The 67,467-nt window shown below is 37.1% G+C and overlaps 2 protein-coding genes across 4 annotated transcripts; both read right to left on the bottom strand.

Moving 5' to 3' along the window:
• Positions 1–9,433: 9,433 nt before the first annotated feature.
• Positions 9,434–16,709, bottom strand: LOC100891014 (protein bowel). 2 transcript variants are annotated; one of them, XM_003725744.3, is made up of 3 exons: positions 16,598–16,709; positions 13,174–14,022; positions 9,434–12,321 (listed from the first exon to the last, which is right to left on the bottom strand). In XM_003725744.3, the coding sequence occupies exons 2-3, from the start codon at positions 13,891–13,893 to the stop codon at positions 9,853–9,855; spliced, it is 3,189 nt and encodes a 1,062-aa protein (XP_003725792.2). In that variant the 5' UTR covers positions 13,894–14,022; positions 16,598–16,709; the 3' UTR covers positions 9,434–9,852. The 2 variants fall into 2 exon arrangements, with proteins under 2 accessions (XP_003725792.2, XP_030832388.1); XM_030976528.1 differs by lacking the exon at positions 16,598–16,709 and adding an exon at positions 16,171–16,232.
• Positions 16,710–21,332: 4,623 nt separating this feature from the next.
• LOC576716 (scavenger receptor cysteine-rich type 1 protein M160) lies at positions 21,333–56,514 on the bottom strand. Of its 2 annotated transcripts, XM_030976465.1 has the most exons (30): positions 56,370–56,514; positions 51,223–51,427; positions 49,302–49,486; positions 48,755–48,922; positions 48,051–48,469; positions 47,750–47,885; positions 47,073–47,210; positions 45,851–45,892; positions 41,181–41,323; positions 39,550–39,702; positions 38,556–38,744; positions 38,027–38,167; positions 37,286–37,373; positions 36,584–36,763; positions 35,535–35,834; positions 34,383–34,599; positions 33,946–34,064; positions 33,212–33,461; positions 32,460–32,637; positions 31,580–31,875; positions 30,520–30,779; positions 29,789–29,976; positions 29,156–29,342; positions 28,639–28,818; positions 27,471–27,776; positions 26,770–27,036; positions 26,113–26,254; positions 25,243–25,370; positions 24,512–24,778; positions 21,333–23,998 (listed from the first exon to the last, which is right to left on the bottom strand). In XM_030976465.1, exons 1-30 carry the CDS (start codon positions 56,458–56,460, stop codon positions 23,655–23,657), a joined length of 5,907 nt encoding a protein of 1,968 aa, XP_030832325.1. In that variant the 5' UTR covers positions 56,461–56,514; the 3' UTR covers positions 21,333–23,654. The 2 variants fall into 2 exon arrangements, with proteins under 2 accessions (XP_030832325.1, XP_030832326.1); XM_030976466.1 differs by lacking the exon at positions 45,851–45,892.
• Positions 56,515–67,467: the final 10,953 nt, after the last annotated feature.

Raw genomic sequence — 67,467 nt, 5'->3', positions numbered from 1 at the left:
CATGTATGGGGAAGAATATTTCCGCATTCCAGTAGCCTCTAATGTTTTTCTTGAATACGCTTTCGTTTTATATAATTATTTCCGTAGAGAGTAAGAGATTAATCTGTGTATCTCTACATGTATGATATATTTACAATTCATGTGCATGTTTTGGGGAATTGGGAAATTATCAATATAGTTAATAGTCAAATTTCATAACCACCTCCCACACTGTATGATATACAGGTGTAGCAACAATCACAAGTATTTTCACTCAGAACTCATTATCTCACCACTTTTTCACTTTTCACCTTCACTTTCACTTTTTTACCACACGAGCATGTAATTGAAACATTGCATGACAAGGAAATATAGAATCTTTTCAAATATTTTATTGTTAATGTAGTTAATGGACACGATGAATATATATATATATATATATATATATATATATATATATATATAACAAATTAAAATTATTAAATTAAATGCATTACTTGGCAATTTGTTCTATACCCTACACAAAACATATTATTTTACCAATAACAAATGACATTTAAATAAATACTGAACAGAAATAAAATCATGGACTTGTGCTTTCACCTTATACATTGTAGCCTCATCCCAGAGTTTACGACCAGACTGTGACAACTATTTTGACCCAATAAAAAATCAATAGGATATTCTTCTTAAACCAATTATAACTGAAGATTATTCTGTTAGGTCCTGAATAGTTATACCGTCTATTGAAAGCCAGAAGGGTTTTAACTCTGTTACAAAATAGGAGTTAATGCCCTCCTGGCTCTAAACAGACGATATGGATAATTAGAATTGTGGGGTCAGCCTTCCAGTTTGAGAAAATGCCCAATCAGCTACTACATGTAGTAAGAGTGAAGTCAAGAGACTGCTGCAATACTGCAGGCACAGACTCTAATTTAACACTTTACCACAATTCTTAAAGCCTTGAGCAGAGCCTAGCTTTGCCAGGGGCAGCTACAGTACAGAGCCTATGCAGCATGCCATCAGCCTAGTCTCAGTATATCTAGCCAGTTATTAAAATATCACTATTTATATGACCAGACCTGTACCAGAAAAAAAATCTACAATCTACAATTAAATTCCATGATTTTTATATCATCTTAAATTGCAAAAAAAGTTGGTAAGGAACAGTTTCAAACACTTCAACTAGGCGATATTTAGTACACTATTGAGGTAAGAGCCAATTGTAGATTTTCAACATTTCAATAAGGGATACATTTTAACAATTTAATCTACATTCCTGTTTGCAAATGTAAACAAAAATACACTAACACTATTAAAAAGTTGGCTGATGCACAATTCAACAGCAATGAAAATGTATATTCTACGGAACGATTCATTAATCGATACTCCCACCAAGAAACTCTTTTGGAAGGGGATAGAAATAAATGTAATCGCTTCATAGTACTTAGTGAAACTTCATTACCAAGAACACTGTTCAAGCAAAACCCTTATTATATCAAGGTACCGGTAATCTTGCCGATCCCATGCACTTCTTCGCATCCTATTCCAGTTACCGGGTATAATAGTCCGGCAGCCATCTCGGTATACCTTGTTTTAGGGTCTATAGTTTTTTTTTCTTCGGATTATAGTTCCTTAGACCATCAATTTGAAGAATTCGATTGCTGACACTCTGTCAGCATTGAGCAATTTGAGATATGTGACGTCATACAAAATGGCCGCCAAAATCCCCTTTTTAACCAAAATTAATGATATAAAAAGTTTTAACAGCATTTTACTACATCAAATGGCAGTCAAATATCTTGATTTTCTTCTAGAATCATGACTAAATAAAAATTGCGATGCTGTATGATCACAAATGATATGCAAATTTGCATAATTCGGAATGGCGCCCTCTATAGACACATTAACTTGCATAGTTCAAAATGATGGCCAAATACCAATTTCTAACATGAGATTATCATATGTCATGAGTCAGATGCACTGAATACAGTGAGTAAAAATTGTACTGCACATTTTTTTTAATTTTGTAATTTAATACTCGAAGAAAACACGGTTGAATGTTATGCTCTCTGTCCCATAGATATAAGGTGGCATATGGTGATAAATGCCCATTTTCAGTGACAGCGTTAAGAAACTAGATTTGTATTCTAAGGTACTAGATTCTTTTAAATTAACCTAAAAATTACGAACTACCAATATGATACAGGACTATATCCATTTATAAGTTTGCTTCAAAATCTTGAAACTTGTTTAAAAGCCCTCTAAAGTGTTGAGAACCCTAAAATATTCCATGCGGAAGAGGGTGTCATTTAAATCTCATCTGCCGTAGTTTACAGGAGGGATTAGAGCGCCCTGAAAGGTCACTGGACAGGTGGTTATCTCATCAACTCAGCTCTCAGTTAACATAAGAAGAAGAGGATCATGGGGGACCAATGGTCACCGATTAGGCATTGTTTGTTATATAGAGGGCGCTAGTGGCTACAAGTAGGGCAGTGGGCCTTTAACACTTAATTCTGCAAAGTGAGGTCGTGACTGTAATGCGTGCTTCCACACGCATGTTTGCAAATGAGCTCTATTAACATTTTCTACAAACGCTTCAGTAGTTTGAGGTAGTGAGGCAAGGTTTGGGGGTATTTGGAGCTCCTAGTCTTCGGACCCTTGATAGCCACACGTTGATACGAGCCTCTGACATTCAGTTGGTTGTTGACTGTCCATAACATGAAGCAAAGCATTGAGTAGGTTGAGTGATGACATATGACCATGCTGCATCAACATTACCAACTGAGTCCTAAGGGAGTCGAATCTTCTGCTTCATCACTTTCAGCATTGTACCCTATCCAATGCCAAAGTATGCCCCAAGAGTGTCGCATCCCGTCAACGCATGTCCTGCCAACATCGATGGAATGATATCTCCTAACCTGTCTACATTGGCAGGAACATCAATAACAGTTCGATTTGTGAAGGGACGTCTCCATGGTCATTGGCGTTTTATAAGTCCGTCATGTAGATAATGATGCAAAAGTAATACGTAGACGTCTGTGTCATCCACTAGGACCCTAACATACATCTTCTCATTAGGATCAATTCAAATCGCTTGCTGTACTTTGATGTTGCCTGCTTCATCATAACTATGTTGTGGACAGCCCTTTCCTTGGCATGACATCACTGCCTGGAATCACTTCAACAGGAACCTCATCTTGACGGTAAAGGCCTGCTTGTGCTTTTGACTATTTCTGAGCACCCGATCATCCTGCAGACTCGCGCATATAATTATGATGTCGATCAACTGTAGTTTGTTGTCATGAAAAGATAGTGAAGTTAGCAACACTAGAGACACGTTTTAACAACTTCTCTCCCTAGCTTTATTGATCTTTCCAAAGCTTTTGACTGCGTACAACATAAACGCCTATGGAAGATTATGAGCTAGATAGCCCATCTTTCCAGCACATAATTCAACTCATCCAGTCGCTCTACCAATACCAAGAAGCAACAGTAAGAATAGAGAATGGCTACACTGAAAGGTTCACTATTGGTCAAGTTGTCCGTCAAGGCTGCATCCTATCACCATAACTTTTCAACATCTATGCTGAATTCATCATGAGAAAGGCATTTTATGGTCAAGTTTCTGTTGGTGGACGAACGATCACCAACCTAAGATACACCGACAATACAACACTCTCTGGCGTATTGATGGGGAAGGATTGGGGGCAGTTGAACCCCCAAACAAAATTCAACTGTTTTTTCTATATATTCGATACCAGTGATTTACAAATGTTGCTGAAATGACATGATTTTCCTGTGTTTTTTCTCACTTTTTAGTAAATTATTATTTGTTAAGCGTATGTTGGAAAATGACAAATCCTAAATTCACAGTCAAGCAAAAAATATGCTTATCTAAAATCCTACATGTCAGGGTCCGCAGAACAGTGGGGCTCAGGGGACTCGAGCCCCCCTCACTTTTTGTATAAAGTATGTTAAAGAGAACTAGAAAGAAAGAAAGTGACCCGAGGTGAAATGAGGTATCAAAATATGTTCATCTTACAGTTAATAAATGCCTGAAACCCTTGAGCTTCCGGGGGCTGTGCCCCTTGAACACCACGCCAATTTGCGCTCCTCTATTCCTGATCGTAAATACTTCACCCCCCCCCCCCCTCCACCCCGCTTTAAAAAAAGTTCCGCGGGGCCTGCATGTAACATGTATGAGTGGTGGTGATGCAGATTGTTTTTCTGCCCCTCTAAGTGTTTTTGCTCAGTATGCCACTGACAACACTTATAACAAGAACATCAGAAGAACTACTAGAACTCCTTAAAAAAGAGTGAAGGATGCAAGTGAATAATTTGGACCCTATACCTCAATGTGAAAAAGACCAAGATCATGATTGGTGGAAATTAACTACATGCAACAGAGCATGGTGGTTGATGGAGAAGAAGTTGATCAAGTGGATAAGTTTATATAATGTTCTTGGGTTAATGATTGTCAAGGAGGGTGGAAGCTCGGCAATATCTGCCTTTGAAATGTGGTGTTGGAGGAAGCTACTTGGGATATCATGAAGAGATTACAACACCAATGGACACAATTAATGTCCATCATCGGAGATCAACCGCCACTTGCTACCAGTATTGACAAGTACAAGCTACAATAGTTTGGTCACGTTAGCAGATGATCAGGAGACAACCTTGACAAATTATCATTCAAGGTACCTTTGAAGGAACACGTAACAAAGGAAGACTCAAGCTCAGATGGACTGACGACCTTAGGGAAATCACTAGTCACCCTCTAAATACTAAAGACACTCTACCGGATTGCAGGAGACAGATGCCGATCAAAAGGTCTCATCAAATGGGTCACAAGGGTGAGTCATGATCTATATGACAACGATGACGACGACGAACAGTAAGAGATGACGCGGGACTCAGTTGGAAGACTCTCGACCCGTTATGACCTCTAGATACTCTCGGATCTGTCAAACACCAAGCAAACATCATCAGATTTTCATCCATAGCAGAGCACAACCATCAATGACTGTACAAGGTTGTTCCAGTGTCTCATGCCTGGCTGACATCTCAACTTTTGTCAAATTCTATAAGTCCGTCTTTGACATGGGAGTGCTCGTTTTCAGAATCATCAAAAAGTGCTGTTGGGACTGGTGAAAGCTCTTATGACAAAATGTCCTTGACATTGACCTCTCTTGAACTTGTCTGCAGTCCTATTACTCTGGAGTAGATCAAATTTTCATAGACTTTCGTACCCCAACATTGACTTCTTCATGGCTGCCACGGTTTGAACTTGCTTGGAAATTGTGTCATAGAATCTACCAGGTAATTTCATGCATCTGTCTAGTATAGATGTCAACTGCTTTATCCACAATCACTGACGTTGGATTAATGCTGGTCTAAATAAAGCCTATCAATTGAATAATAATGTGTGCCGCAAAACCACTTCTCACCGATTTGATGAAAAATAAATTCTTTCATAGCCATTTTTTTTTCTTGACATATGTAGGGTAGGTGTAGGGAATTGGAGACCACCAAGCTTGAACCCATCACTGTCTGTCCGTGTTGGCTCCAATATTGATATAGCGACATATGTGGCCTTCAACAACACTACATATATTCAATTCATTTCGAAGACTACAATGCGTTCTCTCTCCGAGAAAATTGGCAAAATTGACAAAGATAAGCAATATTGATCGTAAAATTTTGCTCTGATATAAAAACACAATTTTCACTGAATGTTGTGGTGTATGCAGATATTTAGGGGTGGCTCTTAAAAATTAGTTTTAAAAGGAAGTTTATGAAATGTGCCAACCATCACAGAAAGCTTATGGCCATTGTGTGTTGTGAATGGGTGTTGCAATTCACATTATGAATGGTGTCTGATCAGAAATGTGTGTAAGTAATGGGAGACACCAGGTCCAAGATGGGGGCCTACTTCTCCCCAGTTGTCCATTTCATGTTGAAAGGCACTATCATGAAACATATTGGGTTGTTCGTGTCACCATTCTAATTTGAATGCATTTAATTTTAAGAAGTTGTTTCTAGGCTGTGAGTTTGATCGATGTAAAAGTCATATTGCCAGAACATTATTCTGAAAGTATTTTAACATAATTGAGAGCACCTTTATTACACTAAACAAAAAACTACAGAAATATTTTGGGCCACATTGTTTTAAAATCGTTTCAAAATTACAGTTAGTTCTTTGGCTGCATGTATCTCTTTCAAAAAGTGTTTAAACTAACTATAACAATCCCATTTTCATTTAAATTGTATTTAAAATGTCTTGATTTGTAACTGTCCCTTATTACCTACACATGTAGGTAATGAGAGACCTTTGGTGATGACATCATTAATCATTGTTATCTTATTAATCAGTTACATCATGACCACAATTTCATTACCAAATAAAGAGAAAAAATACTAAAGAGAATACAAAAATGTCTGTATGTGTAACATTGTTCATGTTTATGTAAATTATGCAAATGTGCTTAAGGGTCTTCCATTCCCCACACCTACCCTATCTAAATATGTACCAAACACGATGAAAGATTAATGCAGCACAACTGCAATTGTTGCCCCCCAAAAGCATTTAATATGATTTCAACTTGACATAGATTTAAGAAATTGGCATTTGGCTGGCACACATATTTTATTCAAATTAATATGTTTATAGAGGGCGCTATTTCAAAATATGCAAATAAGCTGGTCATCTATGGCCATGCAACATCACAAAACATTTTTTTAGTGATGGCCCTAGAGAGATACAGACATTTGGCTGCCAAAAATTGTAGAAAAAATCCTTATTATATATTTATTATTCATTTTTAAAGGAAAATCATGTACTTTGTCGGCCATTTTGTATGACGTCATATATCTTAAATTGCTCAAGGCTGACAGAGTGTCAGCAATCGGATTCTTGAAATAGAAGGTCTAGGCAATCAAAATCCATTGAAAAAAAAACTATAGACCCTAAAACAAGGTTAGGCCAATAATCTGGATTTGGCTGCCGGACTATAACCAGATATAACCAAATATAACCAGATACCAAGTGGGATATTACATGTTCTGTGTGTGACCAGCCCAAAGCATACATGTACTAGTGCCCTTGTCACAAAATTCAGAGTTCACAAATTTATCACAATAGCTACAAACATACAGGATTTGCAATGCTTTTTTGTTTTGTTACACAATAAGTAATTTGTAAAGAGATATAAACTGAGTTGTGCATCAAATTACTGAGGAGGAAAAAGTTAATGATTAAATTAAAATGAATAGGTCATTTGGAAATCAAATGTTGAGGCAGAAAGTAAAAAAAAAAAAAAAATTGAATTATCTGCAATTAAATAAATGCTTTGGCACTTAGCGACAACTTCCACTATTTTTTTCAAACAAAGGAGTATTAAATAACATATGATATTTTTAGAGTCAGTTCATCCAGACTTGATTACAAAGGTCAATAGAAACTAGCCCAGTTAGAGAAATTCATACATTCTGTATAACGATTAACTCTGCATAAGTCAAATATGTTGGGACCTCAAAAAATCATTCAACTTATGCAAAATTTGACTTAGTAAGTGAAAATAACAAATTTTGCAGTTGGGTCAAAAAAATGATTTGACTTGGGGTAAAATCAACTTCTGCGACTTCAAGTTACATGCAGAAATAACTGTAATACCTGCCATACTTCCAAATCCCTACAAAAACCAAAGGTAGAAATCTTTCAATGCAAAATTAGGAATAGGAAAAAAAATAGCACGTATTATGTATGTAAACTGGTTGCTGCAGTACAGCGCCCAAGTTCATTGAATTTTGTATGCATCATCACCAACTTTCGTGGGAGACAAAAATCTCAGGTTCATAACATTAATTTGAAGGTCAAAACCACATGAATCATTCATGCCAAGTAGGAATGGTCGGCAGCTTTGAAATGTACATTACTTTTAAGTGTTACAAAGGGCCCATACATAGATTATTAGCAGATGAAGCACAAGGCAAATATGACAACAATTAAATAAATAATGTTAAATTACATGCATTCATTTTGGCAAATATTGATATTGTTTCTCTTAATGTGAATCCAGAGGACATACTCATGATTCCATTTTTTCCCATTTCTTAAATAAAATTAAAAGAAAGTGAGTCTCACTAGACATACACATGTGGGAGCACACAAAAAAGAATAACTCAACTGTTTTGGCAATTGTTCATTAAATATGTTACAGTTTCATAATTCTGCATGTGATCATAAAACAATGACACATCATGAACAAAAGAGTTTAGTGAATAAAATGTTAGTAATGTAACTTCACATAATTGACTACTTTTACATACAAACATAAATTTATGCTAAACAATAAATGTTAAACACAGGCATTTAACAATTTTATTCAACTCGGAGGATGTGCCTCATAGGGACAAGGTATATTGTATTTAATTCAGCCATTTCAAATTTCTTTGCATACATTGGGTGTTGCTATGTCAGGTATATCTTTTGGTTATATAAGGGTAATTAAACTGAGAAATGTTGTGTTCTCAAGCTTACGCCAAGCACCCCCCCCCCCCCCCTCCCCATCCTTTTGGTCCCACCTCAAGAATTAAATAAGTGACAAAAGGTTTTATTCTTGTCAAGTTGATCAGCGCAATACAATTTAAATGGGGGCAGAATTGGAAATTGGATTTAGAATTGGAATTTTCCATTTAAATTTTAAAACAAATGAGAGGGGGGTGGGGGGGGACTTTGGTTGCAACTTATAAAAATATTTGAACTAAAAAAATTATTTCTTGACTGGGTTATATTTATGAGCTTGATAAACATGTACACAAGCATACATATTTTGTTATTGAAGAGAAAGTAAAATAAACATTAAATAGCATTTATAGTTACATGTATGCATTAGTTCTACATGTTTTTCTAGCCTACATTAATAAGGTACTTCAGTGTAGCGCCTACGTCAGATAAGAGGCATCGATTAGAGTAATCATCTCGTCTGCACAGTGCATGTACACATGTAGTCACTCTCCTACATGCCAATTTCACACTGTACAATGATTACTGTACAATGCACATTCAAATTTCTGAAAGACTAGATAATGCCATTATAAAGTATGTACAGATACATGTACATTGTGTACATTCTACTTCTTCAAAAGCATTACGGAACAAAGAAAAAAATCATACTTTTTACTTGAAATGGAGTAGTTACATGTACTCATAATTTACAAACTTTACACATTTACATGTTTTTCTCAATGTTAGAGTTTAGCTGTACAAATGCATTTTTTTTTTTACAAATTCTATTTTCAAATTGCTATACAAGCATGTACAGTACATGAGAATGTTAAACACATCTTATTTGTGTATTTAAGGTAAATATACACTGTAAACATTGCTGGAAATTTCAAATTTTTAACATAATTGTTACCCCCTAATTGGGTTGAAATAACATATTAAGTTTTTATATTAAATAATCACTATTAAAGTTCAAGACATGTGCAGCAATACAGAATGCATTGTACAACATCCATTCTAACAATGACATCTTATTTCCAAGTTCCTACAAAATTCACTTTTCTTTCCATATAAAGTGTAAGCAAATCTGTGAATGACATACCATGAGCAATATCTTATATGTTGACACCCAAATTTTAAAACTGAAACCCAGATATAATACATTTGCTCTCTGTTCTCTTTTCATGAGGTCATCTACTGTATGGAAGATATCAGTTATATTGTAGAAGAATCCAATTTAAGATTAATGTTAGTTTTCATGATACATGTACATGTACCTCACTTGATGGGGCAATTTGTTTTGCTATTAAATTCAACACCCCCCCCCCCTCCCTGTTTTCTACAAGGTCTACTTACACAGTGATTCACATTGGTAGTCCCATGTTAGAATGCATAAGCTGCATGGGGTTCTGTGGTGCCATGGCCTCCCCTTGTTCAATCTTGAACCTCTCCACATGATGATAACCATGCCTTGGATAGGCTGCTTGGGCATGGTAAGGCGGGTAACTGTCACGACCACCCACTGGACCCACTGGGTCGCGAGGCACATAGCTGTCCAGATTCGTAGGACGATGGTGATCGGTGTAGACCAGGGGCTGGCGTGGAGGTTCGCGACCGACATAGTTCCGATGGTTGATGGCTTGGTCGTGATCAGGGAATGGGGGCTGAGGGTGAGCATGCTCTGGAGTTCTGTACGCCTCAGGGATCGCTAAACGCTCATGGCTCGGGTAGCTTGGTTGCCGAATGTATTCGCTGTTTCCGTAGCTTTCTGGGGTACGGGTTTGCTCTTGGTCTCCATAACTCTGTCTCCGTGGATGCTCAGGGTTTACATAGTCTTGTTGAGCCGGAGCCGGAGCTGGAGCTTCATCTGCTTCAGAATAATGTCTTTGGCTCAAAGGGCGTTCAGGCTCCTCATAACTTGATTGACTAACTGGACGTGGGTGATCATTAAAATGTTGTTGAGTAGAGCTCGGTTGGGGAGGTTGTTCATAAGTTTGTTGGTGTTTCACAGGTTGTGCGGGCTCCTCTTCATAGTCTTCTTGATTTGAAGAGTCATAAGATGGTTGCTGTCCAGCTGCAGCTGCCAGAGGCTGTGGGGTTTCACTAAAGTTAGGTTGTGGGGCAGGGGGTACCTGCTCTTCAGTACTGCCATCACCTTCACTTGGAACTTGAGACACATCTGCTTCAACGTCCCCAGGAACCTCTCCACTTGAATCAAGATCAACCCTCCCTTCATCATCATCGACCTGCTGGCTCTCATCAGCATTCTCGCCATTTTCATTTTCCTCCTTCTCACCATCCGACTGCAAGTCAGCATCCAGACCATGCTTATTTTTGACGTGTCTCTTGAGATTTCCCTTGTTGTTGTACTTGCTACCACAGATGGAACATTTGAAAGGCTTGTTTCCAAAATGGAGGTACACATGGCTGTCAAGATTCACCTTGCGACTGAACTTCTTGCCGCAAATGTTGCAGGAGAATGGTTTCTCATCCTTGTGGACAACCATGTGATTACTAAGAGTCTGCTTTTGCGAGAAAGACTTATCACAAACTTGGCATTTGTGTTGTCTGTTGTTGACATGGAGTTTGGCGTGGCGAAGCATATTGGCCTTGAGAGCAAAGGCCCGATCGCAGATGTGACACCTGAAAGGTTTCAGACCAGTATGGATCAATTGATGTTGCTTCAGATGGTGCTCTTTGAAGAACTGGTGTCCACATTCGGTGCAGACATAGGGCCGTACATCTCTGTGCCTTGCTAGGTGATCTCGCAACTCAAATGGGAACGCAAACTGCCTGCCGCATTCTGTGCAAGTCAGTTCGGGTTTAAGTGGTGCACCTTTTTTCTTTACAGATTTTCTTTGGGGCTGGTTGTTAGGTGCTCTATTACGGAACCGTTGGGTTCCAGGGCGGTTCCGCGCAGGATGGAATCGTAACGTTTCCATGGCATCAGGCTGGAGGACGGCTTTGCCTGCATCTGGATGAACAAGCTCTGGTTGGAACAGCTCTGCAGGAAGAAGGCCGTCGTCATGTGGTCCATTTTCTGATCCTCGAGGAGACTGGGATCCACCATGACTAAACGGCTGTCTCATGTGATCATGTCCTCCTGGTGACATGGCACTGCTCCTTGAAGACACACTATCCTGCCTCTGTGGCATATGATCACCTCTTGGTGGAGTCCGATCATTTTTAGAATACATTTGATCATCTCCTTGAACATTGGGATCACTTCTTGGAGACATCCTATCATTTCGAGGAGACATCTGGGGGTGTCTTGGTGGGGTACGATCATTTCTTGGTGACATGTGACTTGATCCATGAGGCATGTGGTCTCCTGGGGATATAGGCATGTGATCATTGGATGGTCCCCTTCCTGGTCCTGGTCCTACAGGCATTTTACCATAAGCAGCATGCATTTGAGCGACCGCCTGTGCTTTCATAGCTTTTGTCCGTCTCCTTCCAGTTGGCATGTACTGCGTTCCCTGTGGAATATTGGCATACCTGCCTTGTCTTTTGACACCACCACCAGGCCCCATCATTTGACCTTGAGAGGCCATCATCGGGTGCATGGTTGCAGAGGCATTGAAGTGTTGTAGGTTGTCCCCATCATTGGAAGGACTTCGACTGTTCTTCTTGGGAGGGCCAGCTCGCTTCCTGTGCACCTTCTTGTGGTGAAACTGCAACTCCGAAGGGAAAGCAAACTTGCGTCCACAAAGCTCACAAGTGCAGGCTACATTGATGTTGTGGGTGACCATGTGACGCTTTAGGTGGACTCTCTGATTGAAACCCCGCCCACAGATGGGACAAATGTGCTTCCTTCTGCCGGTATGAATTACCTACAGATGAAAAAGGTGGGAAAAAGAAACAAACAACAATCAATACAAGAATAGTGAACAAGTACATGTACTTGTACATTTTTAAAACGCCAAATTTGATATCAAAGAAACTTGTATTTCACAATTCACAACATGCACTTGTTAGCCTTTATCTAATAAATAATGGCTTCGTATCTCTACATGTACCTGTGTCACCCGATTCAAAGCAAATAATTTTTCTTGCACAGTAAGGTCTTCCAACACTAAGGTGAATAATCCTAAATGTATTGATATCATAATTAACTTCTAACTTGTTTTCTTTATCGCAATTATCATAATACTTGCACCCTAAGACCTTAAAAACTATTCAATCAATTTACTAATATAAATTGTTTGCAATACAATTTTACAAAGTCCACACCGTATTACTTTGAGAAATTCATTTATATGCAATGAGCACCACTAGTTAACTCATAAAACCACACTATACTGTTAACAAAATATTCTGGACTGGAAAGCTGCTTTGCTTGGCCTAAAACAAATAGATGTATCTTTTTCAGTCTAATTCAAATTTTTCCCTCTTTTTATCCAATGCAATTACACATGTATATTGGTATAGATTATTTGGCTAAGTCCACTCTAAAAATAAAATTTGCTTTTAATAGATGCAGAAAAACAAAAGAAACAGAGCCAAAAAAAAATAGAGTAACATTTTTCAAAGTTTTTCATATCATTAAAAATGTATAACTTCCTTATTAGCTATCCGATTTTGCTTGGTTTGTCTGATTTTTCTGCCTCTATTGAAAGTAAGTAAGTTTTGGAGTGGACTTGCCCTTTGAAAATGAATTGATTTTGTAGGATAAATTGACTTACTCTGTGCGTGTTGAGGTGCGCAACCTGCTTGAAGCTCTTGCCACAAGCCAGACACATGTGAGGCTTGATCCCACAATGATCCAAGAGATGGGCGATGAGGTTACTCTTACTGGTGTAGCTCTTGGGACACTGGTTACACATCCACTGCCAGCTACCCCTCACCAAGATGGGGTTGGAGCTCTTGGTGTCAAAGAGATTGTGCGGGGCATCGTTCTCGTCCTCCTCCGCACCGTCGTACGGTGCCATCATGTTGCCTTCCTCCATGCCCGCCTCTGGCAGATGCTTCTCTTCCGTTGCGCTCTCCATGCTGCTGTTCAGGTTGGGGTCTGAATCCATTGGAACATTGGGGTTAGAGTTCATGCCGGTGTTCAAGTTGGGATTGGGTTGCTCCATCCCAGGTGCGGTGCTGGGGTCAATGGTTCCTTGATGGTTAGGGTCCATGGCTGCCTGATGGTTAGGGTCCATGGCTGCCTGATGATGGGGGTCAATGGTGCTCTGATGGTGAGGGTTGGGTTCTGGTTCCCTCTGCTCCGGGTAAGCAGCCTGGGGCATGGAAGGCATCTTGTTGTGGATGTTGGGCACTGCAGCGAGAGGGGCGGTTGGGGGACCACCCTGCTGATCGGCTGGAAGTATGTACCCATTCTCCCTGGCATTCATCCCAGGCTGGTTGTATTCAACACCATGCACCATGGCTGCCTCTACTGCCTGTTTGTAATCCATGCTGAAGAAATGTCTTTTGAGATGCTGATGATCTTAGAAGCCTCTATCCACAAGGAGGATATCCGGATAGAGTAGTACTTGAGCTTCTGACTACATGATGTGAACGGTCACATGGTAGGCATCAAATACCTAATGCAAATGGAGAAACATTCAAGTATTTAGTAGTACAGAGTAAAACCAACAGTGTCTCATCAAGAAAGAAGTAAGGAAGCACACAATGTCCATGGCATTTCATAGATAAAATTTGTTCAAAAAGTTTGGATAGCTACATGTATATGAAAACAGTTGTGGGTTTTCAATATCTTTCCTGAAGAAAAGAAAACAAATAATTAATAAATGAATAAAAATGAAAGTTTTCTACTCAGGAAGATTACCAGGAGAATAAGAGTACAGTGTAGTTATTCTCGCAAAAATCATTTGCAGAATGATGAGGACGTGTGTAAGATGAATCCTTCACATCATATATCTCTTTTTCCATTTATTTCATTTATCAAAAAAGAAAAATTTAAGTCTCTAAAATACAGCCAAGTGAGCCAACACTCATCCTCAGTTTCAGCGCACATTTTGTGTACAATTCCCCCAAGTATATACGGTATGCGAGCTTGGTTAACAAAAGTCTTTAAATTTTAGAATATTTAGCCATTGAATACAAATTCCTCTTCTAACTTCCTTGTACACAATCCATACTGAACATGTACAAGATGTTACATGTAGCCTGCTTCATGTACAAGTAAGTACATGTTATAGGAAACAGAGTTGATACATTTTTGTAAATTCATTTTTCTGTTTGATTTCTATGGATACCATGCTCTCCATTACAAAAATTGGGATTTATTCATTGGATTACAGAATATTTGTAGCCAAGTGCTGTCAAATGTAGGACACATATGCAAAAGTTATTTATTGATCAATGTTTGGGGTCTTTTATCTAGTGAGATCTGATCGTAATTTGTTTGCTTGGTTTCTTCTTTTTGTTTCCCCCAGGCCCAGGGCATTTTGTTTTTGCTTTACCGGTACTTCTTTCTCCTTACGTTCTTTTATCTTCTAATTTCTAAAGCTCTTGAAATGAGGGAGTGTTGTTCAAAATTACATATCAAATATATCTAGGTAAAAATAATTTTTTTGCCAATTTGAGATAATATCAGAACACAACATCATTGCTGAAAACATAGTAACATTCTGAATGTTCACATTTTACAATCCTTTTTTAAAATTTAATGCTAGATTTTTTAGTCATTTTTTAAAGTCTAGACCTTGATATACATGATCAAGATCTCGGTCATTAGATCATTGTTACTGGGCAGCATTTCACGAAACCGTCACAAACAAGTTCACCGACATCCAATTGAAATGTGTGTATTAAATTTACCAAGTGTTTCAATGGGATGTCAGTGACGTGAACTTGTACATATGACGGTTTTGTGAAACGATGCCTTGGACTCTGATGCCTTACTGGTCAAACTCTAGGGAAAAACATTTCCAAACAAGCAAAAGATTGTTGGACAAAAGTACATCGATGACGATATACTTTTATGAATTGACACAACGGGGTACACTGTAGATCCTATACCGTGGACAAATCCAAAACCATGTATATTGTTTAGCTAAATTAGCTTTATACATTTTCATATCATGAACCAGACAATGTAAATGCAAATGATTGCTAAAGTAAAGTAGTCTAGTGTTAAATGTTTAAAGATCAACTTGAGTTCTGGTAAAAAAAAAAAAAAATGACTTCTCACAGAATCAAACAGAACTTATGCTGAATGTTCAAGATTACAAATAAATGTCATTTGCCAAACATTTTTTTTGGTAGAAAATGTATACTGGCTGAGTAATGAGCATAGAAAGATAAAGAAATCAAGGTAAGTAACCCCCCCCCCCCCCCCCCTCCCCAACACCATTTGTGTAGTCCCATATACATCTTTCTGTGTACAGTGCTTGTTTATTACTTTACCAAGACTGGGCCAAATTAATTATGATTTGTACGACTCCAGAACCTTGCAGTACACACCAATACTAACAACATGCTACATAGTACATGATCAACTGTTTCTGATCCATTCCACACCTTTTCTTTCACAATGCAATCGCATGACCAGAACTCAACTTTATCTTTAATAACACAAGTTAATCATGATATTCATCATATGAGTTTGTGACTTTCAGTTTCACTTTGCCTTTGGCTTGCATTATTTAAGAATGATTTAGAAACTGAATAAACATTATTTCACATTATTATACAGTCAAAAGATTCCAAATTAGCCTGGTGCCTACATGTACATCGAGAATGGACCAAGTTCCCAGACCAAAGGCCAAAGTCACCTAACACATTTTGAAAAGCAGCTGCACATAGGCTGGACTATGCAATAACCAATAACCCCCTTGCTTCGCATTAAATCTCTCTTCACTGCACAGCAGCAATACACAATACACACAGCGTGTGTACGTCCATGTATACACGACGGCATGCATGCAGACTGCAGTCCTTCATTTCCGCTTCCACTCCTTTCTCCTCCACCTCTTCTCCTTCACATACAAAGAACCCTGCGTTCACTGCCCGTGTGTAAGGAATGGCAGTCAGTGAGTGAGAAGCAAAGAAGAAGTCGTAGCTTGCACAGACATTTTAACCATTTCACACCTGCAAATGCCCATGCGATACACACAGTTTTGTAGATTGTTATTATGGTAATTGTAAACTTACCTGCATAATTCGGTAAATGAGCTTGATCAAGTTGAAAGACAAATAAAAAACGCTAATGTTGTGATTCTCCACTCGTTGATTTTCTTCCGCCCGACCTATTCTATCTTTTGTCATCGCCAGAGGGCGCCAAAGTTTAACATCGAAATAGAAAGAAAGAAAAGACAGACAGACGATTTTTACTTTTATTTTTATCTTCATTGTTTAGTGGACCGCTTTACTGGGGAGGGTGTGTTCTACATCGGACCCCCCCCCCAGGAAAAATTATATTAATGATAATAATAATAAAATCCCTGAGAGCCCATAGACTATTTCAGCTACCGAAACGGGAGCCGCGAATTGTTAAAATAAGTAGAGGATAGGCTTTTACAACATATACTATACCACCGAAATTATAATAAAAGCAATAAAAACATTACTACAAACAAAAACAAAGAGAGAGAGGGAGACAGAGAGAAAGATCACGGGGTCGAATACGGGGATATCATTTCCCCTCACTCCCCTTACGCCCCCCCCCCCTTTTCTCTCTCTCTCTCTCTCTCTCTCTCTCTCTCTCCTCTCTCTCTCTCTCTCTCTCAGGCTCTCTCTCTCTCTCTCTCTGGCCGCCTATAATATCTCTATATTATGTATCCATCTATCTATCTATCTATCTAGTACCTATTAAATAAATTTATATAAGGCTAAAATGTTGAGCAAATTAAGTTATCCAAATTGTTTTCATTAACGGCTGAAAGTTTACGTAGACATAAAAAGCGATCCAAACCCTTTAAGAACATATTTAACTGTAACGAAAAATTCCCCTTAGAAATCTGACATTCAAAATCGTTATTCCAAATAGACCTCTATATTATCACTATTATTAAGCTTTCTTTACTTGATGCATGATACATTTTGAGCGCTACTTCTTTTTAAAAATGAATTCCAATGAAAAGAAAGGTCTGCTCAGAGTCTCGCAGTGGATAAATGTATTTAAGTAATAATTGTATAGAAACAATTTTAGTGATAGTCCTTAATTGCAACACATTGATATTACTATTAGGTCGATTCCGGATTTTTCTAGACTGTTATAGGCTTGATGATTTAAACTTTTCATAACGTTAATGTTTATTCGATTAAAATGAAAATTATCTTCTAGACTTTCAAAAATCTTTCATAACAGTTGCATATTTGATAACACATAAGAAGGTTGCCATTGATTGCCATTATTAAAATTGCAGGCCCGTTACTGAGGGGGTTCTGGGGTGCGAACCCCCCCCCCCCCCCCCACCAGCGACAAGATGTCCGCTAAAAAAATATTAAAGAGAGAGAGATGAAGGAAAGAAAAAAGAGCGTGAGATATTACAATGAGATAGATTGCTTGAAAATGCTCTTAAAAAATTATGATGTAACGTTAATCAGTGACGTGTGCACAACATGATAAGTCTTAAATTAAATTTGTTGTACATTATAGGTCAGGCGCATACGCAGGATTTTTTCAAGGGGGGGGGGGGGGTTTAACATTTTTAAATCGGGCCGAAAATTTCGCATCGACTCAGCCAGCCGCTGAAAAAGCGGGTGGGGGGGGGGTGGTAAGAGGACACTTTTTTTTTCTTTTTGGTCTCGAAATTTGAAAATTTGACATTTTGCTCTGTTGGGGGGGGGGTAAGGTCACCTTTTTTAGGTCAGCCATGAGAATACTTTTTTTTTAATTTGTATTATTATTAAAAAATAAAAAAAATAAAAAAAAACCAAAAGGGGGGGGTTAGGTTTTTTTTAGGGGGGTTTATACACATAAAAATACCAAAGGGGGGGTTTAACCCCCCAAACACCCCCTGCGTACGCGCCTGGTATAGGTGCATTAGATAATTATCAAAAATTGCTATTGAGTGATCCGATCTGCATCATTGATGTAGCGTAAACAACAGAGAAGAAAAAGAAATTGAGATAGGAGAGATTTCATTTCATTTCATTTCGTTTATTTACATTTCTAACAAAATAATAAAGTACATGGGATTGCATTGTACATAGTAAAACAATGAAACTTAACAACATATTTGTAATTGGTCCACAGTGTACAATAGGCATATAAAACAGGTTGGTCATGGAGGGGACTGCTGAAAAGCTGGGCTTGTAGATTGCAGCCCCCTATAACTTATAGTTGCAAAAATAGTATATCAATAATAAAGGAACGCACAAATACATATGTAGAGACATACAGGAAAAGAAACAGAGCGAGTATGATTTTGTCCGTTTCTTAATGTTCACAACATTTCCCACTCCAAATTATCCCCTCTGGGCCATTATTCCACCCCCCCCCCCATCTCAATTTTTTACCATCTGGCTGGGGCGTACGCAGGATTTCGAAGCCGGGGATTAAAACATTTTTTTTTTTTTTTTTTTTTTTTTTTGGGGGGGGGGGGTAAGAGCACATTTTTTTACGACTAAAGCAGCCAGTGAATAAGCGGGGGGGGGGGGAGAGCACTTTTTTTGTCCCGAAAATTTGGCCGACTGATATTTCGTTCAGTTGGGGGGGGGGGATGGGGGGTAAGGTCACCTTTTTTGGTCACTCTTTAACACCCTTTAGCACCAAAGCACATATTTTAAAAAAATTGAGGGGGGTTCGACCCCCAACCCCCCCCCGCAACGACTCAGCCAGCCGCTGAATAAGCGGGGTGGGGGGGGGGGGGGGGGGTAAGAGCACATTTTTTAGGACTGAGCCAGCCAGTGAATAAGCGGGGGGGGGGGTCGAAGAGCACCTTTTTTTTGTCCCGAAAATTTTGCCGACGTCATGGAAACAAAGTACCGTTTATTTAATAGGAACCGCAAGGATGCCCAAATATATTTCACTATGGGTATTTTAATGAGGAAATAATATTTCAGAGATGGTAAAATGTATTTTTCTCGCTCGCAAAATTTAGAAACGGGATATCCCCAAATGATAATATTCACCGCCCGGATATCGTCATGATTCGGGCACAAGTACCCGAATATATCCTTATTTGTTGTATTTTATGTATATTAATGAAATTTATACCACAACAAAGTGTCTTTTTCCGTCGTTTGCTTCACTTCTCGCAAATGTTGATAAATCAGGATGATTCGTGGCAATGAGATGAACAAATATATCTTTACATTACTTTTTATCTGGTGTATATTGATGACTAAATAACATTTTTGCGATTATAAAATGCAATTATTTTCGCTCGCTTACATCGCTCGCTCGCAATGTTTGAGATTCAGGTATTATATTTTCAGGCAAGAGGCTCTCACCTTAATACTCACGCGAAAATGTGCCCGCACGTCCATTTATACGAGGGATGGAAAACTAATCCACTTTGATAAAGTTTGGTTTGGGGTGACGAAAAGCTTTTTAACTCCTAAAAGGATGCCGGCCGTGACCGTTAAATATGTTAAAAGTATAAAAGTCATCCAAGGAAGATGATGCTCATGTTAAAATAGGTTAAGGAAACAATGCAAACAATTAACAAAGGTAGGACACTGTTATTATATAAGGGAAACCGTTTTGGTATTCAAAATTGTACCTAAAACTTAATTTTCAGACAGAAAATGTTAACCCCCCCCCCCCGCTCGGGCGCTTAATTTCCGCCCTCCAAAGGGTCAATCTCATATGATGTCTGAGCCTCCCCCCCCCCTTACTGACACTAAAATTCTAGTTTATGGGCCTGAATTAATACATCTTTAATTGAACAGGATGCGTGAATGATTAAAATTTGGAAATCTATTACATGTTTTGGTGCATACAAGTGAGAGAGTTTTTCCAAAGTATGTCCGTCACATTAACAAATCTTTGATGGGATCTAAACTTTCCTTCGATATATTATTTTTTTGATTTCGCTAAAATTTTCACCAATTTGTTAATTAATATTGTTTGTTAGTTTTGTTTTGTGTTTTTTTCTTCTCCTGCTTTTCATTCAACACGTCTTGTTATCGGGGTGGGATTGCATTACACATATTTATTATCACAAAACACTCCATCAACCATGCAAACCATTCACTCGACCTCAATTCATCCAACTAGATGTATATATATCCAGTATTTACCAATTTCTTATTTAAGATTATTTCTTATTTCTCTAATAAATCTAATAATCAGTTATCATCGATCATATCATACAATCTATTATTATCTATAAAATATTCAAATCCAATACTGTGACTCACAAATGTCACTTTCTTATAGATCATGTATTCAATCTATCAAATGATGAATTGATGAAACTCTCTGCATCTAGAATTCCAAATTCTCATCAATTTTTCGTATTACTTTTCAATCAGTGATTCAATAAGTCAAACAATCAATCATTTCTCTGTAAAATCAATATTACATCATAAAATTGCAATCAAACAGACAGAGCAAAACAGTCATTTCACCAAACATTCGACGAAATAATACATCAACAATTACAAACAACCGTCTCATCCTCTCAATTTAAAAAAAAATTTGCATTCATCCTATAATTTCTGCATTCATCCAACAGATTTTGCATTCATCCAGTATATTCTGCATTCATCCAATAGACTCTGCATTCATCCAATAGACTCTGCATTCATCCAATAGATTCTGCATTCATCCAATAGACTCTGCGTTCATCCAATAGATTCTGCATTCATCCAATAGATTTTGCATTCATCCAATTAATTCTGCAAACATCCAATAGTTTTTGCATTCATCCAATAGATTCTGCATTCATCCAATGGATTTTACGTTCATCCAATAGCAAGCATTTACACCACAAAGTTTTCTTTTCTTTTCTTTTTCATTTATTTCATAATTTCAGTGACAAGTTCAGTACACCGAGTGTAGTAATACACTTCGCAAGTGGTTGATATATCATAGTACTATCCAGTACCAACACATGATATCATTTCAAGGCGACAATAAAGGCTTGTTCAGATATGGCACAGTAAATCGCTGCAAAAAGGCAGCCATGTTTTACTTATAAACGAATGGCAACTGCCTGCAACAAAGGAATCGTGCGTTTTCACTGAGCTCTGTGTTTTAAGATACAGAAATGTAACATATATTACATTTCACATCACTTATCGTAAAATAACCACCATGATTTTACCGCGTCATATCTAAACGAGCCATTACTAAAATATCAAATGAGAACATCATTTAAATTCTTTCTTTTAGCTGGAGAGAAGATGTTATATATGTATCTCCATAATCTTGCCTTTTGATTTAATATAACAAAAGCACTTAAATCAATACATTAATACTTTATGTAAGTCATTTGACTTGTGTATAATGATTTTTTTGGTGCTCGGTGTGGTTTGTCTCAAAAATTTAAGTCAATGAAATATAATGATGTGCAATTTATTTTACCAACCCACCAATTAATAATACAATATTTTATTTTACAGCAATGTACAATACAATTTATTTACATATTAACATAATAAATTCTTCACATCCCTCTTGCCTTGCATTGCATTGATATATCTTTATACAATATTAACAGAATATACAATTGGCATTATTTGAGAGGGACATTCTCATATCAATGTAACAAAAATATATAACTTCATAATTCGTTCGTACCAATAATATGGGGGGATTGTGGATGTGATTAACTAAACTAACATTTCAGTTTAATGCTCTCTCCTTTTTATCTTACATAACATGACATCAGGCTTAATTTCGAAGAAGAAAAGGAATAGGAAAGAAGAAATGAAGAAAGAAGAATAAAGAGAATATGGTGTAGAAAATGAAGAGAAGGAGAACAGAAATCTGTAAGTAAATTGAGAGGATTGCACGTGCATTGTACATTGCATTATCACTTTCAGCCAATATTCAGCCAAGGTCGCAAAATATAATCGTCGATCTACCCTGTCTTTGGAAAATGTATGTTAAACTGATGTCGGATCGTATCCAACGGGTTAAATTTATTGCTCTTATGGACAGGAAGAACGTCATTACACTCACACAATTATCGTCATTAAAGACAACTTTCTTATGAATAAATTAATAAATAAGGTTACTATTGAATAAATACATTCTCTCATCGTCATGCACATGATCTGATAATGATGTTTCGGATTTCTTAAGGAAGGCCATGATAAGTTACACATAATTATGGAACGTTGGAAGAGCTGTTCGACACTCCTATGGAATGCCAAGATAGGTTGTACCTAACTATGCAATTTGGCAGGAACTGTTCACGACACTTATGGAAGGCCATGAGAGGGGTTAAAGTAATTCATTGCAAAATTATGCCTCAAGCCTGTTACCAATGCACCTATCGAATAAGAAAACACGGCGGATATGTAATCAGGAGATTGAAATTGAAATGTTGCTATCCCTTGCAAATTCCTGATGTTTGGACCAATACTGATTGGAAAACGGAGCTCAACTTTAAGAAGACATTGATGAAACGAAATGATCTATTCTCTCACATCTCATTTCAGCCTTCAGGCTAATTTCTGTGCAATTTAGAATAAAAAAGGGCTTCAAATCGATCATAACAAGATTTCATCGCTTTATGGACGAATAGAAACAATTGCAGTGTAAAGAATTAGAGTGCAAATTTTTCAGGTGCGTGACAATCATGATCTTCATGTATAATCTTTTTTTCTTTTTGTTATTTTTTAATTCTAATTTTTATGTTTTCGTATTTTTACATTCTAGTATTTCTTTTTTCAAGTTATGGCATTCTTTCATTACAATTATACCACACCTTATATGCAGTATCTCTGCATTTGATTGCTTATAATTGGCACTTCTTAATTCAGTTCAAACATAATTCAATCAGTAACATACCAAAATTAGATATATGCCCCACTGGCATGGTACACGTTTCAAAATGAGTGCATACTCAAACTTTGACATTCAACAAATCTCTGCAAAAGGCACATGAATACAACACAAGCGACAAATTTGGTATCATATACCAGCAAAAAGCATTTCTTTTTTAAAACTTTTCTATGAAAACGAGACAAGGAGATATATCTAATCTCTGTCCAATGCACAAACAAGAAGAATTGTGAGCTCCTGAATCTTAAAGCAATGATGCACATAACAGAGAATACAAAATGTCACTTTTTATTCATCAGACTTTTATAGTTGCTCTTCTAGTTCCTCTTCTAGTAAAATACCCTGTTTTCTTTTCTTTGGAGAAAATTTTAACTTGCTTTTGCTCTTTTTAACTTCTTCCCCGCTGCTCTCATAATCTGCATCGTTGTCAAACTGACAATAGTGTCCATCGTTGGAAAACACAATGTTTTGAGGGTTGGGGGCCCCTTTGAATATAGTGTTGGCAGTTATGGTCTTCTTGCCCAGGTTGCGTCGTCGTCGGACGTAGAGGGCAACCACGGCAACAATGATGATGAAGGCTATGATTAAGATGACTATGAGTGTGGTATGTGAACCTACATGTTTGTGTTGACCTAAACGAACAGGACCTGCAAGTGAACAGAAATGTAATATAATCAATAATAATGATAATAATGATAATAATTTGGATTTGTATAGCTCTTAATACCGTAAATCACATCTTATTATGAGACTAGAATTGAAAGATGTCATTAAAATCAAGTATGATCTGACTAAGAAAAAAGTTGGGTGGGATGAAAGCTAAGAATCAAAGAAACAAATCAGTTAATGTTGGGAACGCAATAAACCATTAAATTGAAAACAGTACCCTAATCATGTAATGAATTGTTTAAAGTTGAGAACACGTTATATGGCAAAGTCAAGTAGGCAATTCAGGATTTGTAACTGATTTATGGCTTATATTAAATCTCTCTATTTGTTTTTGGTTAAGAACTGAGAATTTGCTTCTCAAATTTTTTTCATTGCAAATACATACGTACTTGTAAAATACAACCTTTCTTTGCAGCTCTTTCATCACAGAGAATAGCAATAACTGAATAAGACAATTCTTCTTTGGTGACGAACAGAGAAATAATGCTTACCAGTGATAGACACGTAAGCATTAGCGGACACAGCTCCCTCTGTGTTGGTAGCTGTGCACACGTAGAGGCCGCCATCCGCAGGGTCAACATCGGTAACCGTCAGGCTGTCATCAACCATGAGATGGCGCTCATCGTTTACGACGTCTTCTCCGTTGTGCTGCCATGTTACGACAGGGTTGTAGGCACCGATCACTGTACAGGGTAATACCACTGTCTCGCCCGTGACTCGTGTTTGGTTTGTGGGTGCTTCAGTTATGTGAGGGGGACCTATGGAATATAATAAAGAGAAAGAAAAGAGTTGACTCATTAACATTTGTGGGGAAAAAAATTCATTTTTCAATCAAGTTTTATCTTTCATCTATCACAAAATGAGAAAAGTAAACTTGTTATTATCAGTAAAGAAATCAACTCCACCTATAATTGAGTAAAACATATATTACTGATAGTGATATTGCTACTGTAACTCCTCATCACAAATGCTCCTACTACTATATGCTACTACAACTAAGGTTGAATGTAGCAATGTTACAACTCATCTCACTTAGTAATAAAAAGATTATAAATCAGTCACAAAAGTATTAAAAGCAAACATGAACTATTATATATTTTAATGATTAAAACATAAACCTAACATAAAACTAAGATTTTTTTTTAAAATATCTAATGGTTCAGATACAATTTTTTTTTGTATCGTTGCTATATGTCACAAAAAAAAAAGCATTATAACTCACCTATGATGAGAAGTTTGGCAATTCTAGCACTGGTCTGAACCTTGTTGGAAGCTATGCATGCATACTCGCCCATGTCTTCCCTCTGGCTCTTGTGAATCACAAGAGTATTATCTTCAAGAATGGTCACCCTAAAATGGAAGAAATAAAATAATGGTGTAAAATAAGATCTTCATTAAAGATGGATCATGATGTTGCTCCCGTCATCCAAAACCATGCAGCAAATCTGTTTAGTGTACTGTACAAGGTTCCTGACAGATTGTAGTCCTGGAAGGATCTCTTTTATTAATATTTGTTTTCTGTAACTTACATCAAGTTTTATATACTCAGAAAGAAAAGTCTATAGTTAATACAAGTCCAAAAACAGATATCCAGGCACACTATGGATACCCTCTGTTTATATATCAAGGAAAAACAAACTACATAATCTTCACCAATTATGTCATACATGGATTTCACAATTTTCGTATACAGTAGATTTGATATGGGATTCAAATGCTACACTGGTCTCTAAGCAGAATCATACTTTCAGTAAGTTCTTTTTTTCACTTTTTAAATCTAAAGTGATCAAAGTTCTTCATGAACCGCGTTATACATATCATCTATTATATTTATCATGATAAACTTTTATTGATGCCCTGGGCTATGTCATTAGTCGAAAAGTGCATTTTCACTGATATGAATGTATTATCATTAATTTATGTATCCATTTTATCTATTGTGATTGTAAAGAATCTGCAATTCGGCCATCTGGCTGCAAATGATTTCTTACTAATAAACAATTTAAAAAAAAATCAATTCAAACTTGGTGCCTTTACAGCTTTGGAGCATCTGATAAGATTTGAAGCTGCAAAAAAAGAATATCTGACTTACCTTCCATTAAGAGATATCATCTGACCATCTTTCTTCCATGTAATCTCGGGTAGAGGCACACCTGACACCACGCAGGGTATACTGACATCAGAACCTGTTCTTACTTCCATCTCCTGGGGACCTTCTAGGAATGTGGGTACTTCTGCAGGAAAAAAAATATTATACAAAATAGTTATTTTTAATTGTCATTTTAAATGTGCAAATTGTAGGTTTCTAATGAATCATGATACTCCCATTCCATTGAGAATGTACAGGAATAGACAGTTTACAAAATAAATTCTTCAGTCGAATGGAATGTTATAGAATATGAATATTTAGTCAGGAAAACGTTACAATGTTTACCTTGATGAGATACAGTGCATACTCTCTTGAAGAAAATGCCTTCTGAAGTAATGGTACAATTAATCTGATATGAGCACTTTATTTACATTTCAATTGTCAACTTATCCTACATTGATATATGTAAAGTTAAGCACTTAAACACCCTCAAAATGGTGCATGCAGGGAATATATATAAGAAATTGCCAAATTTATAAAATGAAATACAATACACCTTCCAAGTATAGCTTCCTGAGTGAGCTACCAAAGGGATTACCCAACCAAGTACAAAGTACCTAGTTGATGTCCATAGTTGTGTACAAGCAGTCATCAACTTACCATAGACGGTCAACTTCACCGATGCCTGGTCTTCACCGAGTTGATTGACAGCCACACATTCGTACATGCCGTTATCCTCAAGTCGCACATCTCTGATCAGCAGGGTCCCGTTCTCACCGAAGCTCTGGAACCGTTCACCCATCAGGGGTTGTCCGTTGCGTCTCCAGGAGACTGTCGATTCTGGGAGACCTACGACAATGCATCCTAGTTCGGCAGTCTCACCAAGGATGCGTGTGTCAGGGTGTGTCGACATGATGTGGGGTCGTTCTAGATGAAACAGCGATAGGGAGAATGCAAGAAATAAGTTATAATTCAATTATGTATTCAGAATATTCATCCATTTATTATGTAATTCAAGTATGCAATCGTACAAAACTTCAAAACGAAAAATGTATAAATAATGTGACAAAAAAATAAAAAAGAATTAATGAACAAGATAATTATGAAATTTACTAGATACTAAAACATTACTGGATCAATTACCAACTTCTGAACTCCTATACCAAGAGTATAATTGGTTCACATTCAAAGCAATCAAATCATAGTTTGCCATGATACAATCAGAATGCAAAATTAAAAGTGATAGGATAATGAAAGTACAATGCTTGGTTTTTAACTATTTGTGAATGATCCCGTGCTATGAATATTCAAAATAATATTTATGAACACTTGTTGAGTCTCTGTAACTCCCCAAAACATACCTTTGACAACCAGGAAAGCACTGGATGTGTTAACACCCTGGGTGTTTCTGATAACGCAGGTATAATTCCCAGAATCCTCTCTGCGGGTCCTGACAAACTGGAGAGAGCCTGACGAGGTGTAGACCCTCAAACGTCCGCTACTCAAGTCTCGCTGAGACAGGGGTTGACCGTCCTTGAGCCAACTGCTGACCGTGACCCTTGGAGTGGGCCGGCCATCGGCTTTGCAACGGAAGAGCGCTCCCGAGCCAGCGTTGATGGTGCGGTTCTTGGGTTCTTCAGCGAATGTGGGTGGGTAGCTGGACACAACTGAAAATTTTAAATAAAAAGACCAAAAATAGTTTTAATTGTAATTCCAAATAATTCACAGAGACATGGAATTTGATAGGAATTTTACTGGTACTTCATAGAAATCATAATCTAATAAACTAACAACTACCATTGTTTATAGGCTGAATTCTAAAAAGAACAACAAAGATACATATCAGTTTCGAAGCCCAAAAGAATTATTGATTTTGTTCCCCAAGAGCCAGATAAACATTGCCTCTATGTAAAATATGATTTACCGCCCTTCTGGTTGTAAGCAAACAATTTAGTTTAGTTTGTACCTCAAAAGTCTCTGTTACAGTGACTGACATGCCAAGACCTTCAGAAACAAAAGACAATTTGGGATTTTTCAAGCAATTTTGCGGATAGATAGTTTTAACTGGTATTCATTAGCTTTATGCATCCCACCAGTGCCATCGTTCTGTATTGTCTGTATGGTTGATGGTACCAACACTACATTAACAAAGAGTTTATGAAGAATAAATAAGTATTTTCTTCAGCCGTTGTCCTTCTTCTTCTTCTTCTTCTTCCTCTTCTTAGATTATTTGGAATACTCTACGATTGTGTGTGTCATCCTTGGGCCATGGGCCAAAGAAGTACAGTTCACCATTTCGTGTATTCTCCTACCGATGTAGGTGCTGTGCAGGTGTATATACAGTGCCTCGATAAAAGGCCTTCAAAGAACTATGTGCAGCAAAAGACATCCTGAGGTGTATGTAGTTTTCTGCTACACTTCAGCCAGTAAACAGAGCACTTTTGCGCACCTTTGTGGAAGTTGTGCACATGGCACTTTGCTATCAATACCCTTCGATTTGTACACAGTCTCCAATTTTTTCACACTAACCTGTACAATAAATTCCGTTGCCAACCTGACCCTCTGGGCATTCCAAACAAACAGACTGGTCGTCGCTCACTGTTACGCAATCCACCCCACTGCTGCAAGGCACACTGTCACAGGAAGATGAGGTAACCTGTCTGCAAATGTTGCCTCTCTGTTGGTCATTCACTCCACTGCATCGAATGGCTGTGAATAGGAAAAAGAGTGAAATGCCATTATAACAAACAATCGACAACGTCAGTTTTAATCTTTATTTGATCAGCTCCACATTGAAAAATAAGAAAATTTGTATTCCGTTGATAAAGTGTCTTTCTTGCAATCATTAGGTGCAGGTATACTTTTACAATATTTAACACATGTCTCTTATGTGTGAGGTTATACAGACAACTTGGCAAATGGTATATTAAACTTAAGGGGTATGTTACAATTCCAAAATGAGTACCGTAAATCTCTTCTTTAGTCTATATTCACTTTAAAAAACATGACAAACAGTTCGCAACATAATGATCAATTGTAGACATACCAACATCCCTGTAGTGTGAGCAGCCAGTATTGCCCCATCCACTGTTGACACACTGGGACAGACCCAGCTCCCAGCCTTTGCAGTCGACTCCAGTCAACCAGATTGGCGCGTCTGAGGATGCTTGGCCAAAGACACTACCTGTGATGATCTCTACAGCACTTCCCTGGCCAAGTTGATGACAAACAACCTGAAAAAAAGAGGAAAAGGTAAATGTAATGAATACTGACTGACAAAGCCATAACATGAGTCATGTCCAAGTACGAAGAACAGGGAATAAGACTTCTCATATTTTTGACAGCACGCTCAGAAAGATATAAAAAGGGATGTCCTCTTCTGGCAACTAATCAGGTCATGCCTATTCCTTGAGATAATAAGCATTTAAAAATGTTCTTAAATAATTAATCTTTGTTTGTAACTACTGGAGCTTCGGCTGACATTATAAACAATAAAGTGGACTTCCACTGTATATCCGAGCTTCTTTCGTTTTCATTTTGTTTCTGAACTTGTCATCACCGACCCATTACGGGTCCATTACAAATGTTACCGGATCACTTTAACAGTATCTTACATGAAGCTAATAACACTAGTATACATCCAAGGTTGACATGGAAAAGAAAGAAGTACATCACTTACATTCGCATCCACCAGGTCCCAGTTGTTGTTACAGACGGTCCCCCACTGGTCTCCGTGAGAGATCTCCACACGCCCCTCCCTGGAGTTGGCCCCTCCCACAAGACGCACCGGCTCACTCTGCCCAAGCAACAGAAGGACTTCCCTCAATGGCTGGGAGCCATCGGAACAACTAGAAACACAGGACCAGCCTGTACCAAGAAATAGATTGAACAAAAGTAGAAGTGGTGCTTATTTTACCCAACTGCTAAGAAAGCATAAATGTTTGTTAGTAAGCAACCAAAAGTGGATGATGGTCTCATAGCTCAATATATTTTACATCTAGTAGAAGGTTTAAAAGAGGAGCTTTATTCATAGACATTGCTCAATTGATTTTAAGCAAAATTACTTTCTTTAATATCGTGACAAGTTATTGGCATATTGTCAGTATGTTTGAATAAGTCTTTCTCAATATAAGGGGGTTAGTAAAGCAAATTTTGTTTTTTTATATACATGATTTGGTCGATCTGCAAATGGAATTGCTTTTTTGTCCCTATAATTATTTCCACCTTCATTAAAATATATCTTCATTCTATAATGCTTAAAGGTGTATACATTATTTCATCAATCACACAGAGATATGATTTTATCTGCATGTACATGTATATTCCTCATTTATTGATATTCCTTTCATACACTGCAAATATGATTAAATTATCACTTAAATTTAAGAAAAAAGCATATTGAGATATTACCTTTTAGAAAGAAGTCGGGCTTGCACGTCTTGCACATGTCATTGGTCTGTCCATCGAAGCACTCGTCGCATGCATCGTGACATGGCTCACAGGTGTGGCTGTGGATGTTCCCGTACTCGCCCCTCGGACAGGACTCCACACACAGGGTCCCGTTGAGGAAGGTAGGGGCGGAGCAGCTGGTACACGTGTCTGCAGCACCGTCGCAGGTCAGACAGGCGTCGCTGCACATCTCGCATTCAGAATTCGAGTTAGCGAAGAAGCTGATTGTGATTGAAAAAAAGATTGCAATTTGATTTTATTCAATTTCTGCATTTTTCCAAATATACAAACAATAATAACTTCATGTCAAAATGTTTTTTTACGTATAGGTATACATATTATAACAAAACTTAATATTTCTATGACATATTATAAATTAAAAATATTATCCAAACTATCTGTTGAAAAAGTGCAGGAGACCGCAATCATAAGCGATGCTTGACTAGGATAGAATCAAGCTTTGTATGCGATATTGGCTAAATCAGGTTGCAGAGAGTACGTGTACATAGTGTAGGTTTCGCTAGAGCTTTATTACATACAGCAATTGCCTATCAGTTCATACTTCAAATCCTATTTTGTCAGTCAAGGCATATTTGACTGATCTGTTCTATCAAATCTTCAAAGAACAAATTACCATCGCCATGTTTACATGATATTTTGAAAAGATTGAGAGACAGCTTAACCCATTGCCTACAGGAACCGGGTGGCTCCTGTATTAAGCCTATGTGAATGCGAGAATCCAGTTGCCAACGGGTTAAGATAGAGGAAAGGTCTATTCCTCTGTTATTCTATATTGTGAAAGAATGAGAGATGAAGAGAACGACAGGTTGACTAGTCTATTTATCTATATCGAAAGAAAGGACATAACACAAAAGAAGTTTTTCTAGCAGAGCCAATGAACTGATTAGATTTTAGGGTCATGAGGTCAAAGTTCACAGTTTTGAATGACAGAAAGAACAATACACTTGAATAGTCTTCTGCTCTTTAACTTTGTTTGAAAGGACAATTTCTTGATACTAACCCATCATCACAGCTGGACACACATTTTAGCGACGTATCCGGTCCCGCGCACCTCACACCCACATCCTCATTATGGGTGCAGTCGTGTCCCTGGATGCCGCTATGCATGCACTCCAGCAGTGACCCCTCCTCCCCGGTGCACTTGAGTTCATCAAGCCAGATAGGACCCGATCCGGGCGCGGAGCCCAGGTAGAAGTTAAGGGCGTCGCCAAGGTCAAGTTGACGGCAGACGACCTGAGCATCCAGGAGGTCAAAATCATCGTCGCAGACCGTTCCCCACTGGTTGTTGTGAAGAATCTAGGTTTGGAACATGAAAAAGAGATAAATAATTAATAATAGAAATATCATTGCTTTTTTGTATATAAAGTATGTATAAAACATTGTTTCCATATATGCTTCCATATGCTTCAATCAATCGGGCAGCGCAAGAAGTGTCACGGACGTGGCGGACATGTGCGCTATATAAGAAGCCATTATTATTATTATTATTATTATTAGAATGTTTTGGAAACCTGGCTCTAAACATGTCAGCTGATTTTCGTTCACAGCACATTTAAAATCTATTTGTTGGAAGATAAACTGCACAGGATGGACTTAAGTTCCACATGCATGTATTTAAAGATCTAGAGATGATCTTTCCCAGCTTACATGTAATATCAGCATTGAATAACAAGTAAAACAACCAACCAATCATTCAATTAGTCAATCAGTCAATCCATCCATCCATCCACCTACTCATCAATCCATTAATTAGTCTATTATTTGATCAACCAACCAACCAAACAAACAACCAATTGACCAGCCAACTAACCGAACAATCAACTCAGGTTTTGTTTAATGTCAAACAGTTGATAATCAATTGATATATCGATTATATTTACCTCTACTCTCCCCTCTAAAGCTGTCTGGCCCTGACTGAGTCTAATATTAGGGTTCCCTCTCATGACGAGCCCATCAGTACAAGACGAGTCGCAGCTCTGGGTTTCCGTATTCATGTAGTAGAAAGGAGGGCATTTCGTACACTGTGAGGCATGGCCAGTACATTCTAAACACTGCTCACTATAAAATGACAAAGCAAAAGAACGAAATAAGAAAAAAAACATAGCTTTTACTAACTTTATACTTTGTGTTCATGCATTGTTTGTTACTGTAAGACTTGCAGCAAGTAAGACTTCAACCACAAGATCACCTAACAATTATAGAGCACAATTTCTTTCATTCCTAGGTTTCACAAGCTTACAAGTTATTTGAACATTTCACAGATTACATAAATAATTATAAATTGTTTAAGAATTCATAATAGCTTGTAAAAAAAAAAATTGGCACATCATAGATATCTGAAATAACTGATGTACATGTAGTAAATCTAATAAATTCATTGAATTCCCTTCTTTTTAGGGGCTTTAAAAAACAACCTTTCACTAAACAAATAAAATAAGATCATTGGAATGCTCCCCAGGGAGTGGAAAATGTGCATACATTGTGTTGAATCTGATGACCGGGGTAATAATATGTGCTGCGCCTAGTACAAAGTATTAGGCGCATTATAAAATGTGAGCTATTATTATTATCGTTTATTAGGAAAAACATGTACCATTACCAATCAAGATGCACTATCCATTGCGTCACTTACCTGCATTTCTGACATTGATTTTCCTCATCCGAGTAGCTGCCTTCCTCGCATTCCTCAGCACACGTGGAGTCGCCCCTCAGGACACGCCCAGTGGGGCAAGTAGAACAGTGGGTGGAGGTCTGGGAACACGTGGCACAGTTGACGTCGCACACCCCACAGCTCATTGCATCAGCAGTGACATACTTTCCGTTGTTACACTGCGAAGCACTGATGCACGTGTTGGAGACGTCAGGGCCAGAGCACACAACTCCTGAAAAAGAGGAGGGAAAAAAAGTTTTAGTTTATAATAAAGTTTTTGACAAAGAATTTTCTTCAATTCTTAGGGTTCTTCATCGCTGAAGAACAGAAAATAAACTTTTATCTCTACTTATATCATCTTGAGATTTCAATTACATGACCACTCTGTATTCCTCACCAAAAATATGAATACTTGATACAGTTGAACCTGCCTATAAGGATAAAGAATGTTCTTTCTTCTCTACATGAGACCTGTGATCAGCTTACAAATAAAAGCTGCCAATTAAAAAGTTCTCGAGTTTTAAAATGTATAGGGGTTTGTGTATCACAAACAAACTGTGCTACAGATATTTAGAAGCCTTTTGGCAGACAATTTTTATTTCACTGTTCAATCAGAAATGCACCATTTTCAAAAGATGCAACACAAAAGTAATTTATCTGTAACAATATTATACTTGCTCTTTTATTCATTAAAAAAATAAATACCGGTAACTTACCCGCATCTTCTCTATGGGTGCAGTCATTTTCTGGAGCATGTGGACAGGCAAGGAGGTTGGTCTCTTGACCGGTACAGGCAAGGTTGTCCAGAGCTATGATGTCCTGTCCAGAACCAAACCTACAAGTCAATGAAAAAAAAGAACAAATAAGCTAAAGGACTAATCTTTATAAACCAGAGGATCCCTGGTTGAATTTTTGAATGGAACGAACAGAATTCAGTAGTCAACAGGTTTGATACAAGTTTGGATTTGACTACATGCTAATTTTAAAGAGAATTCTTGAAGTACGTGAAGCATAATCCACTTTATGTCGTCATTGAAAACACTCCCGCAGCTTTGCCGCATAATATCTATAATTATTTTTATTATTATTAACACTGATAAAATCTCCTTTGACCCAACACAGCAAGCAAATGACGGTATCATCATAATCTTACTTTGCTTCAATGCTGGCCTCTAGTGCTACTCCCAGTCCAAGCTGCCTGCAGACAACCTGAGCATCCAGAATGTCCCACTCGTCATCACACACCGTCCCGTAGACACCGCCCACTTTGACCTCTACACGACCTTCCAGAGGGGTGGAGCCTCCTACCAGCCGGATAACATTGGTCTTCTCAAGCTTGTAGTCATTGCAGGTATCTACACAGGTGGTTCCTGATGAAGACATAAATGCATTAGCCAAAGATGTTAAGATTTATTTTCACTCGCACAGTGAGTTTGTTAGCTCGCCATTTGTGATGGGGATGTGCGCATCTTCAGGTAAACTTGTTGTGGTCATGGACCTACTACTTGGGTAGTTGTTTTCTGAGTATATTTTGTAAATAACTTTATATATTCCATATATTATTTGTTGTTCATGAATCAGTTATCTTTGTCACATCATATGAGGGGGCCTTAACTTAACAAGCTGTGCTTCAACCAAGGTCTCCTAGTCTTTCTTTATTCTACATTGTACTTTTATGATTATAATCTATTATATTTTGTTACATTTCATTTCTTGAAGACAAATATAAGCTTGATACTTGATACTTGAAGATTAGATGTTTATCCATGTCCATGTAAGCTTTGCTGGTTTACATAGAAGAACCTTGGTTCTACCAACATGGATACCATTTGGTTTTACCAAATTAACCAGAAAATGGGCCCAAGCAAACTGGCATAAGTTATTCAAAACTGAATGATAAGAGTTGTGAACAGTAGAACAGCAATAGTCCATAATTCTGCACAAGATGAAGCCTACAAGGGCCAAAAGAGATCTTTGAGAAGGCCTTGTGAGCCGGAAGGGGTCGTCAGAAAATTATAACATTTAACAAAGAGTCAATAACCTTTGGGTTCTCAACATATGCAACAGTCATTATATATCTACTTCAATATTGTATAGAGAGATTTCATGTAGGATATAGTATGCTACGATTTCACATATTCTGCAGTGTTTAACAAGTCTTCTTTCGTGTCCATTCTCTGTGCTCAAATAATCTGCCAGGCTTTTGCACACTGAAGAGCGCCTTCTCATTTGCTGCCACTAGGTCTTCCAGGCAGCATTGGTCATCTAGGAGTGGGCACTTAAGAAGTGCCAAAGAGGTTCTTACCTTCCAAGAACTTAGAGCCGGCACAGCTTGTGCAGTGCGTCGAATCCCCTTCACAGGAAACGCAGTTATCGCTGCACGGGACGCACACCCCACCACTGGTGAAGTGGCCTGGCCCACAGTCCTCCACACAGTCCATTCCAAGGAGATGGGTGCCTGGCTTGCAGGCGCTGCAGGAGTAGTCTGACGAAATGGCCTGCTGACAAGTCTGGCAGTGGACCCGACAGGGCTGGCAGGACCGGTCCGATTGGCTGGTGTAGAAGCCTAGAGGGCATTCCGACGTGCACTCTCGAAGGCCAGGACCTGTTAGGAATAGAGGACCAAAGTATATCATTTCAAGGTGATGTAAAAAAAACATCAGTAACCAGAATTTCCTGTAAAGTTATATATTTTACTGATGACAAAAGATGTCTTCTTCTTCTTCTTCTTCTTCTTCTTCTTTACTTTGTTGATTCGTTGATGTGTTTTTATACAGAATACTTAAAGAGCTGTTTGATGCTTTTGAACAAGTTCCTACAGTATCTATGGCTATTTCATTCAACAGAAAAACGACGTAAAGAGAGTTGCTGAATTAAGCCAAAGGGCAATATAGTTTACTGACTGGTTCAGACCTCCCAATTCTAACAGTATTCAACATGAGCAAAATGTGCATCCCACAACCAGAAACTTTTTCATCTTTTAAATTAAATAAAAATCTGAAAACAAATGAAGAAATAAAAACTATCACATAATAACTGAAAATTCTCAATAACTATACATGTAATTCCTATTTGACAGATAAAAAAGCAAGGTAAGCCATACATTTTATTTAAAGCTTGTCTGCACTAGTTTAGCCAGGAGGGATTAGAACTCCCTGCATGGTCACTAACAGGTGGTTATTTCATCAAACCAGCTCTCACTTAACATAAGAAAAAGGGGATCATGGGGGACCAACGGGTACCACTAAGGCATTGTTTGCTTTAAAGAGGGCGCAACTAGCTACAAGTAGTGCAGTCCCGCTTTAACCGAAAAGAAATCCTACATTAAGGGATTATGAGTTCACACAAGCTTACCAGAGCATTGTATAGCTGCATCTTGGTCGTGATCACAGTTATGCTTGCCCCATTCAGTATGGAGGCAATCTTCAAGTCTGTTCTCAGTGCCATCACAGAGAAGATTATCAAGCCAGATCAAACCATCACTGGGTGGTATTCCTGATCCTGGTCCAACCTTCAGTAAGCCTACAGCATTTCCTAAATAATTAAATTAATGAAGGACATTGTATTTATTGGGCACTTTTGTTTGCATTTTACGTCATTCTATACATTTCTATACCATTATTGATTCTGTTTTCATTTTTAATGGCATCTTTATTTCTATCTGCATAACACTCATCCCAATCAACGATCAGATCCTCATTTCTATTATCATCATCCTAGCCCCCATCTCAACCTTAATCACCCTGATGCTCATCACCACCATTACCGCCATCATCATTACCATCATCATCATCACTATCATCATTAGCCGCAGCAGCATAGTTCTCATAATCATAATTCTCATTACCATCATCTTCGTAGTCATTATCAAATTATCCGCACCATCAAATTATCATACTCGCCAAGTCAATCAACACCGTCATCTTTATCATGACATCAATCATAACTGTCATCCTGCCTTCAAAACCCTCCCCCCCCCCCACCCCCTCATCCTCATCATTCTTACTCCTGTCAACCAATCTCTATCATCACCATTCCTTTGCTAAGGCTACTCACCTAGTCCTAGACTCTGGCAGGTAATATTGGCTGCATTCTTGTCAAAGAAGTCACCGCAGATAGTTCCCCATTGGTTATCATGAAGCACCTGATGAGCAAATGAAATAATTATTAAAAAATCCTTCATCAATATTGAGAAATTCTCATCCTTCACATCAAAATCTGAACTTGTTTGCAGCGATGTAAATCCGTTTTACTGCATAATACCTTAGTAACATCGACAAGACCAACATCAGACCTACAACAGACTGAGGAAAATGAATTACATTACATCTAATCAGTTTTGTTTGGAATCGATTTGGTGGTGCAGTTAAAAGGTGTCAGAAAAAAACAAAAAACATTGATACACAATTTGGCTTATAATATTTTTAATGAAAATGTTAAACCATACAATATAGTGTAAGGCTTTAAAATGTTCATGGCTTCTATGTATCCATGGCTTCAAATATGAACTGCAGAAAATAACATGTTTGTTTTCATTTATTGCTTATCATTTTGTCAAAACCCATACACCTTTTTATTCTTAAATCACTGAAGAAGTTCATCTCAGTGATGATATAATGTTGATAAATCATTCTTTTTCTGAAATCAGTATAAAAAATATTTTTTTAAAATTTAAAAAATCCCCATTTTTGTTAAGCTTTCTTCAGTAAAAGTCTGCCAACAAAGTTGCAGCATGGCAAGTGAAAGCTCAGATAATATTTTACAATTTTACAAAATATGCCAATCATGAAAACTGACCTCTACTCTTCCTTGCAGGTGGCTATGTCCCCCGACCAGACGAATAGTTTGACCGGGCATGATGGAAGACGGGTCTATGATGGAAGCAAACTGACCAGCTGGACATTGGACAACACAGTCTCCAGAAGTGGTGTCTAAAATCTGATATAAAATAAGATTTATTTCATTGATTTTTCACAGTCTACTTTTGGGGGGGTACAAATATACTTTATTCCTAAAATCTAATAAAAGCATTTTTACGAATACAATAATCTGCATCAAGTTAAATTCTACCACTGGAGAAAGCGACAAGTTGGTTATATTACAATATGTAATCGCTGTCATGAATTGCAATTTAAGGAGATATATCTCTTAAAGTGCTACTATTATACACTAGTCATTCAAGAATGATTATAGTGAAAGCCTGTTTAACACGCATAGCACCGTCTGAGATCAAATTAGGGTGACACTTTTAACTATTACCCCTCAAAGCAGTTAATATTTGTAAAATATGTTCCATTCTCCAAAAAGACTGAATCTACTAGCCTACCTTTGGGGGCTTGCAAGTGATACACTGGACATTCGTTGTATCAACATAGCCGCAGGACAGACACTGAGCCTCACATGGTTCGCAGGCAAACATGTTAGGGTTGGAATAATTTCCGATGCCACAGTCGTCCACACACGTATTGTCTTGAAGGAACTTGTCAGGGCCACAGCTTAATACACATTCTGAGTCCTAAAGGGGATTAAAACAATTCAATAGTTGCGTCATTAATTATAAGAGGTGAAAGGTTATGGTACTAAAGTTTGATACTCCTTTAATGTTTGCAGCCCCAATCAAAATCTTTACTCTGTGATTTTCAAATAAGTATCCAGTATCCTAAACAACTATTATTATCACATCACTATTAAGTGCCATTTTAAATAGGCTTTGCTTAATAATGATGATGATGTAAGAAAAGTCAACCATCTTTCATCTACCCTGTTGGACAAGGTTGATTTTGGTAAAACATGTGATTCAAAATACTCCAGACCAAGTTATCTCTGGCCTAGGATTCAACTAAGTTAATTTAAAGTTAAATTTGGTTCAGCTATTTGTCCTGCAACCTATCATTTTGTCTGTTTAGAGCCAAAAGTCTGTTTACTTGTGTACTTACAACAGAGCTAATGTCCTTCAGGCTCCAAAGAGACGATCTATGCAGATCCTCTGTGAAAGACTGTACCAAACCACTGTCAGGGTTAATCTGCTTGAAGCAAGCATTTTTTCTTTTCTTAAAGCGGGACTGCACTTCTTGTAGCTACTTGCGCCCTCTGTATAGCCAACAATACCTAAGCGCGATACCCCATGGTCCCCTTTTTCTATGTTAATAGAGATTTGATGAGATCACCTGGCAGTGACCATGCAGGGAGGTCTAATCCCTCCTGGCCAAACTATTATGCAGATGGGCTTTAAGCTATTGATTTTCTCATTACTACAATTTTAATTACTCTAGCTGACCTAGAGGGCATAAAAGTTTCTGCATGAGTGATGTGACCATTACCTTCATGTATCTTCCTTGTGGGCAAGACGTACAGATGTCGCTCCTATCACCATCAGCACAAGAATCACAGACATCTCTGTCACATGCCTCGCATCGAGAGGTCAAGGTGTTGCCAAACTGACCGACGCCGCATTCGCTGATGCAGGATGAACCCTGTGGAGGAGAGGAAAGGTCGTAGCTGCTTTAGATTTGAATATCAGTTGGTTGACGGAATAGATAGTTACAAAAAAACATTATTAGAATGAGGAGTTTCGAACCAATCAGAAAAATCAGCATATCTTGTGCTTTGAGCAAAAGTACCTAGAATACTGGGCAGGCAGGGGAAGGGAAGACAGAGAATGAGAGAGAGAGAGAGAGAGAGAGAGAGAGAGAGAGAGAGATAAAGAAATACCATTTTATGTGTTAACGATTGTTTCACACAAAAATTCTGCATTTCTCAACAATGATATTTCCTCCTTTCCGATAAATTCCCTATTTCTGGTATCTAATCATCAAATCCAGCTTCCCAGGTTAATTGATGCTTCTATTATTCAACTGTATTTTTCTCACAATATATACTTCAAAAACAAATTACTGGGATTTGATGAAAGTTATGACGTCCAGCTCCTAAAGTTTGTCTGGCATTTTGGGCGTTGGCAACAGATATTTCAGTCAATAATTGTCCCCCAAAAACACCTAGATTGGGGCATTGGTGACAACTACGGTATTCCTTGCAATATTTGTCGACAAACACGTCTATATCCTCTCAATTTCCCGGAAACTGCCGACGTACTTTACCACAGACCCTTGAACGAAAGATGACAGATGGCTTCAAACATTCCCTACTTAACCCACTCAGTACCATATAAGCTTCTTTTCCACTGCAGTCTCATATCAGATTGATCATTCGACAGCGAAAGACTTAATTCAATGCAAACTCGACATATGGCTGCATTGATTTTGTCTACTACCCACCCACTATCGTAATTGCTGTCTATGTCATCAGCTGTTCCTTGATTAATTGTTTGTTTGTATGGTGTAGGAGAGAGAGGTAATATTTCCAATCCATCTGTTGTTTTCATGTAGATCATGGTCATATGTTTAGAAATGCTGATCGTGTTTTGTATTATACCATGATTAAATAAATTAATTAATACATACATGTAAATATAGAGATATGAAAGAAAAGGCATCCTCAGTTTGTAAATATTACCTTCCTATATATTCAACTTTTAAAGGTCGCACAGAGTTGAGTGGATGGATGACCTTTAATCACATGTAATATGGCCAAGTGTTAAGGGGGGAATATTCAATCACTGATCCACAATGTCAATAGTTTTCAAAGAGAATGTCATGGATTGAAAATAAAGAAATCTCCATACACACCAACAATCATTGCTATGTGAAATTTTTGTGAAATACAGTATTTAGGATTCATTTGAGACATTTTCAGTCAAAATCCTGTGAGATATTGAGAAAAAGTTAATTAATACACAAAATGAGGCTAACAGGTGACTAAACTAGATAAAGGCTTTCAAATATTTATTCACGTGTAATTTATAGAACAGATTATAATTTAATGGCAAACTGTTATATATTGTGCATTTTGAACAACCTACAAAGAAGTATTTCACGACGGAAGTTTGCCTTACCTGAAGGAAAGAGGGCGCTTTACAAGCCGTGCATAGGTTCGAGGCATCAGCACAGTCTAGACAGTTTGCGTCACACGAAAGGCATTGTGGGCCACTGGCGTAGTATCCCCCCTCACAGCTGTCTACACACGCACCTGTTGCACCTAAAAAGGGGTTGACGTAAAAAGAATGAAAACAAATGTAATGGTTATATTTTGTAGCATATTTTGATTTTCACTTTCCATTTGATGGCTATACCTTTTTCTTTCTATATTCTATGATTTACATCTCTTTTAAATCTCATTTACATTTCAACTCATGACCTCCATTGCCACACCTTGTTTCTTTCATTCCATTTCCACTTCATGTGCTACATTTCCGTCCCATTTCCACTTCACATGGATCTATTGTATGAATAATTCAGTTAATTGTCTATTGCCCTTCTAGTTCTGAACAAACAGAATGTAAATGTCTGGTACAGAATTATAAAAACCTATGATTTGCAATTACAAAAATGAAGAAATTATCATATGGTGACAGAAAAAAAGGAGAAAAAATAGAAATTTGATAGGTATTTGTGTTGCTTTGCTGCATACTTTTGCATTTTTGCACTTTTTATGAATAGACGGAATGTATAAATATAAGGTACAGAATTATAAAAACCTATGATTTGCAATAAATAGGAATCAAAGCTGAATGTTAATGGTATAGAAAAATACCTTCACTTATTTGTAAACTTAATTTTTTGTTTTCATAACACAATTAGAGGAAATTATACTAGCATTTGATCATCTGAAATCATTTAACTTGAACCAAACTTTAAACCAGTTTGGAATTAAACAACAAATTGTATCTAAAAAAAATATTTAAGTGTAAATCAAAACAAGTGTACATAAAAACAAGGCAATGTTATTGTCTCTAGCTCACCCTAAGAGACAAAACAAGACATCCTTGCATTACAAAACATATCTCAAAAATAAACACAAATTTATCCAACACAAAATAGAAATAAGAGAGAATGCAAAATTATGCAGCAAAGCAGCACAAATACCTATCAAATTTCTATTTTTTCTCTTTTTTTTTGCTGTCAACATATGATAACATCTTCATTTTTTAACAGTACTTCCAGATATCTATACAAAACATGACACCCTAATCATTGTGTGAAAGGGCAATGATTTATGATAATATATCTATTATATTACAATATGATTATAAACAGATAAAATGCTGAACTAAACAAAAAAAAGTATACCGGTACTCTGTAAAAGCATTCCAAAGATATTTCTTTCTTTGTATTCACTTATGAACTCTGTACACATAATTCATCGTCCCCACAGACTATGGTTTTGCAACGGAGTTGAATAAATTAAAGGTGTGTCTTCATTTCATCATCCGTGATTTCATCATCCAATAGCGCGAGCCCCCTCATTATGAATGGAATAGTCTATGTGAATACGAATGGACGCTTTGTATACAAACACAGACCTCACTACTACTGCCAGTCATCACAATCACATTGACAGAAGGTGACTTTCAGTGTGTGAATGTATATGTGTACTCAAATTGAACTGCGAGTGAACCCGACAAAAAAAATTCCCACAGACAAGAAAATAGTTAAGAAATTGCACCCTACTACATCATGCTATGCTAGATGTGAATTTTTCCTTCCCGGCAAAGAGGGGATCTTGGGGAGGGGCCGTAAGATATAAGTAATAGTCTGGTTGTCAGTACATGCTTTGCTTGCATGCATATTGCAATAAAAAAGAAAGTCTGAATATTGTGATCATTGAACGTTGTGAATAATGAATGACTCACAGCCTTGAAGTGCCTCAATTTCCATGTTATACTATTGTCTTGTTTTAAACATGTAAACTCTATCTCAATTTTTAAATTTCTGCTGGAGACTGATTTCAGTTTTTGCTGGAATCAATATAAATTTCATTATTTTATTTACATTTGTTGTATAAGAAAATACATATAATGATTATTAAGCAGAGATAAGTGCATATGAGAAAGTGGTGCATTAAAAAAATGTGTACAGGCCTAATATGAGTATGTATCTACTTCTAATGAAGTAAACAAGATGATTTCCTTGTTGGCTTCCAAATCATATCCTTGCAAATTCTTTGAAGGCGTTTTAAAAGTGCAACTTCCTTTTCCTCAAAAAGACGCATAAATTGTATCGATTTTAGTAAAAGTATTCTTTAGACTAGAACTGTCTGTGAAAAGACATTCTGTTTTAAGTGAAAGTTAATGAAGAGAAACATGACAATGCTATTCTATAAGTAAATAAATACTCACTATGAGTACTAAACAATGACTAAATGTGAAGTAGTTTTACGTCATTCATTGATCTGTTTGGATACATGAGTTTGCAGTTTTTTCAGAATGAAACAGGACATAACAGCCACAGAAAAGGTAAATAAGATTTTAATTCTAAAGTGTAATAAATAAAGTTCTAGCTTGCATCATTTCCTTATTCTCCTTTTACATATCATATTCATTAATCATTTTGCCATCAGTATTCAAAACAAAAAATTACAATGTCACAATTTTTCACCATATTTTTCACCACATGCTCCACATGGCCCTGATACAACTTTTCTGATTTTTGGTTTGAAATATCTGTTTCATACTTCTTGAATATCAATGTAACTTGTACAAATCACCACAAATCACACAGTGCATTATCCAGACACATTGACTTATGTACACACATTTTTATGTCTCTTTATGTATAATTTCTATAGCTAGGTTATGATTTCAAATTTCTGCGAAAGTGAGCAAAGAGCAGACCACGAGACCACAAAGCTGTGCTAAAGAGAGGTATTTGAGCGGCAGCCTGGATAAAGTGTTCTACACAAAAGAATGTATTTCCCGCCAATAGCTAATGGGTTAACCATTAGGGTGAGTTCCCACATATCTTGGAATGCATTGTAAACAATAAATGGTATTGTGTTCCCACCCTCCCTTTCTCTGAGGACCTATACCTCCTGTGAAGTGTTACAAAAGCCTTTGTTCCCCTCTTCCGCCCTTTTGCCAATAATAATCAGACTTGGGGGAAAGTTTGTTGCCCCTAATATTATCTTGACAGGTTTTTGTTAGTGTCGGATATAAATGTAGGTTATGGGAACAAGCAAAGGAGCCTATTGTATTGTAAATATAGGGTTATCACTACCAGTAATAATATTAGGAATGGGAGGAAATATATCATCTATCATTTGTGTCACATTTTACTTTAAACTAATTAAATTCCTAAAATGTAATGGAATTTCATTCGAAGTTAAAATATGAATTCAAATTAAACACACTCTTTAAGAGCATTGGTTTGGAGTCGCTCTACTTTTTAAAAATAAAATATTAATTTAAGCAAAGCTTATATAAGTTGAAACGTCAAGACTTTGCCGCCTTTTAAAATTACAAGAAAAAGCCAATTTAGAGGGAATTCAGGGAAATTCCCTTTTCAGTACCAACTGAAGTGAATTCTTATTGTAAATCACACACTTGAAACTAATTAAGGAAGTCTGGGGTGCATGGTTTCAATGTATTGTCAACACATTCCGTTTCATAACTCATCCTGTTTTGATTGCCCCTAAACTTTATTTTGAGGTTTAAAAAAAAAAGAAAAAAGTATAACTATATGCCAACTGTATTGATTCCCAATTGATCTGCATTCCAACGTTTAGTCCATTTCATAGTTGCGGAAACACGCCCATGCAGGCATGCAGAAATGTTGGATTGTTGCCAAGCATGGTACGCATGAAAGGCAACAGTGAATGGCATGCAGCGGGCAATTTAATTACCGGTATTCGTCTTGCGAGCGCAATTTGGACCAAGCCCAGGTCACAAAAGAATTCTTCATATAAAAATATCCTCTTTTTTTATTAAATCTAGTAATATATCACACCTATACAGCCATTTACCCATGTGTAACTGTCAAATTTCGCAGCAAGTTGTGAAGGGTTTTCTATAAGAATGCATGCATACCTATAGGGTCTACATATCTGTCTGATTTAAAGTTTCCAAACAAAAGATTGCACCCTTTCTAACTTTCTGCTCCGTTAGACCATATGTAGAGTAGTAAAGAGTTGGGAACGTGGTTGACCTCCCTCTCTTTCAAGCAAGTATCTTTTTTTAGAATGAGCTTTGCCATCTGGGTTTCGGTATTTGGAAAGGGAGTTGTCTAAGAATTATTTCACCAACCTGTTATTATTATTATTATTGTTGTTGTTGTAATTATGATTATCATCATCATCAGTGCTACTACTAATACTACTACTACTACTTCCACTACCTCTACTTCTACTTCTACTACTACATGTATTACTATTAGTAGTACTTCAACTCCCCATGAACATATTAAAAGGATATAAATTTGTGTGTGCATATTTATGTTATAATAAAGGACAAGTGGTGCATTGAAATCAAATGATGCATAGTTCATCTTTATATAAGATAATACATTGTTCTTCTTCTCAATTGCAGCAATGAGCAGGAATGATACATGCAGGAAAATATACTTATGTGTAGTATTATGATAAGCATCAAAGAAATGAAAACATGCTACAAATGCATGCACTTGGAAGGTATATAAAGCATACAGAACCATGAGTTAATTACAGTAAAAGCCGATATACCAGAAGGGGAAAATATGAGAGAATGAAAATGAAAAGGAAACACAAACTTACCAGGGTGCACAATAGTTCTTGTGGAAGAGCCATATTTTAAAACTGCACAAAAGCAAGGGTGTTTGCAGTTAGCACATCAACAGCACACAGAAAATAGTATGGAAACTTTAATATGGATACTTGTTTTGGTGTCAAATTTTGTACCAAAAAAAATATTATATACAAAATGATTAAAAATAATGGAAGTGCATAATGTGTACCATGTCATCATGCAACTTCAATTTCATAAGTGGCACTTCAAATCCACAAAACAGTTATTTTGGGTACTTAAAGATGAAGCCAAATAATAGAAACTGGCTTATAAGTTTAGAGAATCCACATATTAAACCATATACGTCAAAGGGCTTCATTAAAGAAGAAATGGAGCAATTATGACAGATTCTGAACCTTGTTCTCAGCTATGACTGTATTCAGATAAGAAAACATAATGCCAGGGATTTGCAAAGCTTGTTGGTAATATCATGACCACATTCATTTGCTCATCAGTTTTATTGCAACATTTACTAAGTAAAGTTGGGGAAAAGCATGTCTTGACACCAAAACAAAATTGAATAGAGAGGAGTCACTGATGAGATATTTTTTATTACAAGGGTAATTTGGTGGGTAAGCTCAAGCTTAAGCTCCTTGGCAATGGGGATTTGACTTTTGCATGGTATATATTCCACACTTGCCCATGTTAGTCAAGCACATCAAACCTGGGGTCTTTTCGATCCCATGCAAACAAAGAATTCATTACAAAAAATTGATTAAAAATCCCACATTGCATCAACCCAGGAATAAAAAAAATAGGGCATAAGCAGCAGCATCATCAATTGGTATATCTTGAGTGTAAAGCAAAACTCCCAATTTATTACAATTACAATTAATGATTAATACCCAGTTTAAATCAGCACATCAATAAAACATGTTACCTTCAATTCATGCATCCAATCAACTTTAGATGTTTTTTTTTACCGGTAAACAGAACTATGGTGTAATGTAAATTCTGTGAATCAACATCATCATCATCATCATCATGAACCTTTTCATCATCATCATCATTATCATGATCATTATCATCAACACCACCACTACCATCATCATCATCACCACCACTACCATCATTATTATCAACCTCCTCTTCATCCTCCTTATCCTTCTCAAGTTCTCCTCCTCTTCCATATCATTATCATCATCATCATCATCATCAAACAAACACATAACAATCTAATTCTGAACTTACCAATCGATAATGTTCCAGAGCACTGGACTCCAGCATCTTCGTGATGGTTACAATTGTTTTGACTGAAGGGACTTTGAGCACAGTTTATCAGCTCGTTCTCTGTACCATTGCACCTCAAGTCATCCATCAAGATTTTACCTATGAATTATAAGTAATAAAAAGTTGCCATAAAGTTTTAAAAGCTTGGAATGTATACTAAAAATACTTCAATTTGAATATTTTCATGTTTAGCAGCAAGAAAAAAGGTAATTGTAAACTTTCCCAATCCCTGAATTGTACCAAAAGAAAATACCAGAAGAAAAAAATTGGTATTAAATTTACTTATTCTTGTTTTCAACAATATACATCTACTTTATTGTTGTCACACAACATTATCATAATTTCAGGGCAAATGTTTATTTGGTCTATAATCACATACATGTATATGAACTTATGAAGTCACTTTTCAAACATCTATACACTCTGCTTAGGTTGAATGCCAAGTTTTAAACCATGATTACAAAAGAGAAACAAGAGAAAGGCTTCACTAGCAAAACTTCATACAACACAAGTCACAAGCACAAGTATAACATATGACAGAAAGTAATCTCCCCTACAATTAACACATTTAAATTAAAACCTGGAATTAATTCTTCATAAATGATGTCCCAACTACAGTACAACTTAGTAATAATTACCTTGGCCAGGGCCAAATCCTGGAGATCTAACTGCAGCCACAGCCTCTCCAAAACCAAGCTGCCTGCAGACGACTTCTGCATCATGAATTTCAAACTGATCATCGCATACGGTTCCCCAGTCTCCATTGATGTAAACCTAATATTTGGAAAATCAACAAACATCATTTGCAATTAATGGGACCGGCCATAGAGATGTTCATGTCTGCTACGTTTCTATTTCATCAAATAAAACCATGATACAATGACATTGCATACAAAATGAACAGAAACATAACTGGAATTGATTATCATTGCAACGTACCTCAACTCTTCCTTCAAATGGCGTCGCTCCATCGACTAGTCTTATCGGTAGATGCTTCGAAAGCAGCGGCTCCGTACAAAACGACACGCATCTCCCGTTCTGTAGAAGAGTCCCATCCAAACAGCTGGAGCACACATCATTCGTATCGCCGTCCATGCAGTTCTTGCAGTACGGGCTGCACGCCTGGCAGGTGCGCGTTCGAATATTGCCGTAGTACGCGAATCCACAGTCCTCAAGGCATTGGTTGGAGCGAAGAAAGCGCGGCGCGTCGCAGGTCTGGCAGTTGTCGGAGCGCTCCGAGCAGGTTTTGCAAGTGGCGTCACAAAGCTGGCATTCCAAGGTTCCGGGAACCTGGTAGAAACCGTCACCACATTCGCTCACGCAGAGACGGGTTACATCTGGACCTGAACAACGGACTCCTGCAATATAATTTAAAAAATAGGAAATTAATGACAATTTGGCATGCCGGTAATTGTACAGGAAAACAACAACAACAACAATATTTGATTTGATTTGATTTGATTTGATTTGATTTGATTTAGATCTATTTATTTCTGTTTGATTTTATTTTTATTTTGCAGTTTACCAATATGTTTACAAGAAAGTTATGAATTTAAAAGTAAAAATTGGATTAAAAGTCTTTCTTTTTTTCAGATTATGAATTATGTAAGCAAAAATGACATCAACATGTGATCATGACATACCTGCATCTTCAAAGTGACCGCATGCGCTGGTGTACCAGTTACCATGACTACAAGATTGGATGTTGCTCTCATCTCCCCGGCAAGTGATTCCATCGAGCAGGATTGGGGTTAGAAGAGAAACGGGGGAAAAGCCAGCATCTGCAGCATTTGTAGCTTCCAGGGCATCACCTGAGGAAAAAGTAAATATATTGATTGATAGATTGACTCAATACACTGGAGCTTTAAAGACAATAATTTTTTTTGCGCGACCATAATAATATATTTATGCAAATTTATCCCCTCGGATATGAAATGCTAAGCAAGGAAAAAACTTGTTAGCTGTTAGTCAGTGTATACATTGTAGATACAGGGGTACAGTGCACCCCCCCCCCCCCCCCACGCTGATCCTCGGTCAAAGAAAATATTCTCATTTTCTCCATGCACCCCCTCCCTTTCCATCCATCCATCTCTCTCTCTCTCTCTCTCTCTCTCTCATACCATTTTTGAAAATATATAATAGAAATAAAAATAGACATAATAAATCAATTAGCTTGGTTGGCCTACTCACCAAGTTGGAGCTCCCGGCAAATCACCCTGGCAGCATTCATATTCCACACATCGTCACAGATGGTTCCAAAGACGCCATCGTGCAGGACTTGGACAAGGCCTTCGAAGTCGTTACGACCACCGGTTAATCGAACGCGACCACGAGCTGGTCCTCGGGAGAGCAGAGAACCACAGTTCTCTTCACATCTAAAAAGGGGGAATATTGTAACAATAATGTAGAATAGCTCGACAATAGTGACCCATAATAATTAAATCGCTACCAGCAAAAAAAAAAACTTAAAGAGGGGTTGTCTGACCAAATTTGCCGCAAAGTACAAGTTAGACGAAATTTTCAAACTTTCAACCAACGAACAAAAAGAAGACAAAAAGAACAGCAGATAGATAGATAGATAGAATGAATGGATAAATGAAAGAATGAATGTATGGTAAAAATGGTTCATTTTTGTAATTTCCCTCTGACAAGGTAATTGAGAATACAGATTTGTCTTCACTACATAACTTCATTGACGCACTTGTTGGCATTACTGCACGCGAACGATGATTATGCAATATATTGCAATGATATTCATTATTTCAAAACTAGGTATATTGATAAACATTAATGTTAAAGTACAGCCTATACGATTACATGAAAAAATATTTAAGGTTGCTGTTCTCGGCTACCAACGTCATCGTCGCTTCTAATTCTATTTGTCGGATATTTCGTTCGCTCGTGGACAGACACGTGATGGAAATAATGATGCAACAGTGTCTTGAAATTATTAACGGTTGAATTCAGAACTTGTTTCCTCAGATTTTCAGAACATTGACGTCTTTAAGTGTCAACAAACTTCCATCATGACAAAATACACTTCTTATATAATGAGTTGTTCTATTTATATAACAAACGTTTCATCATTATGGCAGAAACAAATTTTCTAAGTAGATCAACAATTATATTTATATCTTCTGTTTTTATTAAGTTATCTTAAATTATTTAAAAATGAGGCGCCACCCGAAAGGCTCATCTCTATTGCACGGTATAGAGGAGATTTGTCGCATTAAAAATAAATATAGTTGAAAAGATTTTGACCGATATAACTCCTTTCTTTCATCGAGAAAACCCTTTTGGGGTAGACCATGATTGTGGAAGTTGCCTCGACACCTCCGGGGGTCATCGAGTGCACTTGGCGGTCAAACTCCTAAAATAGATCAGTCCAATCTCATTTCTTGTAATAACTGGGTCATAAACTCTATTGTTGCAGGGGCATAAATCCAAACATGCGTTGTGGGACAAAACAGACGGCGGAAGTTTGGGGGTAAACTAATTGCCCTACGTCATAATAGAAACTTTGAGTTCAAGGACAGAATGATACGAAATATTCTGGGTCAAAAACGTGATTGAAAGTTATGTAAATAGTAATTATCCCTCATTCTACAACTTTTACAGCTTTTTTAGTAGTGCCTCTTAAACTTTTTATTTGAGAAAATAATCATAGAATATCAGTTGCCTCGATAATCGCCATGAAAGTAAAGGTTTTAAAAAATCTATTGTACTAGTCTGGACGAAAATACCTTTCTTTTTACAAGGACGTTAGTAAGTACAAAATTGGCAAAGGTAAATTCGAACGATGGAAAAGACAGATAAAAGATAAGATGGGCGCTCTAATGATTATTCTTTGCAATTTATTTGGCTAAAATAAAACGTGCAAACATTTTTGACTTTATTTCGAAACTGTCATTTGTAAGCTGCAAAATTGAAAAATGTAAACAATTGTAACTTGTTAATAGTGTAATAAAAATAATTTTAAAAAATATATATATATTTTTAAAAAATATTATTTAAAAAAAAAATTAAAAATCGACAAATGATATTGAATTTAAATTCTCTCTCTCTCTCTCTGCGAAAGTAAATAATCAATATACATTTATATAGGACTTACTTGTTATCCAGCAAATAGAGCGGGTCCCGGCAACTCGTGCACCTGTCCTCGCGTCCAAGACAAGTTTTACACGACTCGTCGCAAGCTTCACACATCTTTGTGACGTCATCACCGTACAGGCCTGGGCTACATTCGGGGGTGCACTGGCCGGACTCCATGTAAGGTTTCTCATCGGGGCAGTGTGATGAAGCACCCCTTCTTGTCACTGTATCAATTAAATTATGAATTATAAATACATACAAAAGAAATGTTGAAACTTAAATTTTGATGCATGGAAACAAAAATGCCCCATCTGTTACCGATAATAATTGTTTAATTATAAACACAGATTGACATCAACTTTTGGGCCCTGCTTTATCAAACTTGTCATTAATAACAAGTTAAAATTAAACTGTTATAAGCTACAGAATTCATGGCATTTGATTGGCTGAGAGCAAATTTGTCATCGAAGTTTAGAATTTGTTATTAACAAGAAGTTTTGTGAAATAGGAGTCCTATGTGGCTGTTAATTTAATACATTTTTATCAAAATATACTAAAAATTGGATTTGGTCGGTAGCATGGGGCAAAATAGATTAGACTTGCCCATTACGTATAATTAATTCAATGTGACTTCATTAATTATGCGAATTATTGCATGGTTTTAATTTTTGTATACATTTTTTACAAACAACACATAGGCCTATTTGGGTTTTTTCTCTTGTAAGTGTCATTTTTGATATAGTCTTATCACCCAAGGTATTGCCTTAGTTTATTATTTTATCTCTTGGGAGGCGCTGAAACAAGATTGCACATTGACAATAATACTGCATTTATTTTAAGAACAAATAATGGAACCAACCAAATACTTTTTATGAAGACTGTTTCCCATTTTTGTTCTCCCGATTTCAATATCTGCGTGGCTCTAAATATGCCAATCACGTAATTCTCATTACGCCTACTCCCTATTTGTATACACAAACATTTTCATCTCCCCAAACGACCCCCCCCCCCCGTTCCCCTTCTCTCTCTCTCTCTCTCTCTCTCTCTCTCTCTTTCTCTCTCGCTCTCTCTCTCTCTCTCTCTCTCTCTCTCTCTTTCTATATCAATCTCCCTTTGTGTGCATCATAATAATTATTATATCGATGTTTGTGAATTATATTGTGACGCACATCACGGAGCGAGAAATGCGTATGGCTTCTGGCTCGGCTCCCAAAGATACATTGGTGTATAGGGACGATGATTCTTTATTTAAATTGTACGAATTAAGTTCTTCAATACCAAGTAAAAGCATTTCAAATCGACTGTTGACATACGATAGACCGTACATCTTGGCTGAGAATGTGCTTGATTTTATTAGGGAAGAGAATGCTAAAAAAGATAAACTTAACTAAACTAAAAAAAATAAAATACAGTAAAGTATTTAAAAAAATGGCCATCAAAGGCTTTCTGCATGGGAGATCTCTAAATCAAGATGTAATAAAAGGTAAACAAACTTTCAGGGTAAAACGCTGGTGATGTAAAATGATACTGGTATATGTTACATGTATACAAAAATAGACCTTTAATACAACCGTTTCTGAGAAAACCTTCATTATGCGGAAAAGTCTTAATGCATGCACCCGGCAAATGGCATGCTCGTATACCCGCTTATTACGCGTGGGCTGATAGCAATACCGCATTAACTTTGAGGCGCCAGTTTCAGTCTGAGAGTCGAAATAAATAAGGGGAAAACGCCCTTGTGTCCCCTTTCCCGTCATTATTTAATTTTCTTTATTTGGGACTAAAAGTTGCAAATTTGTTAGGGATTTCAAAGATTGAAGCATTTTTGCCCGTGTGAAGAATTATTGTGCATACGTCAGCGAGTAAAACATCAATATGTTATTATTCCTCGTGACAATACATCCGATGCAATGCAACAAAAATAAATCCTCCCTGTCTTACTTAAGTATGTGAAGCAAGCTAAGCCTTCATAACGTAATGAGTAACAGTGTTATCTTTGAAAGAAAATGAGCCGTTTTTATAGTTTCCGTTTAAAAAAAATATACATATTTTATTCCCGCCGTGCATTATAATCTTGTTTTGGGATGTGTCAGTTTTGCGTGGGAGGATTAATGTTGGACAGAGTGTATTCGTATGGCCATTAAGTGTATGTACGTCAATGGGAAATTGTTTATCTCCATCTGTCTCGAAGTTTCTCTGTTTGTGTGTCTGCTTTCTGTTGTGAATAATACCCCATCCCCCTTCTCTCTGTGGCTCCCTCTCTCTCTCTCTCTCTCTCTCTCTCTCTCTCTCTCTCTCTCTCTCATACACACCCAAACCAACACGCATCGACACACTTCCCTACTTAGTACTCCCTCCTAAACCTTCTGTCTTTCTCCCCCCCCCCCCCTATTCCCTCCCCTCTCATCGTCAACCTCATCCTCTCTATCTCATCCCATCTCATCCCATTTCATCATCTCAACCTCTTAAGACATCAGACATCGTCTCTAGAGTATGGCCCCAGCTTCTATAATGTTTACGTCTACGCCTGATGGGAAGTGGGCGACGAAAATTCGTCAGCATAATATTTACCATGACGAAGGTCGACCATGCAGGCTGCAATCCAATTTCATCACACGAATCATTATTGTAATGTTAATTGCTTTTTCTAGAACGAGCATCCATGAAGGTTTTGATAAAAGGAGAAGTTAAAGGTCATCAGGGTTTTGTCTATAGGACAGTGCTTGATAATAGTGAATGTGTATATTTTAGTAACAATTTACTTTAATGGTATAATTTCAATGTTTGTTTTATCCCTTTCCAAGCAACTACGGTGTAAAAAAAACTGAGTGTAGAATCCTAAATTGCATTGGCATTTAACATTAAGGTGTTTAATGTGGATACAATGTTTCTACCCGACTGAATGAACCTTTATGCCCACATTCTTTAACAAGGCCACTTCCTTTTTACACAATGATATCATGCAAAGCGCACACAATGTAATTGTATTTTTTCCCCACTAGACTTCTTCAGATGCGGGACGTATGACGCACATGCAAATGCGAGGTGTGGCGTTGCGCAGACGACCAAATCATTTACACAAGTCATGCAGGCCTGCAAACTGAAATCAGTTCACATCGTGAAAGATTGATCAAGAATATATTTCTTTTTGCCACCACCCCACCCCCTTTCCAATTCTTCCTCTCCGAGGCCTCCCTTCCATGTATTCATTGACAATAAAATTATTATAGCATTGAGAAGATTATTATGAAAATCACTTTAAGGCTTTTTTCGTGCGCCATCGAGTCGTAGTATCAAGGGACACCGCGATTATACCGTACACCCACATCGTTTGTTTACATTCGTACTTTCCTTTTTTTCCTTCTTTTTTAACCTTTTTAGTTGTATCCCATGAAAGGGAGGAATCGAGACTATCATTCTATATTTAGCATAATTATTGTGTTATACTTTTATTGAAATATATATCTTATTGAGATGTAAGGTCATTTGAGGCTTCGCAGAGAATTTTGCTCTTATGAACAACTCAAAATAAGTCTTATTTTGTCTCTTTTTGCTCTTTCATATTCTTATTCTGCCACATTCTATTGATACTATTATTCTAAGTTTCCTTATCGTTTCACCCCCCCCCCCCTCTCTCTCTCTCTCTCTAATTACCGTCTAAACAATAAACGAAAAGATTTAGTATATAGTTCTTCATTGTGCAGAGTAATAACACATTTTTCCGAGGTCTCGCGCTATTTTTCTTCATCATTAGCTCCTAATCACCAGTAACCATGGCGACCGTCGTCTTAATTTCGTCTAAGGAGGCACCTACGCAAGTACGAATAGGCGAATATAATGTCGTAACTGTCCACGCATTTACTTAGTTTACCTGAATATGCAGTGAACTAGTCAGATCGAGTCGGCTATTTTTTTAGCGCTGACCAAGTGGACATGATATATCACAGTCATGATACAACACCCAATAATTTAATGTTGCTGACGCTTTCCCGTCTTCCAAAACGAATAAGAAGGAATATCACTATTTCAATAAGGTCGAGTATTTTCTGTAATATTTGTTTCATTTTTTTGTGCAGGTTCAATTCACTCCTCTACCTTTAAAAGGGCGCGAAATATTCCATTGATATCTGGGGGTTAATGATAACCTATTGTGTAGGCCTATCGATACAGATCGGAAATAGTAAAATGAAGCCTATTATCGAAAACGAAATGGTCATAATCAATAAAAGGGCTCGTGGACGAGGCATGCGGCTATTAGGTCGCAGAACATTTTCCATGATTATGTATTGGCCGAACTTTTTTACAACAAGCATGCGCAGTCGTTTAGTGTCGCTAAAGCTAGGCATGATGCAACTATCCCATTCAACCTTCTCACGCATAAAGAAGCCTAGACATACTTGTGGTTTCGATCAACAAAGCACTTTTCCGGATGGTATGTATTTGCTATTCAGTCGCGGGTACGACAGGGTAAAACCACATATACATATTTGGGACTCGTATCCCGCTCGTATCTCGACTAGTTTCGTTTCGATGCATTTGCGCGCCAAGCTCGACCAATGACGAGCGCCGCGCGCGAAGAGCCTTCGTGGAAAAAGCAGACGACACGCTTTGCATGTGGCAGCTCGCATTGTTTGTATACAAAGACGACCTTCTCGTTTTGAAAGTCAAGCTCAAAAGGAAGGCATGACAACGTATCCACCCGGGGGGGGGGGGGGGTAAGTTTTGCGCGCCAACTTCACCAAACCAGGATACAAAACCACGTGGTTTTAAAAATCAGGAAGATGTGAAAAGAAGGCAAAGAGAGTAAATATTATTTTCCATACTTCCCCACGCATGTTTTTTGTAATATCTTGATCTTAATTGATCCTTACGTAGCCACTAATTTACTTTAAAGGCCTTTTATATCAACCATTCTTCTTCAAAAAAATAAGTGAAGTGGCTAGATTTTCTTGGTGGTCATATTAAAAAAAATATATATATTATTTTTTATCCAATTTCAGCCGTTTCAATCTTGTTTCTTTAATCCTTCTTTACTGTACCATCAAAGATATAAAACAAAAAATAATTTAATTACAAGCAAGCATTATCATCATGAATAGGTAAAAGGTAATCTTCAGAAGATTGAATTAAAAATTATTTTTAATATTTGAATAAAAAAAACCTTACCTGCGCCTTCCGTCATTTCCAACTTTCCTATAGTCCCGAAGATTAGAAATATTCCCGTCAAATACACTGCTTCCTGAAACAGCACCGCCATGGCAAAAGCTCTCCTCCACAATTCCAACTCCTGATAAGAAATAGAAATTTAAAAAGAAATAGTAATATTGCAATATATTTTTACGAATTCGCCTTCAAATAATTGTAATTAGTATACTGGCTTTCATATGGTTCAAACTATTCACAAATTAGGATCACAAGATATAAAGAAATGATTTCAATTTGCAAGTTAATAAATCTTGGTTTGAAGCCATATGACATAGAAGGAAGACCTAAGAATATGAAACATATTGACATCGAAAGACAGTTAAACAAATAATACATTTCTTCGTTATGCGATTATTCATTATGACTGCAACTATGGGCCCAAAAGCTTTGATAATTATCAATTTAATAACCCGGTGCCTCATTATAATATCACTCTTTGCTTATATTATGAAACGACATACAAGAAAAAAATATCTATATTGTCAAAACAAACAAACTATCATTAAATCTCTCATTCTCACCTATAAATTTTCTGTTGCTCGGCACTGCTCTCCAAATGTTTTCCGTATTGTTGTTGTCTTTTCTAGCAAAGAAAGGATGAATAAAACTCACAAATTCGTTGGCGGTACAATTTCACTCAAAAAGGAATCCTCTACCATCACAAAAATGAAAAGATAAACAGATAAAATGTTCTTGTATTAACTTCAGAGAGTTTTACGGCAACGTGGATACGAAATCAATATACGTCTTCTCTATGAGCGCGAATGTTTTGTTTTGCTAGCAGGGCGAGAAAACCGGCGGAATTTTACCGGCGAAAAATGTGTAGTATTATTGTGTGCGTACTATGGTTTGTTGATATTTACACCCATTCCATTGACGGGTTCACGGGTTCATTTGCATAGCTCCGCCTCCGACGAGTCCACTTTGAAAAGGGGCAATTGAAGCAGATGATTTGTATTATCGACGGAGTATAGACATATTTTATGTAACTAATTCATACTTATTTTAAAGATTTTGTTTGCATGAAATAGAAATCATAATGTTAGAGATAAACATGTTCTCTTTGGAAATGATAACAGCGTGCAGCTATCACCCCTCTGCTAGAATGGACGTTTCCGTCTGTCCCCATTCAAGAACTGCATGATGCAACAATGAAATTCTCACGCTCTGTCTGTGCTTGACTACACTTACTACACTGTTGTGCGTAGTTTGTGTATGGACTTGTATAGTCTGGCTTATGGGCAAGGCTGCGGGTATTTCGTGGGATCAGCACACTTTCTTATAGCAAGTGTTTTTGTTGTTATCTCTCTGCTTTTATTTTTCTCTTTTTTTTTTTTCTTCTTCAGATGTAGCCCAGCTATGGACACACTGTCTGCTTACATTACCTGCACAATCCTCGTATCTAGGCAGGGTTGTTGGCAGTTTGCCAAGGATGTAAAGAATTTTTACTTTATCAAAATTAACGTTTGATTTCATGATGAATTGATATGTTTTTATTCAAGACATACAGATTGTAAATACAAACATCGAAAAAGAAAGCAAGATTGGTTTTCTTGGAATTTATCCAACATGAATAATGTTATCCCAAGACAAAATTCAAAAGTGCAACAGACCTCTTCTACACATGCATAGTTTACAGATATTTATAATAGACGGTTCCGCCAAAAATGCTGGCAAATGTCATTTTTATAAATGAATTCCTCAAACCAGATCATGCGATAGTTATTAATGGCTAATGTGGCCTAGATTTTGTTTAAAACTGAATTCTCAAAATATTAAAGAAGCTCTCCAACCCTCATCCAACCCTTTTCATATTAAACAATAATATACATCGGTTTGGCGCTAAAACAATTAAAGTACTAGAAAAAAAGCGCTAACGAAACAGATTTGTAGAAAACCGACTTAGACGAATAAAATGCGAATATGGCATTCAGGGAAGAAGGTATCTTTATAAAGTGGCAAGAAAAGTTTTGTTCATTGATAGAAAATAGGACGTTAATAATTGTTCCACGTTTTCGACGCAGCCACTGTAAAAACGTATTCAGTCAATGATAGTTTGGAACTTGGATATATGGGAATTCTAATCGTTTCTATTTTTTTTTAATTGTCTTCTTATCTCACACAAAATTAGGCCTGGGTGTTGTTTCACAAAACCGTCATGGGAACAAGTTCACCGACATCTCATTGAAGTCTGAAGCGTGTTAAATTCAATTCACGAGATTCAATGGGCCGTCGGTGAACATTGTACTTATGATGGTCTAGTGAAACGCTGCCCCGGTGTTTATGGTATATCTTTATAGCTATAGTCCTCTGCACATAATTTTTGTTAAATATGTTTAAAAAGTGGGCGTGATAAATTACGTTATAAAGCGGGGGAGGAGCAGGTGTTTGAAATACGTGTAGACAAATATGCGGGCTTCGGCACTTGATGATTTCGGCTCAGGGTATTATGTTTTACTGGTTTTATACTCAGTAAACGACCTTTACTGATCTCAATATCATTTCGCTTATCATTCTTACAGGCCTAGAGAGATACAAGCTTGATCATTGATTCTAATTGCATGTACACAAATATTTCCTCTCTGAATTATATTTCGAATATTTTGCTGAAAAAAATGTTTATGATAATTCATTATTTGTTGTTGATGTTTTTTGTACAATTTTTTTTTAAATTGTGATGCTATAAAAAAAAATGTACTCACTATACTAGTTATTACTTCTATGTACATTAATCTGGCTTCAGATTTTCATTAGTCATAGGCAATATGTTTACATTGAGCATATCTAGCTTAATTTCCACAATAAATATTGTCTCGAGAGACTCGCAAAGGTTATCTGATGAAGTTTCATATACATTTTCATTAATTTTAAATTACAACACCCAAAAAGTAAGCAATACATAGTTTTGTCTCGGGTACTTGTTTAGGTTATCTGATGTTTAGTCTAAGGTGCAGCGAAGACGAAACAATAAAACCAGTTGATAAATAAATATTTAATCATGATAAAGGAAAGGAAGAATTTGTGAATGATAAACAATTAAACAATAAGGCGTGAAATGGAAGAAAAACAAAGATCATTGACATAGTATAATGTTGCAGAAACGTTAATCATCTTTGGTGATGCTGTAGACGGAATATAATTATTATGCTTCATTCTGATAATATATTCACCGCAAAACACTAACTTTTAGTGGACCTGTTTACTAATTATTATGTCTAATTTTTGAACAAAAGTTCCTCTTGACAACTAAAAAGCTTGCCAGAGGCTTGCCCGACATTACAAACTCAAATGTATGAAAAGTGAATTTCAACAATAGAGATGCCATCCATGATGATTGTTTTACCGGACTGATAAGAAAGCATGTATAATTATGTTTGTACGTAAGCAACAAGGGACCGACGGCTTTAAGTCCTCTCCGAGAGACTTGGTAACGGGATTAATGCCTTACCGAAGGGCGCGAATTCGAACCCAGGACCTCCTACGAGACCAAAGCTCTACCACTGAGCCAATCGCGGCCTGTAGGTGAATAAAATGGCTGGTAACTGGAGTTTATGGTGTAAATTGTGCCTAAATTGAAATACATAAGTAAACAGGTCTATCTTTACACTTATATAATTTATACTCGATATTTCAACCTGGAGGGGGAGGGGGAGGGGGAGTCGAACCGACAAAATAATGAAGATGAATTGTAGGATGTCATCAAATGGTGGGGTGTTGCTTCAAGAATACAAATATCATTATGTTCTGTGTCATATCTTGAGTCCCCAAGAGAAACTAGTGCCCGTAAGTGTGTATATGACCCTTTTATATTTTTAGACCCGAAATGAACCATGCAGAATCTGACAACTTTTTTTTTAAGGGGATCATGCATGGAGTTCAGAGATTCTATTTTGTAGAAAATTTGTTTTCTTACCTCTTCCCCACCCCCAAGAATTTCGTCAGTTTCGACGAAATATGTACCTATAATAAAGACCGATTTATTCAACGTTACGCATAATTTCTAAACAATGGTTGTTCTTGACAACCTAAAAGATTGCAAGAGGATTGCCAGACGTAGCAACGTATAATGTTTGAAGTAAGTATATGTAGTCCATTCATTAATAACAGGTTAATAAAATGACTCATCACTAGGTTCCAGGAAAGAAACATTCATGCATAAATGTGACTATGTTATAGTAAACCAGTCTATTGTGTTTGTTTTATGGCCCTTTCAAATTTCGAACAAACGTGCACCTGCAGAATTTGACAACTTTTTCTTGAGGAGGTGGAGTTGTTGGATTTTTTTTTTAATCTTCTTTTTTCCCCCAAGAATCTCGACGACTTAGACAAAACATGCGCCTGTATCTCAATTGCAAAGGTTTAAAATCTGAACAAGTATTTTGCAGTTTTTGATCTTTAGAACGATTATTAAATGATGATGATTTTCAAACCAGATGAAATTGCAACAAACTGTTCTCGTATCAGCAATAGTGCCAAAACACAGCTGCATACACTTATCCTATATTTTTTTGATACGCAATCTTCACAAAACCCATCAAAATCTACTTAACAGTTAAGTACCCACAACGACCTATACTGAGAAAGTCATTTGTTGAACTTCGGCAAACGCACAGTGCCGACGATCTCCGATCTTAGCGAAGGAAGGATACAAGAGAGAGAGATTGAAGTCTAAATATCATTTATTAATTTTGAAATGAAAATGGTTCGACAGACGAAGAAAAAATGTTCAACAAGTTTTTCACAAATTCTAAGTTAATTTTTAGTAAGCTTTACATGACATGTATAGGTGCCGAAACGTATAACTTTTTGTCAATCTTAATGTGTTTTTTATGAGAGGCCCAACATTCTGCCAAATCTCCGTGTTCAATGAAATGAAAAATAAAATTAAAATTCGGTGAATGTAAATTCAAAACTCACCCTTCTAACGCCGGCAAGACTTCCACTGTGTATTTTGGAGCCAGGAAATCAAGATTGGAAAGGTAACCATCGCCTGTTCACGTAACTGCTCACATCCAATGCTATATCATGACCGTGAACAAAGTGAAACCTGCGGCCTAGTCCCTCGAATGCTAACCACTGGTGGTATGTTATTACGTAAACGACGGACACACCTCCTCCACTACCCCTTTCATACCTCTTGACTCGGAGGTTGTATATAGCTGGGTGACTGCAATGAGCCGTAGCCAGAGGATTACCTGGTATAACGACATCAATAGACAAGTGTTTAAATGAATCAATGAACGCGTCTTTGACAATCATTGTATTGTTGCGAACTATTTGGACTATTCCATTCACCTCTTTCAAGCTACTAAAGAGTGAATTGTATACAAATGCAGTTTGTAGACATCCATTGTTGCTATGCTCGACAAGCCATGGTTAGATTTGGGCTGGTTTGTTAAGATGATTATTTGAGATTGTTCATGTAGAAAAGGGATCTATATAAGATGTCAATATATTTTAGGGATTAGTCTACTGACATATTAGTAATGCAAACATTGAGATTAGACATGTACGAGGTCAATGACACCAATCGTGTAAACGCTCGTACCAAAGTCACCCCACCAAACCGACTCCACACCGAAAATAAAACCGACAGATTCTTTGCCATGGAGGAATAATCTAGTATTTCGTTCGGTCTGGTATCGCTCTCGTCGATGTGACTGGGGTATCGAGTAGCAAATGAATACAAATCGATAATCTAAGACAAATCGATAATCGAGACATTTAGGAATTCGTAATCTATACCATTAAAAGGACTTTCACCCAAATTATGTCTATGTGCTACATGTAGCACGTAGGCCTAATCGTAGGATTAACACAGATCAAGTTCTTTTATTGAAATGTAAGCTATAATGGTTGCATTCAGGATTCGTATTCTACCATTTTGAGGACTTTCACCCACTTTCAAATCGTAGGATTACCACAGATCAAGTTGTTTCATTGAAATGCACGCTACTGTGGCATCGGTTTCTATAGATGTGTTGTTGACGATTCGAGGTCAACTAACCCTGACAACTACATCCAGGAAAAACAAGCCCTAGGACAATTATCCCTGTACAACTATCCTCGGATACAGCGGCGATTCCAGGGGCTGAATCACCCCCTTATTTTAGCAGCCTTAAAATAGGGGGAAAGAGAGAAAGAGAGCGACGGAAGAAAAAAAGAGATAAGGGATAAAAGAAAAGGATAAAGAAAAAAAAAAGAGAATGAAAAAGTGAAGAAGAGAGGAAAAGAATAGTATAGAGAGAGAAAGAGAGAGAGGGTTTTTTTCCTTCAAAATCGCTACCCTGCAGTGATTCGGATCGGCAACGTATTGGATGGGGTGCATCGTTATATACGGGGGCAGTCACTTATGGTTGCGATTTAATTTAAAGGAGGAAAGAGAGAGCGGTGGTGGTAGAGGTTGTGGTTGGGGTGGTAGAGGTGGTGGTGATGGTTGTGAAGGTAGTGGTGGTGGTGGTAGCAGGGGCGGATCCAGTCGTCGGCAGGGGAAGGGGCCAAAGAGGGGGCCCAATTCGTGAGAAAATATTTCGCGGCGAAACAGCCAGCCGGTGAATAAGCGGGGGTGGGGGGGGGGGGAGGGCACAAAATGAGCAATGAGCACAATTTATTTTTGCCCCCTAAAAAATCCCCGAAATCCCTGAAAATCGCACCCCATCCCCTGATAGCGCTGGTAATTACGGCAGTGATAATGGTGGTACTCTAAGATTAACTGTTATCGATATGGGTGTTATATTATATTATCAATTGGAAATTCTTTGATAAAGGAAACACGGGTATATGGTTGTAAACATCTTTCTTTTCTTCTTCTTAGGTATTACGTCGTTATTGTTCTAACACTATCATCGGGTTGAACTCATTGGCAAATCATAAATGTAAATTGGCCTATGGTTGATGGCCCAATTTAGGTGACATTTATATCATTCCACTGTTCTTCCTGAAGTTCCTGGTGAACCTACAGTGTGAGACCAGATAAACTGAACGGGAAACTGTATGCAAATCTTAAACGACGAGGAAAAAAAACACCACTTTCACTTCTCCACAATATATTTTTCCTACATGCAAGCTGGTTGAAAACGAAAGCTCTTCAAGGGGCGAGTTTATCTTCTGTTAACAATCAGAACAAATTATTGGAACTGTTTGCTCTCACCATTTACTGGCATTATTATCTCAAGGTGACATGCTTTCGAGTAATAGCAATTTAAATTGCTTTTGTCACCCCTGACCAGCAGATTGTATCCTTCTCTCTATCTCCTCTCCACTTTCATAAAGCTGTTTGAATGTATTATGAAATGTCTATGTATTCTCTGATTGTTATACTCATTGTATGTTTTCCGATTGATCAATTAAATAATAATAATAATAATAATAACAAAATAATCATGGTCACAAAATAATCTGCAGAATTTAAATTTGTTGATAATACATATTTGAAGGAAAACATATTATCTAGTGATCATAATGGTGAGAGCAAACAGTGGCACGAGCAGCCTGCTATAGTTAAGTCCAACTTAAAGTCGATCTTACTCTTTGTGAAACACTCCGCAGATAAACTGAACGGGAAATAAGAGAAAAAACACCACTTTCACTTCTGCACAATAAGTATACTTTTTCCCATAATGCAAGCTGGTTTGAAACCGAAAGCTCTTCAAGGGGCGAGTTTATCTACTGTGAACAATCAGAACAAATGCTTGGAACTTTAGGGTACCAAAAGAACCGCGAAAACAGTCCTGAACAATAAGTGAGTTTTGCATGTTTTCTAATGTCATTTAGAGGAAATGATACTGGCCATTAATTTGATTTGCATGCGGTATGTTATAGTATTTTGCATATTATTCTGATACTTTTCACACGAAATTACATCGAATCCCAAAGAACCACGCAAAAAATGCTATTATTTCTCATTTAAATAATTTACAAAGTTGTCCTGAATATCTTCCCTTTACACCGATAACAGAATCAAAGGTAATGATAAACTAGCTATGGAAATAATTCTTAACGTTTCCTTTTAAAGAGGGGTGGGGTCGAGGCGGGGGCTGACTTCATTTTCCTGAATATTAACTACCTAATTCAATATTCCCACCTCCCACAATTATTGTTTAATACACTCAAGTTAAACAATGTGGGGTGAAAAGAAACAAGAAACAGAGTATTGAGACTTGGTACATCGATCTCTTGCACCCATCTTGCGTCCCCCCCCCCTCCCCCATCTAATACGTCCTCCCCTATCCTTACAACCACCAGTGCTCTTTCAGTCACATTAGCCAAACTGACTCCAAATAACCAAGTAATTCTTGGCCTTTCAGGGTAATGTAATTTTATGTCCGGTCTAGGGTATGAATGGGTAGGGGGGGTGTAATGACGATATGAATATAACTCCTGGAAGATGTATGCTCTGTAATTCAATTACACATTATAATCATTCGACCGTGTGGGCATGAAACCCGTATGGTAGAATCGTATCAAGGATATGAATCCAGATATAACGTGAAGGGATATTACCACGCAGTCATCGACTGACACAATGACAACACAAGGATGTTCTACCAGTCCAAGCATTCATGCATTAAAGAGAGAGCTTAACAATTATTAAAAAAAAACATGTGATAATCTCTACCAGGCAAAAACATCCTTCTTAAACACGAGATTTAAAAAAAGAAAATCATCGGTTACCTTACGTAATTTCAGAATGCAAGGACATTCGAGAAATTAATTTCGGGTCAGTTTATCTATATACCCGCATGGTTTTCTTGAGATATCATGTTTTGATTACGTAAGGGTCCTTGCACTGTTAACACGGTACAAGAGATGACGTATAATTATTACTAATTATAATTGCTGGGGTTGATTTTAAAATCAATATGCGATCATGTTCTTTAAATCTTACATGATGTTAAAGATAATCTTGAGTTCTGGTAAAATATAGAATTTAACGAAACTTACACTGAATGTTCAAGATAACTTATGAAATGAAATGTACCGGGAAAATGTTGGTAGAAAATGTATAGTGGCTGAGTAATGAGTATAGAAATATAACGACATCCGGGTAAGTAGGCCCTACACCAAGTGCACGGTGTGAAAGAGGATGTCATAATGTGAAAGGGGATGTCATTTATTCAAAGAAACTTTTCTGCAAGGATTTTCAAAACAAATGTGTCGGAGGTCGAATATTGATGAAAGAATGCAAAATTGAGATTTTCTGCGTACAACAGAAAACCCAAATTATGTATTCTTTTCGCAATATTTGTCTTGAAAAGCTTTTTGGGGAGGGAAATCTTTGCAAAAGTGTGTCTTAAATGCCATCCTCTTTTACATTATGATACAATTTAAATGAAATTTTGCCAAGATTGCCCCGCCCCAATATTTATCTTGATCAGCCCCCCCCCCCCCCCATTTCTAATCTAGTATACGCCCCCCCCCCTTTTTTTTCCCCTCTTTCTCCCTCTCCCTTTCCCGATCTTCCTGACATGACTTAAGCAAAAATTATAAAATCCTAATTGCATTCTATTTCAGTCATATTCATTTGTTGAGAGATTACAAAAGTTCTTAAACTTCCAGGATGTATTCTTTCAAAAGAGACGAAAGTGAAGGGAGAAGAAAATGGATTTCCCTTTTCTTCCATGAGTGTCATTTTAATGGAAGCATGTCTTTCGTTACTCCTTTCAATCAGTTTCACCTTAAAAGTACAACGCACAATAATCACAAGTATGTAACAATGTCGCAATGACGTCAATTCGCGGTTTACGATGAACGATGCAAATTTGGCCCATTCATAATTTTTTTTTTCTCTCACCATATACAGTCAATGATCAGCTAATATTCGCATTGCTTTCGCTTCAATGCGATAGATTGTAAATATAATTGAGGAAATATCCAATGTTTGTTTTTCTCTAAGATCCTGTATCATATCAATGTTGATAAACATGGCCGCACCATATAAGGAAATGGGTGGTTAGTATAATACATCAGTGGCGTAGCTTGGGCCCAGCCATTGTGGGGGCACTGGTATCGTTGGGGGCATCGGGTTAACTATAGGGGAGGTGTAAGGAGGTCCCATGGTCTTGTTTTCGCGTTCCATTTCCCCTCTCCCTTTCCTTTTCCTTCTCTTTTCGCTGTTCGATTGGGAGGGCACTTGTCCCTCTGCCCTCTACATGTGGCTACGCAATTGGTTCATAATTATCATAACACAAATAATTCTCTATCCAGGAATTGATTGGTTGATTGATTCATTTATTTATTAAAATGCGGTATCAAAAACCAAAACAAGCATTGGATACACAGCATAGAAATTGAAGTATTGTATAGTGATTTAGGTTAATGGAATGCAAAATTGCAGTATACACTGAATAAGATACAGCGTGAAATATAGTACACTATTACACGTTCGAATATTCCAAAATAAACATGATGGGTAATTGAAAATGAAATTGATATTCATGTACAACCTTGTTTCTGATCATTAACATCTTTTTCTCTTTTTTTACAGTTCGTCTTATCGATAGTTTTTTTTTTTTGATACAGAAGTCCTTTATTCCAGGTCTTCATTATCAGCGGAAATTAAACAAGAGAATGCGTAATAACATCAACAAATGCCAAAAGGTATCAAAAGATGTAGAAATAATCGGGAAGATGCCCGCCAAAATAATGAGTTATTATGTAACATAAAAAAGTCACCCGACTTATAGAAAGAACAAAGCCATTCTATTAATGGTTCCGAATAAAATAACCCATCCGTATTCTTCATAAATTATTTTTTATGTGAATGTTTTATGGTATAAAATCCCCCTGTATTATATATATATATATATATATATATATATATATATAAGGGGATTTTTAACGTAAAACAAAACCCCAACTTATAATAGAAAAGCATTGATTTGATTGATGCGTTTATTTCTGATTTAGCAACAAATACGCTATAGAAATCATATACCGTAGCAAACTTAGAGCAACACAAATAATACTGGCCCTTCTATTAACGCGAATTATGTCCTGTGTGCAATGGTTTGTGCAGTTGTTGAAGAACATGGACAATTGAACAATAATCATGAGGCTC

This window comes from Strongylocentrotus purpuratus, unplaced genomic scaffold (assembly GCF_000002235.5).
Source record: "Strongylocentrotus purpuratus isolate Spur 01 unplaced genomic scaffold, Spur_5.0 spur5_scaffold_9, whole genome shotgun sequence".
In the NCBI taxonomy this organism is placed as follows: domain Eukaryota; kingdom Metazoa; phylum Echinodermata; class Echinoidea; order Camarodonta; family Strongylocentrotidae; genus Strongylocentrotus; species Strongylocentrotus purpuratus.
This window is presented reverse-complemented; position numbering and strand designations above follow the sequence as displayed.

Excerpts from the sequence above, each read along its gene's own strand:
- LOC100891014 (XM_003725744.3), bottom strand. The coding sequence starts at position 13,893 with ATGGATTACAAACAGGCAGTAGAGGCAGCCATGGTGCATGGTGTTGAA. Across the intron at positions 12,322-13,173 it reads CGCACCTCAACACGCACAGA|GTAATTCATACCGGCAGAAG; the intron begins GTAAGTCAATTT and ends TTTCATCTGTAG.
- LOC576716 (XM_030976465.1), bottom strand. The coding sequence starts at position 56,460 with ATGGCGGTGCTGTTTCAGGAAGCAGTGTATTTGACGGGAATATTTCTA. Across the intron at positions 38,745-39,549 it reads CACAAGGAAGATACATGAAG|GACTCAGAATGTGTATTAAG; the intron begins GTAATGGTCACA and ends AATCCCCTTTAG. Across the intron at positions 27,037-27,470 it reads TGCTTTCCTGGTTGTCAAAG|AACGACCCCACATCATGTCG; the intron begins GTATGTTTTGGG and ends TGTTTCATCTAG.